General features: G+C 39.1%; 1 protein-coding gene and 2 pseudogenes across 2 annotated transcripts; 1 reads left to right on the top strand and 2 right to left on the bottom strand.

The window, feature by feature from the left end:
* Positions 1–20,815: 20,815 nt before the first annotated feature.
* On the bottom strand, positions 20,816–23,663 carry LOC143591365 (signal recognition particle 9 kDa protein-like). The gene is made up of 4 exons (XM_077071591.1): positions 23,471–23,663; positions 23,319–23,387; positions 21,161–21,254; positions 20,816–21,029 (listed from the first exon to the last, which is right to left on the bottom strand). Exons 1-4 carry the CDS (start codon positions 23,540–23,542, stop codon positions 20,956–20,958), a joined length of 309 nt encoding a protein of 102 aa, XP_076927706.1. The 5' UTR covers positions 23,543–23,663; the 3' UTR covers positions 20,816–20,955.
* Positions 23,664–25,887: 2,224 nt separating this feature from the next.
* Positions 25,888–26,510, top strand: LOC143591364 (major pollen allergen Lol p 11 pseudogene; annotated as a pseudogene).
* Positions 26,511–26,931: 421 nt separating this feature from the next.
* On the bottom strand, positions 26,932–32,547 carry LOC143591359 (E3 ubiquitin protein ligase DRIP2-like; annotated as a pseudogene). The gene is made up of 8 exons (XR_013145651.1): positions 32,419–32,547; positions 32,173–32,316; positions 31,072–31,171; positions 30,182–30,510; positions 28,948–29,369; positions 27,820–27,867; positions 27,300–27,372; positions 26,932–27,208 (listed from the first exon to the last, which is right to left on the bottom strand). The product of XR_013145651.1 is annotated as an E3 ubiquitin protein ligase DRIP2-like (transcript).
* Between the last annotated feature and the right edge of the window lie 39,542 nt (positions 32,548–72,089).

Here is a 72,089-nt window from a genome sequence, read left to right as displayed (position 1 = left end):
AGTCATTCTCTTAATATACACTTATATTCAAGAGCAATCTAGTCTGATTCTCACGCCGGAGGGTGGTCACAAGGAGGTACCCCCCCTTCTCAGTGACGAGCTCACGGTGTCTGTTTTGCAGGTTATCAGAAGAACCATCTTTGCCGGGTCTAACCCCTCGTGGGAAACATCTATTTAACCCCCAGATTATCCGTAATCTGCCCGGGATCGATTAGTGTTTCTTCACACGGGGAACCCACCTTTTGCCGGGTATTCGGACAACAACGCATCCACTTTGGCTCACGCAATGCATCACGTGAACCTAAAGCAACAAGACCCATGGCACATGGACACCGGCGCGTCCACTCATCTCACGTCGGACCTAGGTAAAATTTCCCGTTTTTCGTCATCAACTCCCATTAAGTCCATATTCGTTGGAAACGGCAACGCAATTCCAATTAACGGATCCGGCAATACCACTTTCACCGTACCCAACCGAACCTACAACTTAAACAATGTTTTATACGCCCCAAATATCATTAAAAATTTACTCTCTGTTCGTAAATTTAACATTGATAATTGAACCTCCACTGAATTTGATCCTTTTGGTTTTACTGTGAAAGATTTCAAGACTGGGGCTCATCTTTCCCGCCACAACAGCACGGGTGATCTCTACCCTTTCACTCAGCCGGTGGACCCTACTGCTTTTGTTGCCACCACTTCGGACCAATGGCATCGCCGGCTAGGCCATCCAGGGGACTTTATTTTAAATTTGTTACGTTCACGTTTTTCCATTTATTGTAATAAACCTTCGGGTTCAAACGTTTGCAATTCTTGCCATTTATCTAAGACCAATAGTTTGCCATTTTATGATTCCTTGTCTGTTACTTTTGCCCCATTTGACATAATTCATTGTGATTTATGGACCTCGCTGATCCTTAGCAAGTCGGGTTATAAATACTATATGGTCCTCATTGATAACTTCACACATTTTGTTTGGGTCTACCCTTTAAAATTTAAATCGGACACGTTTCCTACGTTCGTCAAATTTAACCATTTCATTCAAACCCAATTTAATCTTAATATCAAAGCCTTCCAGTGTGATTTAGGGGGGAATTTGACAATAATGACCTCAAATCATATGCCCAAAATCACGGCTTTGTGTTCCGTTTCTCATGTCCCCAAACGTCCCAACAAAATGGCCGCTCGGAACGTTTGATTCGCCGACTGAATGATATCGTTCGCACCCTTCTCACCCATGCGAACCTTCCAGCTTCGTTTTGGGTGGAAGCTCTCTATACCGCCACCTTTCTACACAACATTCTACCGACCAAACGTCTCTTTAACTCCACCCCCCACTTTGCCCTTTACCGCCGCCACCTCACATATGATCATCTTCGCGTGTTCGGGTGCGCGTGCTACCCCAACACTGCCTCCACTCAACCTCATAAATTACACAATCGTTCGGTTCGGTGCGTTTTCCTTGGGTATCCATCCGAGTTCAGCGGGTACCCTTGCTTCGATCCCACTACGGGTAAAGTAATTATATCCCGCAACGTAACATTCGATGAACTTACGTTTCCCTTCCGGGATCTCCCCACCCCAATCTCGTACACCTTCCTGGAGGACCCACCAACTACATCCCAATTCAACCCCTTTAATTACAACACTCAGCCGACACACACTACAAATACCCCACCTATCTCATCTCCTCACCCTACAATTAATACACATCCTTCAGCAAACCCACCCGCCCCCCCTCTGCCCTAATTTGCACCAACCATACCCGCCACCTCTTCTCACCCGAACATCCAAACCCAACAACCGCCGGCCGCAGCTCAACATGCACCGCACACCTCCCAGTCGGCGCCTCAACCAATCGAACCGGCTGCCCCCACACCCTCCTACCCGATGCTCACTCGATCACGTGACGGTATTTCTAAACCGGTCGATCGAATAAACCTTCATGCCACATCCACACTCACCATATCACCCATCCCAAAATCCTATGCCATTGCCCGGTCGGATCCGAATTGGCGCCGCGCCATGGAAGATGAGTATGCGGCTTTACAAAAAAATGATACATGGGAACTGGCGCCCCGACCGCATGATCACCCGGTTATACGATGCATGTGGCTTTTCGCCATAAATTTAATGCGGAAGGAAATTTGGATCGGTACAAAGTGAGACTTGTTGTTAATGGGAAATCACAAACTGTCGGAATTGATTGTTATGACACCTTTAGCCCGGTAGTCAAACCGGCTACTATCCGCACGGTCCTTAGCCTTGCGGTATCCCGTAATTGGCCAATCCATCAACTAGACGTAAAGAATGCCTTCTTACATGGCGAGTTGCAAGAGACGGTTTATATGCATCAACCACCAGGGTTCGTAAATCATCAAGTACTGAACTTTGTCTGTCGATTGAAAAAATCTTTGTACGGTCTGAAGCAAGCTCCACGGGCATGGTACAACAGGTTTTCCACTTATATTTTGGCTCATGGGTTCCGAGCCAGTGTATGCGATAACTCCTTGTTCGTATACTCTCACGGGGGTAAAATGGCGTATCTGTTACCTTACGTGGATGACATTATACTCACGGCGTCCGATTCCAGATTACTTCGTACGATAATCAACACGCTTTCTAGCGAATTCGCCATGAGTGATTTGGGTAGTTTGCATCATTTTATGGGTATTAACGTTTCGCGAGATAACAATGGGTTATTTTTATCGCAGTCGAACTATGCGAAGGAGATCATTGATCGTGCAGGTTTAAACGGGTGCAAACCATGCACCACTCCGGTCAACACCCTAGCCAAATTAAGCGACACTGATGGAAACCCCCTACCCGACGGAACTGAGTATTGATCACTTGCGGGTGCCCTCCAATACCTCACGTTTACTCGACCGGACATTACATATGCCGTTCAACAGGTCTGTCTCTTCATGCATGCTCTTCGAGACAAACACATGGCTTTCATGAAGCGAATTATTCGGTACATTTGCGCCACCACCGACCACGGGATTCGCATATCACCGTCTACAACTACAGAATTACGGGCATATTCAGATGCAGATTGGGGTGGATGCCCGGACTCCAGACAGTCTACTTCGGGGTATTGTGTGTTTCTGGGTAGCAACCTTCTCTCGTGGTCGTCTAAACGACAACCTACCGTTTCCTAGTCTAGACGCAGATCAAACTGCGGGGGAATATTAGTCTACACACTGTCCACATTCATTGTATCTAGTTAGTTAAAATTATTTATTGATTATGATTGTAAATTGATTTGTATCTATCTCTTCTTTATGTGTATCGACCCTATTTAAAGGGATTTGGTTAATGAGAATCATCATCAATTATCAAAAACTAACAAACTTATGTAACACGTAGTTTAAATAAAACCAAAAAACATAAAGTATGTATGGCGATAGGGGGGCTGAACTAAACTAGATTCAAATATCAAATTACCTTCGTTTTTGTCATGTTCAACCACGCACTAGCAGTTTGACGACTAGGATCAAGTCCATCGTCGTTTGAATTACTTTTCTCACAAAGTAAACAATCAAAGATTCATTGTATCATAATCCTTTTAGTCACGTGTATCCATTCATTAATTTGACAGATACATTATTCTATAACAGTCACGCATTATGAAATAAGAAATGTTAAATTACAGGATAGAGGTAATCGCTATATAATATTTTATGTATATGCATATTCGAAAGGGGAAGGCGATACAAGTTGTTGCCGGTTTACCTAACTTTTATGTATTATATTTATATGAGTTTTGTAACTAAAAGTTTTTATTAAGCTCTAATTTATTATAAATAGTGGTACTTTGGTATTTATTATTGTCACATGTCCAATCGGGTATCAGTAAATGCGTGAAGTTGTAATGGTGATTTGTGATGTGGCAAATACCCATGTGTATGGTGAAGATACCAAATGAGGCGTCTGAGAACACTTCAATGAGTAGTAGTTGGTGAATGGATAACTTGAGACAACTTGTTGAGTGCATCAGTCGTGTGAGAGATGGGTATTGTAGTGCTCCAACAAAAGCTCTATAATCTGTGGGTGATGAGAGGGGAGTGACACCATGCACAATGATAGTTCAGATAATGTATTTGTTGTGGATGACGGCTTGCAATTACTCATTTTGGTTTGGTGTCGCCATTCACTTCCATTGCTATCCTCATCAATAAAAAGATAACTATTTGCATTTCCTACAATATAAATAAGGAGTTTTATTACCAAATATCATAACATACTAAAGTTGGGTGATGGGAATCGGAAAGCCACTAGCTAGGTTATAATAGGGAGTTAAAAATTAAACATCAAACATGAAAATGGGTATAAGTGAAAATTGAGTTGGTTGACCACTTCTATCATCTCGATGATGTTTGTGGTCGCCGATACACCCGATAATAATGGCTGGTTTATAAAACTGATTAGAAGTGAAAATAGAAAGTTTGATTAAAAGCATCTTAATCCTTTGAGTTAACTCGTACTCGGTCACCTTAACTAATTTCTACCAAACCGCGTGTCTTGTGGATCCAAATTCTTTGCTCCCCCCTTCTCCAACATCTTTCACAAATCAATATCATGCAATTATTGTTATAAAAACAGAAAATAGCAATCACAAACATGCTTAAAATATTTTTTTAATAGTTTACTATTTACGTATATTTAAATGGACTAGACGGGTGCCCGCGCGATGCGGCGGGGAAAAAACTCATAGTAAATTAGTAATCATGTTCGTTTGAAACTTTGAAAACGTTTGAACCAATCATCACTTTTGGTCAGCCGATTTCCAAATGTTCAAACCATAACAAACAGTTTGGTTTGTGGTTTATACAGAAATTTGGCCATATAAAACCGGACTGGACGGTAAACTTATTATTAAGGCTCAATGCATGAAACCAAAACCATTAGTAACGATTTAGTTTAAAGTTTCTACAGTTCAATTTCGGTTCTCAATAACAAATAATCAAACCAACGGTATTACTTAGAAACCGTTAAAACCGAATTGTGAACGGGCATACGTGATATGTTAATTTTTTTATTTGAAAAATTATAGCAATACCATACCCAAATTAAAAACAATAAAATGTTCATTTTTATGGCGTAATTTTTATAAAAAATATTAACGTATGAAAAAGTTATGGTCGTTGTAAAATCATTGGTGGGAAGTTATTTACAATTAAAATTAAAATGAATGTATAAGTAAAGATAAATGTCCAAAGTAGTAACTATTTCTTATATTTACAAAAGTTGATTATAGTTGAGGGGGCAATGTTGTAACTATTTCAAGACATAATTTGTAATGGACAAGTTTGTCCCTCTCTTACATGCTATATAAGGTGTACTTTAAGCTTTAAAGGTTGTAATTTACTTAAAAATAGGTGTCTTAATTTGCCCTTGGTTGGTGTATTATATATAGTATGGATAGTACAGACTTATCAATAACAATACCTTAAAATAAATACAACATTGACATAAAATAGAATAGTTTACATTTTAATATCTAATAGGGGAGAATTATTTTAAAAAGAAGTCCTGTGAAAACTATGAATAAATCATTACCATTAGATCATGTTAATCAATTGTTGTGATTTAAAATTACCAGAAACCGACATAATTTCCTAGAATTACTCTTTCACCACTATAACTGACATAGTTTCCTATAATTGTTCTTTCACCATAGGTTATAATGACACATGTCAAAAATCTATTGGTTCTTACCATTCTTAGGAAAATCTTTATTTCTATTTGCATCCTTTTCTATATATATATATATATACAAAAATTATTTTAATATCAAATCAGGTACATAATATTATCGATACAAAAAATAATTTGGCACCACCAATTAATTAACGTCGCGATCAAGCTATTTGTAACATCGTTTGAAACGTGGAAAATTTAGCTCGTATTAGGTGAACAAAAAACTGTCATCATTCGCTTTCTTCTGAAGAAACGATCAAATTATTTGTTACATCGTTGGAAAATGGAAAATTTAGCTAGTATTATGTGAACAAAAAAAATCATCATTCGCTTTCATGTAAAGAAACCAATATTGAACTATATTACAATATAATAATTATATTAATATAAAATCGCATGTCTTTTAATTTTGTAGACAATTATTTTAAATGCATGTTCTTCAATTGTTTTGCTTAATGCTATAGTTTAAAAGCCAACAAGGTTACTTTTTGTTTATTTTCAAATTAAATGGTTATTGTTCGTTGAAACGCTTTAAATCTCTGGAGAACTAAAACTATAGGGGTCAAAAGTTAAATAGTTAACTTTAGTAACAAAATTGTAAAGAACTAGATTAAGAAGTAGACTAAAACTCTACGGGTCAAAGGTTAATATTCAAACCTTCAGTGACAAAACTATGAAAAACCAAACTTCTCAAGTTGATTTTTGTTATATATTATAACACGAGGGGACGCGACAGGAACTCGGGTGGTATCAGTTCGATACATTACGGTAAAACATTGTGGCTAAAGTTAAAAGTCTAAAAGTTTTATTTTTAAGTTTAGAATTTCATGGCCCGTGTTGAAAGGCTAAAAGTTTGATGGTAAAAGTTGTAAGGTTAAAATTATTATGGGAAAATCTGAAAGAACAAAAGTTTTATTATCAAAAGTTGAGAGACAAAAATGAAAAATTTTGTAATTTAGGTGGCAAAACCCTATGTACCAAAAGGTCAAATGTTTGAAACATAAGTGACACGGCTCTAAAAAACTAAACTAAAACTATAGGGGCCAAAAGATCAAATTTAAAAGTTTTTGACAAAACTATAAAGACCAAACTAACACTAAACTAAACTCGAGTGACGAAAAGATAAATAGTTAAAACTTTAGTTGCACAACTATTAAACCAAATTTCGCAAGTTGGTTTTTAGTTATATATACAATATTAACTATTTCAAATTAAAGATAATTAATAGCCTATATTAGATTACCTAAATAAAACAAAATAATACAATATAAATATAAAATCATGTAACACGTAGTTTAAAAAAAACAAAGAACATAAAGTAATGTATGACGGTAGGGGGCTGAATTAAACTAAATTCAAATATTCTATTACCTTCTTTTTTGTCATGTTCAACCATGCACTGGCAGTTTGTCGACTAGGATCAAGTCCATCGTCGTTTGAATTACTTGTCTCATAAAAGTAAACAATCAAAGATTCATTGTATCATAATATTTTTAGTCACGTGTATCCATTCATTAATTTGACCGATACATTAATCTATTACATTCACACATTATGAAATAAGAAATGTTAAATTACAGGAAAGAGATAATAGCTATATATATTTTATGTATATTCGAAAGAGGATAATGACACAACTTGTGACTGATTTATTTGTCTTTTTATTGTAATTGGATTTGCTAAGTATTGATATAATATTAACTTTATGTATTATATTTATATGAGTTTTGTAACTAAAAAGTTTTGATTAATCTCTAACTTATTATGTGAAGAAACACTAACCGGACCCCGGGCAGATTACTGGTAACCTGGGGGTTAGATAGATGTTTCCCATGAGGGGTTAGACCCTGAGAAGATGGTTCTTCTGATAACCTGCAAAACAGACACCGTGAGCTTGTCACTGAGAAGGGGGGGGGGGGGGGGGGTTCCTCCTTGTGACCACCCTCCGGCGTGAGAATCAGACTAGATTGCTCTTTAAATATAAGTGTATATTAAGAGATTGCTAGAGCAGATATCAGGTATAATATGATGATACAAGATAAGATATGTTGAGATGAGATGGTCATACCATTTGTGGTATTTATAGCCGAAGGTAGGTTTCCAAGGAGGTGTGGCCGGCTGCAACAGTGTTCCTGTTCCACCAACAGTGGCCTACGCACGTGCCCTGCTGGTAGTTGGTGGGTAGGCAGCGGCTGATAGTGACCAGGCCTGCTGTGTACTATTCCTTTTCCACCAACTGCCGGCTACGCACGTGGTATGGCAGTAGTTGGTGAGTAGGCAGCGGCTAATAGTGACACAGTACAGGAGCATGCTGCTCGCCATACTGTTGTCAATAAGCTGTCGTATCTTTAGTCAGATCTTTTTCCCATACCTCGTCAGGTACAGTACAGAAGATCTTCCCGTATCGTACGGACTGGCTTATTTGGGCGGGAGTATTCCCCCTCCCGCCCTTGTGCGGGATTGTTCCCGGCTTTGCTCATTCCTTCAGGTGACACTGAGTGATTGAGAGCTAAGTGCCTTGTGCGTGTAGCCTTGCTGCGCGGGTGGCCTTCCCTGATGGCTTGTATCCGAGGCTGCGGGGACAGGCGGAGTCCTTCACCATTGGGAGGCATTTCCTGCGGGAACAGCTTGCGTACTGCGCGTAAGGACGTCACGTCTCTGAGCATGGTTGGTCATGCGGATCCAGTTGGTTTCTGCGCAGACGTTCCTCTTTTAGGTGAGTCTTGCTGGTCCAACTGGGCTCTGCTGGGACCTACCTCTTCAAGTCCCCCCAGTCCAATGTTCTTCTCATGAGTGTTTAATAAAGTGAGGTGAACTTTTGGACTTAAGCAGAGGGTTTTGAAAAGGGTTTTTTAAGGTTTTCCATGGGGATTCCTCCCGCGGAAGTCCTTGTCACTTGCAGAAATTCCCGAGTTTCCTGCTTGGTCTTTGGGTATGATGCGGGTAGGTCTGTAACCTCCTCGCAAGTCAGGAGCGTTGAGTCCCACTTGTGTGGATTCTCCATGAGGTTTTGGTAGTTTTGAACATAGTGATCAATTATGTTAAAACCACCAATTCCATCCTGGAGCTTCAAACAACGTAGTTCTCGACGTTCCCGCTATGCGGGGATGTTATTTCCGTTTCCGCAAGCATTGCCCAGAAGATCCTTCTTGGTTTCAATTCCCAGCGGAGCGCTAGGTATGTGAAGGGTTTTGCCTTAACACTGTACCCGCGCTCGTCTTACAGTTACTTTACTTCCAAGGTATTCCTGGCGTCAATTCCCTGCGGGTGCTAGGTATGCGAAGGGTTTTGCCTTTACACTGTACCCGCACCCGTCTTATAGTTACTTGGTTGCCGAGGTATACTTGGCTTCAATTCCCTGCGGGTGCTAGGTATGTGAAGGGTTTTGCCTTAACACTGTACCCGCATCCGTCTTACGGTTACTTGTTCGCCAAGGTTTACTTGGCTTCAATTCCCTGCGGGTGCTAGGTATGTGAAGGGTTTTGCCTTAACACTGTACCCGCATCCGTCTTACGGTTACTTGTTCGCCAAGGTTTACTTGGCTTCAATTCCCTGCGGGTGCTAGGTATGTGAAGGGTTTTGCCTTAACACTGTACCCGCATCCGTCTTACGGTTACTTGTTCGCCAAGGTTTTCTTGGCTTCAATTCCCTGCGGGTGCTAGGTATGTGAAGGGTTTTGCCTTAACACTGTACCCGCATCCGTCTTACGGTTACTTGTTTGCCAAGGTAAGGGGTATTTTCCCGCTTACTTTTTAATCTTTTTGAATTTTGAATTTTGAAATTCGAAGAGTTGGTGGAAAGAAGGACAGTCCAAAACTCTGAAACGTCGTGCGACAGTTTCTTCTGACTGTGTCAGATCGTGCAGGAAGTTATGGTGACGTGACAGTACATGGTCATTCCAGACGCTTTTTCAGGCGCGTGGGCGCGATTTTTCGGGCGCGTGGCCGCGAAATTAATGGTATGCGTCCTGTCAACAGCTGTTGCCAGCTTGCTTTTTGCCACGTGTCATAGCTTCATTGCACCTTCGTTTTCTCTCTCTTCCGCATTAATTTAATCGCATTAATTGCGATTAGTATATAAAGGGGTAGAGGGCTCTTTGTAATCCACACTTTCACTCTTCTCATCTTCTTTGCGATTTCCGGCGAATACTCACCTTTTCAGGCAAGCATTCTCCCGAAATCGTTTTCTTCTTCTTTTACAAGATGTCTCGTGATCTCGAATCTGCAGTCGATGACAAGAGTACTGCTGGCGAGTGCCAGTGTGCTCTGCCTGGCGATCTGTATCGGTACGTCGTCAGGAAGTTCATGCTCGAGTCTCTCGAGCCTGAGTTTCCTGAACCCTACCAGACGGTGTACGATGCCCCCAGAGGCAAGATCGGGGTATATGCTGCATTCTTTGTGTATGGGAATCTTAGGTTCCCATTGACAAAGTTTGTTTACCGTGTCCTTGAGAGGCACGGTGTTCATTTGACCGAGTTGCACCCCATGGCGATCGCCAAGATTCGCCACTTCGAGTGGGTGTGCCGGATTTTGGGCGTTGAGCCCTATGTTGACCGCCTGATGACCTTCTACACTTGGAGGTGCATGCAGGGGTGGTATACCCTGACAACCCGAATCAAGGGTTTGAAGATTTGCGCGACCGAGCGCAGTCTTCTCGCGTGGAAGCGGGAGTTCTTCTTCATATCCGCTCGCGCCATCCCCATTGCCATGAAATTCAAGAACGGGCAAGCACTTCCCAGCCTTCACGCCTCCAACTACCAGGAGGCGGAATGGTTTGCGAGGATATCTCGGGTCCAATCTCCGGTTTACCGGTTTGCGGAGTCCGGGATGGTGATGCTGGGGATGAGCCGGGTGTGGAAGGCTGCCGATGCGCATAAGATCCCAATCGTCCTCGAATACGGTTCGAACTCTGTTCCTTACGGTATGCTTTCTTTCTTTTTGTTGATTTTGAATTTCTTCTAACTTCTTTCCTGTTTATTTCAGAGGGGAACGACTTGCAGTCGCTCCTGAACCCGCGGGAGGCTGACGGTCCCGCTCGGATGGGTACTCGTGCTCTGGATGAGAACGAGTTGCCCATCCTGGAACAAACGGCGGATCGGTTCGTGGAGGTCTATCCGCTAGGCCATGAGATCCTTAGCGCCCGTCGGCCAGGTAAGGCGCTATTCGACCCTCGACCCCTCAATGTTGAAACCTCTGCTGGAATTCCTTTAATCGTATGTTCTGATGAGGAATCCGCAGATGGTCCTCCGTTGGTGCGGAAGAAGAAGGCTGCCGGCGGGAAGGGGAAGGAGAAGGCCTCCACTGCCGATCCAGCGCCTCGGTCTGATTCGGAGACCGAGAGCGAAGAGGTGGCGGGGAATCCTGGTGGTGATAAGACCACCGCTCCGGAGGTTGCGACTGTCACCTCCGGAGAGCCAAAGAAGACGACGGTGACCGGCGCAAAGAGGCCGGCTCCATCGGGTCCGTCCCCGCCTCTCCGTACCTTCAGGCTCAAGAAAACCCGTAAGTACAAACTTATCTTTTAACTTCATAGCTTTATCATTTAACACTTTTCTTCTTTACGCAGGCGTGGATGTTGACGCATTCCAGGGTGGAGTGCAGAGTAGTACCTCCCCGCCAATGACGGTAGGCTTGGTCAGCCTACCTGAGGCGTCGACCCAGGCGCCTGCGCCTGCTTCCGCTGGTTCAGTTGCTCACTCCTTTGAGCCGACTATTCCAGCTGAGATGACGTCACCGCCGGCTGTGAGTGCTATTTTTACAGCATCTTTCACCGAGCCGGCGGTTACTTTTGCTGCGGAATCCGCGGCGGCGACCGCGGCGGCTGCTACCATGCCCCCGTCATCGGCCAAGACGGCCGATCCATCAGGTACGCATGGGGCTTCTCGCCAATCTCTGCCACCTTCCCATCTGCCTGACCTCTTGGATGGATTTCCCTTGGGTTCAGGTGATGGGTTCGGCGGCTATCGGCCTGTTATTGACCCTACAGGTGCGTAGGGTTCTTTTGGCCCATTTATATATATTTTTATCATCTTTTCCTAACTGCTTTATGTTTTTTGCAGTGTCGGATTCCAATGAAGTGTATGTTCCACGATGGAACATTCGCTGAGGAACAACCCTTCGTACCCCTGTGGAGTGCGTGGAATGGGCTCGTCACGCTGCTCCCAGTGGTGCGTTGGGGGAAGCCATGGCTAGCTACCAGGAGGGTAGGCTAACCAATGAGCTTCGGGTTCTCCTGGCCCGGATGCAGCCGCGTGTCGAGCTGCTTTGTCGTGAAAACGACAAGTTAAAAGCAGCTCGCCTTAAAGAAGTGGCTCAGGCGCGGGCTGTCCGGGAGGAGAACCAAAGGCTTTCCGCCGTAGCTGCGGAAAAGGAGAAGGCCTTCAAGGCCCTCGAGGTTGAAGTTCAGGCACGACTCGAGGCCCGTTCCAAGGCTGCCCAAGCTGTTAATGAACAGCTTCGGCTGGCTAAGGAAACTGCAAGGAACGCAACCGAGAGGGCCACCAAGGCTGAAGCTGTTGCTGAGCCTCTACACGTGGAGAATGAAGAACTTAAAGCCAAATTAGAGGCTCTCCAGCAGGCTCATGATGCCTTGGCGATGGAAGACGCCAAAAAGCTCCAAGAAATCCTGGACCAGAGGGGGGTGCTTGACCATGCTGAGCGTAAGCTGAAGGGCGTCGAAGAGGCTGCGGCTAAAGAAGTGTTGCTTGCCAACCTCAACAAGAGTGAAGCCGATCGCGCCCGTAACGAAGCTCAAGCTGCCCTCCAAGAAGCCCTGGTTGCCAAGGAATGGCTTCTTCGAGAAGCGTTGTCACAGGTAAGTTTTTCTTGTCTTTACGCTTTTCTTTGTAAATAGAAAAGGTTCTGATACTTGTATATTTTCTTTTGTAGGTTGTGCATCGGGTCTTTGCTGAGACCTCTTACGATGATGCTATGAGCGCAGCCCTCAACGCTTCTCACGAGGATGGGGAAAAGGTCGGCTTCCTGCTTGGTCTAGGGTTCGTTGAGAAAGGCATCCCGCCTTCCAACTTCCCTTTGTACAATGTTGATACTGAAGCTGTTTACGACCAAGCAGTGAATCAGTACGCCGCCTTCCCGCATCCGGTGGTGGAGAAGGTGAATCAAATTGCTGTTGCTGATGATGGGTTAGCTATCCTTAAAGCTTTCCTTGAACTGCCACGATCTACTGATGGTGCTGGTCCAAGTGGAAGTGGCCCTGAAGCCTGATCCTGAAGATCCATTCCTACTGCTAGGATAGATTTAGCTTGTATAGATTTATTTTCTTGTAGGCGGGTAGTTACCCGGCCATTCTTGTAATGAATCATTGTGAAATATAAATCTTTTTGCGGGTAAGACCGCTACTTTCGTTGGGTTCCTTGCTTTGTAAACGTTGTATGACTTGCATACTTTAGTTTAAATTAGCAATTTTCCAAGTGTTTAGAATAATTTAACCTTTGAACGTGGTAGATAGGTGTGAAGTTTTGCTTCCTCTTTCGTGATTGTGCGGGTAGGACCGTCACTTGCACTTAGTAGGATGGCTAAACTTTACCTATATCTGACCTGCGTGTAGGTTTTCCTCATCCTTTTGAGGATAAGTTAACCTTTGAACGTGGTAGATAATAGGTGTGAAGTTTTGCTTCCTCTTTCGTGATTGTGCGGGTAGGACCGTCACTTGCACTTAGTAGGATGGCTAAACTTTACCATCTGACCTGCGTGTAGGTTTTCCTCATCCTTTTGTTAGAAATTCTCTTTTGAACCGTTCGACGCGCGGTTGTCAATAGGTTAGTGTTCAGTTTCCTTTCATGATTCATGCGGATAGACCGGCACTTTCATTCAATGGGATAACTGAACTTTTCCCCTTCAACTGACCTGCGTGAAGGTTTGCCGTTTTTTGGGTTTATGCGGGTTTTGCCGCCTTCCCCACGCAACGACTTTCCACGTATTTATGCGGTGAAAACCGGCATATCCGTGTTGAATAAATTAACCGTTCGACGCGCGGTTGTCAATAGGTTAGTGTTCAGTTTCCTTTCATGATTCATGCGGATAGACCGGCACTTTCATTCAATGGGATAACTGAACTTTTCCCCTTCAACTGACCTGCGTGAAGGTTTGCCATTTTTTGGGTTTATGCGGGTTTTGCCGCCTTCCCCACGCAACGACTTTCCACGTATTTATGCGGTGAAAACCGGCATATCCGTGTTGAATAAATTAACCGTTCGACGCGCGGTTGTCAATAGGTTAGTGTTCAGTTCCCTTTTTCATGATTCATGCGGATAGACCGGCACTTTCATTTAATGGGACTGAACTTTTCCCCTTCAACTGACCTGCGTGAAGGTTTGTCGTTTTTTGGGTTTATGCGGGTTTTGCCGCCTTCCCCATGCAACGACTTTTCACGTAATTATGCGGTGAAAACCGGCATATCCGTGTTGATAGTTCATAAAAATGTAAAATCATCAGCGTCAATGTTTTAAGGAGAATCGTTTCCATTAGAAGTGGCTCTTGGCCTTTTCTTTACAAATTTGGAATTGATTTACATGCAAAATGTGTAAATGAGCTCCCTTCCATGTTGTTGGGATGGGAGTGCCATCGAGCCGATACGCACCTGGTTCGGGATCTCGTTCTTTACGCAGCATGTAGTCTCCACATTGAAGCTGGAATTTTATTCGTGTTTTCCCCAGCTGGGGTTCTACACGCATCAGCCTGCTCAGCGTTCATTGCGCCACGAGGTGCGCGAGCGTTCCATCTCTGACGAATGCTTCGACCATGTCCTTTACGTCTATGCATTCTTCAGTGTTGTGGCCTTTTGTCCTGTGAAAGTCACAGTATTTGCTCCGATCAGCATTGTGACGATGTCGGATTATTTGAGGCTTTGGCCATGGGAGCTCCTCAGTGGCGAATATCTCGGTGACGCTTTTGGTGAGCGGCGTCCATCTGGAGTTCTTGTTGGACTGTACGTTATCCCTTCCGCCTAACCGATGCTGCAAGCCGGATGAGGTGTCAAAGTTTACCCTTGACTGCCAAATGCCTAGCTTCCGCTTTTTGTTTAATCGGGCGGTGAGAACGTTGTCTTCTCTTGTTTTCTGGGTGTAGAGGTTTGTGCTCTGTGGGAGATCTCTACCCAGTTGCTTCTCCGTTTCCGCAAAGCGTTTAGCTGCTGTCATGATGGCATCCCATGTGGATGGCATGCCATCTTTACCCGTTAAGGTGCGGATGAGCTCTGGGTCGTTTGCGCCCTGAATAAAAGCAGCGCGAACAAGATCTTCGCTAATGTTACCCAGACTTAGCTTCTTCGAGTTGAAGCGAGTGATGAAGTCTAGCAAAGATTCATCTTTTTCTCGAATGCACTTGAGGATTGTCCATTGCTCCTCGGTATACTTTCTTTGCTGGCTGAAGTGTTGGCTAAACTTCTGTTGGAAGTCTGCCCAGTCGTAGATGTGGTTGACCGGTAGACGATCGAACCACGCTCTGGCAGCCCCGACCAGTGTCATTTGGAACATGTAACACCATGTAGGTTCCGTCCAACTACTGACGGTTGCCCCCGCTATGAATCTGTTCAAATGATCATCTGGGTCGGATATACCATCATATGTGCCTATGCTGGACATTTGTTTGGCACTTTTTGGGGCGATTGCTTCTGCAATGTCCCTTGCAAATTTGGACGTTCCCGCATTTGCAACGTTTGGTCTGAATGTTTTGGAGAAGTCTCGTGGACTTCCACCTGTGCTTTTTGGTTTGAAGGCTTGTCCAAAATGCCTTCTCGGTTGGGAATCCGTTTCCTTACGCTTCCCTTTTGCCCTATGGCGAGGGTTCGCGTCGGAGTCGGATTCCTCCGAGTCATCCAAGTAATCTTCGAATTCGTCAGCCTGTTGGACGGAACGCAAGCGTTCGTCCAACTCAGCTTGGAATTCCCTCTGACGTGCCTCCGCCCATGCCTTAACTTCATCGAGTGTTTGGCGGGGGAGTCTTGTTCGTTTCTCTAACTGGGTATCGGTGATTCCCAGTGAGCGATTATTTATTGCACTTGCCCCAGCTTGGGTAACTGGGGTAGTGTTTGTAAAATTTACTTCACTTGCCCCGGCTTGGGTAGCCGGGGTAGTGTTTGTAAAAACTGTGTAGCCGGTATTTCCCCCAGTAGCTGGGGTTGTGGTTACCGGAGTTTCTTTAACCATCTTAGAAGTTTGAAAAAACTGGAGAAAAATGTTCTAGCTTTATGCACGGATGGCGCCAATGAAGAAACACTAACCGGACCCCGGGCAGATTACTGGTAACCTGGGGGTTAGATAGATGTTTCCCACGAGGGGTTAGACCCTGAGAAGATGGTTCTTCTGATAACCTGCAAAACAGACACCGTGAGCTTGTCACTGAGAAGGGGGGGTTCCTCCTTGTGACCACCCTCCGGCGTGAGAATCAGACTAGATTGCTCTTTAAATATAAGTGTATATTAAGAGATTGCTAGAGCAGATATCAGGTATAATATGATGATACAAGATAAGATATGTTGAGATGAGATGGTCATACCATTTGTGGTATTTATAGCCGAAGGTAGGTTTCCAAGGAGGTGTGGCCGGCTGCAACAGTGTTCCTGTTCCACCAACAGTGGCCTACGCACGTGCCCTGCTGGTAGTTGGTGGGTAGGCAGCGGCTGATAGTGACCAGGCCTGCTGTGTACTATTCCTTTTCCACCAACTGCCGGCTACGCACGTGGTATAACAGTAGTTGGTGAGTAGGCAGCGGCTAATAGTGACACAGTACAGGAGCATGCTGTTCGCCATACTGTTGTCAATAAGCTGTCGTATCTTTAGTCAGATCTTTTTCCCATACCTCGTCAGGTACAGTACAGAAGATCTTCCCGTATCGTACGGACTGGCTTATTTGGGCGGGAGTATTCCCCCTCCCGCCCTTGTGCGGGATTGTTCCCGGCTTTGCTCATTCCTTCAGGTGACACTGAGTGATTGAGAGCTAAGTGCCTTGTGCGTGTAGCCTTGCTGCGCGGGTGGCCTTCCCTGATGGCTTGTATCCGAGGCTGCGGGGACAGGCGGAGTCCTTCACCATTGGGAGGCATTTCCTGCGGGAACAGCTTGCGTACTGCGCGTAAGGACGTCACGTCTCTGAGCATGGTTGGTCCTGCGGATCCAGTTGGTTTCTGCGCAGACGTTCCTCTTTTAGGTGAGTCTTGCGGGTCCAACTTTTTGTTTATTTTCAAATTAAATGGTTATTGTTCGTTGAAACGCTTTAAATCTCTGGAGAACTAAAACTATAGGGGTCAAAAGTTAAATAGTTAACTTTAGTAACAAAATTGTAAAGAACTAGATTAAGAAGTAGACTAAAACTCTACGGGTCAAAGGTTAATATTCAAACCTTCAGTGACAAAACTATGAAAAACCAAACTTCTCAAGTTGATTTTTGTTATATATTATAACACGAGGGGACGCGACAGGAACTCGGGTGGTATCAGTTCGATACATTACGGTAAAACGTTTGTGGCTAAAGTTAAAAGTCTAAAAGTTTTATTTTTAAGTTTAGAATTTCATGGCCCGTGTTGAAAGGCTAAAAGTTTGATGGTAAAAGTTGTAAGGTTAAAATTATTATGGGAAAATCTGAAAGAACAAAAGTTTTATTATCAAAAGTTGAGAGACAAAAATGAAAAATTTTGTAATTTAGGTGGCAAAACCCTGTGTACCAAAAGGTCAATGTTTGAAACATAAGTGACACGGCTCTAAAAAACTAAACTAAAACTATAGGGGCCAAAAGATCAAATTTAAAAGTTTTTGACAAAACTATAAAGACCAAACTAACACTAAACTAAACTCGAGTGACGAAAAGATAAATAGTTAAAACTTTAGTTGCACAACTATTAAACCAAATTTCGCAAGTTGGTTTTTAGTTATATATACAATATTAACTATTTCAAATTAAAGATAATTAATAGCCTATATTAGATTACCTAAATAAAACAAAATAATACAATATAAATATAAAATCATGTAACACGTAGTTTAAAAAAAACAAAGAACATAAAGTAATGTATGACGGTAGGGGGCTGAATTAAACTAAATTCAAATATTCTATTACCTTCTTTTTTGTCATGTTCAACCATGCACTGGCAGTTTGTCGACTAGGATCAAGTCCATCGTCGTTTGAATTACTTGTCTCATAAAAGTAAACAATCAAAGATTCATTGTATCATAATATTTTTAGTCACGTGTATCCATTCATTAATTTGACCGATACATTAATCTATTACATTCACACATTATGAAATAAGAAATGTTAAATTACAGGAAAGAGATAATAGCTATATATATTTTATGTATATTCGAAAGAGGATAATGACACAACTTGTGACTGATTTATTTGTCTTTTTATTGTAATTGGATTTGCTAAGTATTGATATAATATTAACTTTATGTATTATATTTATATGAGTTTTGTAACTAAAAAGTTTTGATTAATCTCTAACTTATTATGGTTATCTTATTATTTTTAGAGAAATTGGCTTTTAAGAATCCAAAACTTATAATATGTGAATGACATATTAGTTTTGTCATTATGACATCAAACTACCCATCCACCGGACGAGTATAAAACTAGTTCATATTTATTTTAGTAGATTCTTTTGTCTTGTTTTCGTTAATTGGCTTTGGATTGAGTATTTAGGGTTTACTCAGTTTAATTTTTATAAAAAAATCAGTTTAGCTTTAATAGGTATGAATTGTGTCTTTTGTAAATTGATTAAAATGATGTCATCACTCGAAATAGGGTTGATAAACATGTCATCATTTTCTTATGAGGTCCTGACTTTAAAATCCTATTTAAGCTTATGATATGTTTAGCCGGTCGTGTCTAAAGCCTATATTAAAATATGTTATCTTAGATGTTAATTGGATTAAAAGTACTTTACAGTTTACATTAATGTTCTAGACATCTTTATCATCCCTATTTTGATTTTTAATACTATTATTTTAATTTGGTTGAAATTATGGTGACAAAATTGTATTTAATCAACTCAGAAGATAAATAATTAAATACAAGACTAATTTATTTGGGTTTTTGAATTACTTTTTATCGTTAATTATAATATATAATAAAATTACAATAACTAATTTAAGGTGTTTTATCAACAAATGCTATCGAAGTGTATACATGCTAGTGTTCTTCACTAAGTTTAGGGCTCCCAACATCCTGACTTGTTTAAAACACGAAATAGTAGACTATGTAATTTTATATTTTTTTAAATAATTTAAATTAATAGGTGTGTTATAAATATGAAATATAAAATAGTTAAACAGTCGTATACGTGTTTAATATTAATAAGTTATGATATTATATTTATTTATTCTTACATGTTTGTTTTTTTTAGTTGTAATGAAATCGGGCTGGAAAAAGAAGTTAAAAGTTGGGCTTTAATGCATAGTTAAAGGCTTCTTGGGCTTGTGAACAAGAGGAAGACAGTGGGCTTGGATCTCAATTACTGGATGGGCCCAGGAGCTGTGAATCAGTGGAAACTAGAGGTGAGTAAACCGGGTTTTTCAGAAACCGGAACCGGGAAGAAACCAGTTCCGGGTTTGGTCAACAAAAGTCAAGAACCAGGTCAGGTAGGAACCGGTTCCAATATGGTCGGGTTTTAGACTGGTTTTGCCAGGTTTTTATCAAGTTTTGGTCAGGTCAGGTTCGGGTTTTGACCGGCTAGAGGTGGAACCGGTTCTGGCGGGTCTTGGCCGGTTGTGGGAAGAAACTCAAACGTGGTTCGTACCTGCAGATTGGGTAGAACCAGTCCAGTCCTGGGTCGTTTACACCGGTCGGGTCCGGAACCTGGTTCAATGCCCAGCTCTTCAACACTTCCTTGAGTAAGGTTGAGAAGGGTTGTTTGCTTCAGATCACATATTCAGATGATTCATCATTCTCACCGCTTACCTCTAGCTACCTAGATTTTAGATTGTACAAACCTGCAACTCGTCGCTGCAGGTGAGCTTCTGGATTCATTTGTTCGGGTCCATATTTGTTCGGGTCAATAGTAGTTTTACAGCCTTAGAGATTGGCACCTAATAGCAAATTTTTGAGTTTGTAGATGTTCTCGTAATTTGGTTTTAGTTTGATGATTTCAGTTCGAGTTCTTGATTAATAAAATCGTTTCTCAGAATTGTCAAAAAAAAAAAAAACAAAGAACTCAACGGCTTTTATGCTATAGAATGTATGCTAGTTAGTCTTTTGACTATGTTGTACCCTAATATTGAAATTTAACTAGTGTCCTAATTTGCATCAAGGTCATGTAATGGTATATATGTTTGTTTAATCACAAATTACTTTTATATCATGTTTATGATATGAATTTGTAACCCATCACCATATGTTTCATAAATCATTTCGGGTTTAAAGTTTAACATGATGCAAAGTCTCCCCTTAAAGTTTATAAATTCTAACCATACCAAATAGGGGTGTTCATGGTTCGGTTCGAAACCGTGAAACCGCCCAAACCGGTTAACGGTTCGGTTTCACGGTTTTTTTTTTCAAGTTTCTATCGGTTAGTTTCAAATATTTCAAACCATAGCGAACGGTTTGGTTTACGGTTTGTAACAAAAACTAACCGCATAAAACCGGACCGGACCGGACCGTATAATTTATATTATAAATATATATATTAATATTTGTGTAAAATGTAAACTGGTAATTTATATTATATACATATGAACTAAATATAAACTGGTAATGTAGATAGATTGCAGCTAATGCCTTCAGTTTTTTATATATTCTGGCATCTTTTTGATTTATTTGGACTACCATGACTAACTATTTTGACAACTAGTTAACTTGATGTATTTGGCTAGTTATCTTAATGATATATTTCTCCATAGCTTGTTTTTAAATGTGACAGTGGACAAATTTTATTTAGATATGTTTAAGTTTTGCAAAGTATACACAAACCCAACATGTCCAAACCGTAAAACCAAACCGGAACCAAACCGTAACTAGTGGTTTGGTTCGGTTCGGTTTAAGAGTTCAACGGTTTGGTTTTGGTTTACAAGAATCAAAACCGTTAATAATGGTTTGGTTCACGGTTTGACCCAAAAACCGGACCGCGAACACCCCTAATACCAAATGTGTCTTTATGTCCAATGCAAAGCATAAAAGTAGAAATCTAAAGTATTGCCAAGATTCTACCCCAAAGATCTACCAATTCATACAACTTAAAAAAGGTTAATATTTGTAAATTTAGCATAATGGGGTCCAGAATACCAATAACAAAATGGCTTGAGAGTTATTGTTTCCTTCCTCTTCCTCTTTTCGGAGGCTGTGCTGCTTGTTCTTTCCCGGTGACTTCTGTTATATCAGCTGCACAAAATAATAGACAGTTATTGACAATTTTTTTTATTAATAAATAATAACTAGTGTGTTCAATATATGAGTACAATAGAGATAGTATTAAAAAAAACAAAAAAAGATGATAAGAGGAAGAGTAATACTTTCAGGCCCGCGAGCCATGAGTGTGAAGAACATGTTGTTAAGCTTCTCCATCTTTTTAGCATCTTGTGCCTGATCGGTTTTGAACTTCAGACACTACAATAAATTTATCCACAACAGTAGAACGATTAGGATTGTGCTATATCTCTAATGATCAAACATGCAGATAAAATATTAAGATTTTAAACATAAAAAATCAAAAGAAACGAGTTGCACAGGTTTAAAGTCGCCCAAAGTGAACTTATTGCATAATGAATAGAATCTCCTAAATCCTTTTATTAAAAAAAATTAGAATATTGTTGGAATAATATAATGTTTGAAACCAAATTCGACACACGACAGACTACTTACTGTAATGAAATATAACTTGGGCCAAAATCTAACCAAATTCAGAATCAAATATTATTTTTAGTTCAATTCCGCCTTCTTTAGAAGGTTCCCCTGACCAATAAAAACAGAGGAAAGAATGCTAATGTTGTCAATAAGGTAATTAATAGTTTGCAAAAAACTAACATAGAGTGTAAAGATTATTATTAAAATAAAAAATGGTGAGGCTATTTTGAATATGAACCAAGATTATCCCCATCTAATACATGTGATTTCATCTACAGTAGCTAGCTGTATATCGTGTTAGGAACTTAAATCCGTTGATTTGAACACGAACTTCAAAACGCAAAAAGGTCACCCTACTCTACCCGACCCCAAATGAACACAAGTATAGGAACAAACAACTATAATTTGAGTAGCATTTTCCTTTAAAATTCCAATCTTCATACAAGTTAGTTTCAAGCCAAAAGATTAAAGGTATCTCACGAGCGCGTAAATAAGCTTTTCATGTCTAAAAGATGTTACATATTTGTCAAAAAAAATGGCATATTCGTGATACACTATTTTAATGCCAATCTTGCAAAGCAGAAAAGAGAAGGCGTGATTTTCGTCAATGACTATAGTCACAGTGGCGAATCTAGAACATAATTTTAGGGGTAGCGTAAACATTTTTTTGATCGTACATTAATGAATTCTTTTTTACCCGTTTCGCGCGTATGGGTGGCTAGTTTCGCGTTTCGCGCATATGGGGGCCTGGTAACGCGTTTCGCGCTTCCCCAGCTTGATTACGCATTGCACGTACCGGCGTTAAATAACCTGTTTCGCGTGTACTGGCGCCCAGTTACCAGTGTCGCTGGTATGGTAATGCGTTTCGAGTGTACCGGCGCCCGGTAACACATTTCGCTCATACAACCACCTTGTTATGCGTTTCACGTGTCCCGGGCCTAGTTTAGCGTTACGCCCGTCTCCACGCCAGTCGCCAGGTCACCTGTTTAGCGCATACGGGTGCCTGGTTACGCATTTCGTACAGGCACACGATAACCCGTTTCATGCCTACCTTTACACGATTATTTAAGTTGGGCTTTAAAGTTTTAATTAAATGGTAGACTTTAATCATCTTGGTTTTTTAAACTTTGAAAGGTAAAGTTTTGGGCTTTTTATATTTTTTGAGGGGTCGCGTAACATAATTTTCAGGGGTTACTTCGCCGAAAAAATTGAGGGGTAGCGGGTGCTACCTCCTCCTTATAAGCTATGTCTGCCACTAACTATAGAGGTAGAACGCACCCTAGAAAATAGATCAACACGTGACACCACATGAGTTAACAGCCTTTTCGCACATCGGTTTAAACAGATGCGCGGGGAAGAAAACGGAACAGGGAAATAAAGGTGTTCAGGGTCATGTTTTGAGGTTTGTTAAACAACCTACGGGATGCGTAAATTATGATATAGAGGTTTATATGTAAAACAGATGAGTAAAATATGCAGTTCCTAGTTAAAAATAAAGCTTATTAAGTCGTAGATAGACGCACCTAGTGCTTTTTAAAACCAAGTTTTACACTAATCTTTCAATTATATATTAAACTCAACTATCAAAATATTTCTTTTCATTGTTGTGTTAGTCAGAAAAGATCACATTTTTGGGTACCTTGGACGAAATAACAATTATACAAACCAAGTTTTCAAACAAACACGATCGGTTTCCTGATAATTGGAACTCAATTTAATCCGTGGCAAAACAAATTTAGATGTAATTAAAAGTGCTTCCATTGTGCAATCAAAGTGTTTGTTTAGTATGATCTATGTATAGAGCAAATTAAAATAAAAGAAAAAAACCTGTTTGTCATCAGTGACCTTGAGGACCAATTTGCCATCAGAGTGTCTGTATTTCATCACATATCGAGTCTGTCATCCAAAATCAGATAACAATATTTAGATCGGAAATAATAATAATAATAATAATAATCGGAAGAGAATTGAGTGGGTACGTTTTGGGGGCTAGCACGGAACAACTGAACAGATCGTTCGACGAAATCATCCCACGATACAATGTACACCATTCTTCTTCCGATCGTTCGAATAACCACGGACGGACTAATCGAGAATCGGCGGCGATGATCCAAGTAGAGTTGGCAAGAATTTGGGGAATATTATTTATTATCCAGGGTTTAATTTGAGGGGAAGCGATCGGATCCGATCTTAACCGGGTATTATCCTGTAGGGTTTTCTTTATAAGTTATAACACATTATGGTTAGCTTATGCTATCTAGGGTTGTTTTTGTAATCACGGTTTCATGGGGTTTTGTCTTTTGCCTTTATATTATTCCAGATAGTTAAGCTTTATTTGTTGGTCGTTCAAAAAAAAAGTAACAAATGTCGTGACCTTAATTTGACGCAAACGGTGATAATGAAATTAGGAAGTAAGAAAGTTTGAGTCTATTTATTTGATGGAATGGTTACGCATTAAAGCAAGTCACATAGCATAGAAGAAGTGATTGGGTAATAAGATTATCGACAAAGATGTGAGAAGAAAATATACTCACTCATTCTTTCTTATTTCCCTTCAACACTCATCTGCTTCATTATGTCATGAGATATTTCACTTTGTTGGGTCGCAGTTACTGGGCTAATTTGGACTCGGGTCCAGCTCATAGCTAGGAACTAGGTCGTAAACTAGTTAAAATTACAAAACTACATTAAAAGAAATACAATATTTGCAATCTAAGATATAAATTTTGTCTTTATTTAAAACCCATGTACTATGAGGTTGAAAAAGATGGGGCAATGTATTACTTCGACTAACTTATGGTTTATATAGAAGGCAAATTATAGAGTTCAACATTTTCAACATGGATGCGGTGAAGACCTTGCTAGTAATCAAAGCAAATTCGCTTACTTGGGTGAAAAACATAGGCAATTTTAATGTATTAATATTTAATATATTTTTTTGTGTGGGCCTTTTTTAACGATCACAATGAACTTGTACTTGTGTATCATCTTTACTTCTCGAGTTCTCGTTGTAGATCATAAACGTATGCTATAATTAATTAATGCATACCGACTTTATCATCGTATTAAACATAACTTCAACGTAGATGCGTACACACGTGAATAATAATAGTGAACAATATCAAATTTTGTGTATTTTCATATGTATTGTCATATATAAAATACTTTTTTTTTGTTTCTACAAATTTGTTGATATTAATTTCACATACTCATAAAAAACATGTCTTCTTAATACTTTCTTCGTCCTATTATAAGCGTCCATATTTCTTTTTTTATTTGTTTCATTACAAGTGTCCACTTTCAAAATTTATTAGTCAATTTTCAAGCTTACCCTTAAATACACGCAACTAACATTAATAAACAATATTGATTGACCAACTTTTCAATGACATTATTGTCATTTGGTAAGAAAAAAAAGTAATCATTTAATCCACATTAAACTTTGAGTTTTTCAAACCTGAACATTTATAATGGAACGGAGGGAGTAGTAGTTTTAGCCCCCCATCGATGACTATGCATCGAAAGATTATGAAACTTAATAAAAAAATGTTTTTTTTAAACGGTGAAAATACCATATAAACAAAAAAACCAAAAAGACGCCAATAAAGAAATCACAAGTTATAGTTTAAAAAGGAAAAGCAGCAAACACCTCAATCTAACTATGACAAGTTGCAAATCTAAGCCATATTATCCAATTTTAGGTTGTAAGTTTGATCTCATCTACCATCTTCAAAGAGGGGCACGTATAATTTCTAAAAGCTAGCCTATTCCTTTTTTAAATCAACTAAATTAGCGAGCAAATTAAGGCATGCCTAAGCTTGGAACTCTGTTTAGGTTCCGACTTATAACTTATCCGAAGGTAGTTTTTAAGATCTAAGCAAATTCCAAAAAGCCATCAAAACGCTACACTGAAAAGAAAATGTGATCAATCGATTCAATCTCCTCATTGATCAGAACAAAAGTTTTGTAATAACATAATCTAGTAATGAATCATACACCAAATAAAACAATTCATCTTTAACAAAACTTAACGCCAAATAAAACAATTCATCTTTAACAAAACTTAATGACATACTTGACTATCATGAATCAATATAAGACGCGTTAAATACTCACTTAACCACCGTTAGCGATAACTATTTCCGTATGAAAATATTTAAGTACGAATACATAATGTGTTAAAATTTTATACCAACATATTGTATAGTATAAATACATGTAGCTTCAATATGAACCATTGGTGACAAAAAATAAAATAAAAAAGACATCCTAAAAACAGAAATCTAACCACCATTCCCGCCAATTCCTCTAATCCTCTTACTCCCCATCAAAACACATTAATCTCCATTTATTTAACACCTCCTCCCATCACCACTTCTTAATTGATAATCATATCCACCTTCTATTCTATCTTCGTTTCAGGATTAACTTCCAATATACCTGCCTCCCGCCCAAAATACATATATATAAAAAATGGCGAATTACGCCGCCGTACTGGCCCTCTTCTGCACAATCCTCTCAATCGTCGGCCCCGCCACTTGCCGCGCCACCACCGCCACCTCAACCAACTCCACCGCCCCCTCCCCTTCCCCCACCCCCTCCAACGGCTCTGAAACATTCGTCGTCAAAGGCAAAGTCTACTGCGACCCGTGCCGCATCCAATTCCCTACCAAAATCTCTTACCCCGTCCCCAACACGAAAGTCACCCTCCGTTGCCGCAAACGTGAGTCCGGATCCGAGACCTGCAAACACGAGGGGTCGAGCGACTCCAACGGGATGTACAGCATTACTGTTTCCGGGGACCATGAGGAGGAGATTTGTGATGTGCGGCTCACCGAGAGCCCGGATAAAAAGTGCCCCGAGGTGATGGATGATGAGAGCATTGCTCGGGTTTCGTTGACGGATAAGAATGGGGTGCGAGGGAAGAGTCGTGTGGCGAATCCTATCGGGTTTATGGTTAAGGAGATCGATCCGTGCTGCAAGGAGATACTTGCTGAGATTGGAATTATCGGAATATAAAAGGAATTAAATGTATTTTGAATTGATTTGAAAGTTTGTTGTTTGTATAGTGGATTTAATATATGCCTTTTCGAAGAAGTCTGTTCGTTTACACGCGGGTAGGCATGTTAATGACACATTGACACGATTAAAAACGGGTTGACTCGTTTATGGCACACATAGCAGGTTCAACTTATAGTGTTATTTAACTTGTTACGTTTGATTGCATCAAACATGTCTTTTCGTGTAATCTACTTGTTAACAAATATATATGTATGTGTTAATAAGGGTAAACAAATAACCGAATTAACTAAATCAAACAATTAACCGATGGTTCAGTTAACCTAAACAATCTGAACAATTTACCGTGAGATAAAACTTGAATCACAAAATACAGCATGAACAACAGATCCAAATAGGAATTGAACAAAATTCACTTAAAAGTTATAACCAAATATCAACTTATAATCTCATAAACTAATCAGCACAGCCAAGATCATTAGCCCGTTTCCCTCAATGTATCATTGCGATTCACAAACTCACTGGACCACAGCTAGAGCAGGAGCCTTCTTAGCATATGATATTTCCATGACAAATTCATGTGCAGATGAACCAACATTTGCGGTTATTGTGTCCGGGTGAGCCTGCAGCCATTGATCCATCAGATTACGTAGCTGCAGCGTGGGACCCACCGGCTGACCCATGCATCTCAGCTCAACCTTGAAATAACAAAACAAACAAAAACACATTTGTTTATATCTTTGTTTTCTACACATGATATAGAATGGCCCACAAAACCGAGTAATTTACCTCGTTTTCGCTTGGAAGTTGTAGTTTGTTCATCACCAGTTTTTGGATTATTGAAATTGGTACATTTCCATCACTGTAACAATATTATTAGAATACTGTTATATAAAGTGCTAAATATGATTATAGAAACTATATTATTAAAATAATTTTTGATAAAGTGATTCATGAGGTTTTTATGCATTTAAATACACTGTTTGACTAATTTGAACCTTTTCTATATTAGCTAAATAATTCTTTACATGTTTCACTTGACAGAAGTGCAACATAACCCAAATTATTCTGTTTATTATATGGGTCAATTATATGTTGTTTAAATTCTTGTTAGCGTTAATTACAATCTGAAATACAAATTTAAATCAGAAACCAGCTTCTTAAGCATCCAAATCACTTAACTTTTATGAGTTTTTTGGTAGGCATCCATTTTTCTTAAAGTTAGACAAACAGGATAACAAACCAGTATCAGACGGATAACTTGTTCATATCATTAACGCATATATGATATAATATATAGATAACTCACTTTAATTTAACATAGCGTCCCTCTATCTGGCGTAAGGGTTCACCTTCCCTGAAAAACATTTAAAGAAAATCAACAATAAAACAGGCATTTATTATTCACTCAAATCTATTTTAGAATGTGTGTGTGGGCCTGGTTGTGTAACAAGTCAAAAGGGTCATTTTGGTAGTGTTGACTTTGACTCGAAGCACTTTCTTTCACCTTTTTATCAACAAATAGCATGTCAAATATTGTTACAAAAATCATAGTTTTGCAATAATAATCTAACTTTTAAATAGAACGATTAAAAGGTTTTATGCATTCAAAACTAACGTTTTTCAACTTGTTCAACCCATTTGACCAGTTTTCACTCGTTAGGGCCCAAATTGAACAGTTCATATATTAACATGTCAAAATGGTCATTTTGGTAGTTTTGACTTTGACTAAAATTACGTTCTTTCACTTTTCTATTAACAAATAGTAAAAAAAAATCATATTTTCCAGTAATAATTAAACTTTTTAAATAGATGGATGCACAAGCTTATGTGTGTTAAACTAACGTTTTCAGCTTCTTCAACCCATTTGACCCTTTTCACTCGTTAGGGCCCAAACTGACTCGTTCATATATTATTAATGTGTCAAAAGGACCATTTTTGGTAACGTTGGCCTTGATTCAAAACATGTTTTCACTTTTTTATTAACAAATAGTGTCTCAAATATTATTATTACAAAAATCATGTTTTTCCGGCAATAATCTAACTTTTTAAATAAAATGGTTTAAAAGGTTTTATGCATTAAAAACTAACTTTTTTCAACCCATTTGGCCCGTTTTCACTAACTAGAGCCCAAATTGACATGTTCAAATGTTAACGGGTCAAAAAGGGTAATTTTGGTAGTGTTGACTTTGACTCAACAACACTTTTTTATTATAAAATACCATGCCAAAGATTTAAAAAAAATCATATTATTCCAGTAATAATCTAACTTGTTAAAATACTGATTTAGATGGTTTTTATGCAATAAAAACCAACTTTCACAATTTGTTCAACCCATTTGACCCGGTTTCACTCGTTAGGCCCACATTGACCCGTTTATATTAACGGATCAAAATTGCCACCTGTAACTACTTTAAAGATAAAGCAAAGTCCTCACTGTTCTACAAATGGCACCAGCTGGAACCAAATAGGATATGTTCTTTTCTCCAGGCCACCATTACTGCCGCCAGCAACCACCATCGTTTGGGCGGCAGCAACACCCGAATCCTCTAAATCGCCATCTTTCTTTTTGCGTTTTCTTCTTAACTTTTTAGGTTTTAACGAATCAGTAGCATCATCGGCCTCATGGCTATCATCTGGAATTTTAGATCTCTGTAACGCATCTTTTCCTTTCGATTTGGACACGTTTTAATCAACTTTTAACGTGTATGACGGTTCTGATTTGATAATAGGTCCTTGAGAAGCATGTTTTGATGATTTACTCCTGTTTGCTGCTTCCACTAGATCGTTCAATGGTTTCCAGTCAACTTTTTTGTCCCATGGTTGACCGTTTTCTTTTTCTTCACCAGTTGAAGAATTCTGCATGTTTGTTATTATCTTTCGTTAAATTTATTAATTAAGCACAAGATGGTGACTAATAGTTTTTGTAAGCATAGTAAAACACTAATTATTTATCAAACTGAAAAAAAATATTCACATAAGCGGTGAAGAGTCCAATCTAACGAAGCCAGTATTGACTTTACTAAAAAGTACCCATTTTTACTCGAACCCATTTGACCCTTTAAATGATGTATAATTTATGCATTATAACTTATATCTAACAAGTCAAATGGGCCAAGATTTTCTCATAGTGTGTTTCAACTATTACAATCTCATATATCATTTATGGAAAAAGATTAGATAACCATTTCATTAGAATAAGTTTGTAACTAAAGCACCCGTTTTGACACAAAAAGCTTTTGACCCTTTTACAATTGGTTAAAAGATGAAAATTTTATGGGTTACACTAAATCTCTAACAAGTCAAAACGAGTAAAGATATTCTCTACTGTATTTTAATAATTAATACCTTCTATACATTTATGAAAAAAATATTAGATAATAATTTTATTATAATAGTTTTGTAACTAAAGCACCCATTTTCATCCAAACCCATTGGGACACTTTTAAAAATCCGGGGTATACTTTCTCTCTATTAGTCAAACGGGTCAAGATTTTCTCTACTATATTTCAATGATTATAATCTCCTATATTATGTATGTAAAAATTTTAGATAACTGTTTCATTAGTATGGTTTTGTAACTAAAGAACTACTTTTTACCCAACCCTGTTTGACATGTTACATGACCCGCCCGATTTACCACGTGTAGACAAAATTATTGGTCATTTTACCTGCTTTGAGTTGCGTTTGATCCTATTTGAAGTCTCAGGTGAGCTGGAACTTTCTTGGCAATCATCCATGGAATCATCCTCTTTCTTGGCCCGTTTCTCAACAGAAAAACTTGGCCCGCGAGATTTCTTCCTTGAGTTGAATTTTGACCGTTTTCCGGTCAATGGGGTTTGTGTTGACACTCTTGGAGTGTTGACCACAAGTGATGAAAGTGATCTCTCTTTTTCGTCTTAAGGGTAGTGTAACTGAAGCCACTACTTCGGGGGCCTTCACTCGTCTCCGTTTGTTTGGGAATATTTTATCCCTCACATCTTGCAAATTATGATCCGCCCTGATTAATACAAAATAAATAAATAACAATGAACATTAAAGACAAATGCTTTATGCTTCATTCATGTTTAATGTATTACGTACCCTTTTAAGTTATTATAGTTTTTATAAAAACCCTCAAATTATCAACTACTTTGGTTTAAAGTAATCTGTACAGGTTCAATGTCAACATGATGATGTGGCAAATAATGTGCTTGTGTTTGGCCACATTAACTCGATATTCGGTTTTATTACAGAAACTTACTGCTGATATTCAAACCTGGTTGTAACCTCAAATTGCAATGACTAGGTTTAGATCATATGCATAGACCCCCTAGGTTTCACATGAAGATTTTATAGTCTTATAGTTTATTTGATATGCATGTAAAGATGCAAAATCATAGCCTTTATTCACACACCAATCTAATCAGATATTGCAAAAATAAATCCATCTTATAATCAATAACAATATTCCACTTTCTCTCAAACTATGTGAGTTTTACTACTGACTGTTAGAGCCATTTGACGTGCATTTTTTCATTATATGTACACACACACACATATATAGAGAGGGGGGGGGGACCTCAATTTCTCCAAAGGTACACATCCAAGATCAATCTTGCATATTGGACAACATTCAAGTTCTTCATCTGAAATTTTCTTACGGATACATTTCCTGCAGACTGGATTTTGTCCAAGAGGCAAAAGTAAATAACAATTCATAAAACCAAATAGGAGACAGGGAATCCAAACATGAATGGTACTATCATAAGTGAAACAGCAATAACGTACAACTTAATTGTCCATTTTAAACCCTTTACCTAAATTGAAATGTCCTCACACGCAAACAATAAGAAGGCATCATGCACTCATCTCTGTTTTCCAACAAAAATAAACAAAGACAACACCGACCTCTATCTTTAATCACATTTGCTTGTATAATTCAAAGTTTCAAATTCAAAACAAAAATTAGACAATATAAGAATCTTTTACTAGCTAATAGCCTAATACAATTTCGAACAGTCAATACTAAAAAGGATATATTCCAAAATTGGGGGAATTCAAAATCATGCATTTTTATTCAAACTCTAACTTCAAAACGCTCATAAAAACATGATAGTAAATACAAATTTCCCAACAACAATCACAAAAAAAAAAAAAAAACTTATGATAATCAGACCAATAAAGCAGGAAACTTGATCATTAGTGCATCAGTCAGTCAGCAATGTTTAGTTTATAGAGCATCTAACTAACCCTACTGAGACTGGAATTTGGGAATCATGTCTGAAATCACATATACCAATCGAACAAATTACACATGAAGACAGACAAGAACACAAAATCTATCTCTAACGTAGTGATTGACTATAATAAAGAAAGATGATGCATAAAACATATAACAACTCATATAACAGAATAATGAAACTCTCAATTAGTAAACACAAATTTCCCAACAACATACACAATACAAAACTTACGATATTCAGACCAATAAAGCAAGAAACTTGATCAATTACCATCAATCAATCAGCAATCTTAAGTTAACAGGATCCCTAACCCACCCTACTGAGATTCATAATCATGATAAATTACATAATAAAACTACAAAATAACATAAAATTCACCTCTAAAGTAGTGACTAAATGCTAAAGAAAGACGAAAAATATAACACATAACTACTCACATGTATGCAGACATTCAGGGATAGTAGTAGCATCTTTAAACAACTTATCACAAATAGGACATGTCATGCATGCCGCCAGCTCATCTCTCCGTACTTCCACCACCAAATTACTCGACATCTTCAACCTAGAATTTCGTCGAACACCTAGCGTGCATCTTCAAAACCACACCCAAAACCCACGTACGAAGTGCATGTTAACAACAATCTTTGGGGAAACACATGTACCTCACGTATGTCAACAATTACCTGCAATTAGAACAGCTGAAGCAACTGAAACTGAGTTAGATTAAGGCGGTAAAGATGGAATAGACGTAGAGACGATTATGGGTGTGTAAAGCGGCGTAGGTTGGATCTGAGGATATGGGTATGGAGATTGAGAGATTGAGAAGATGGGGTGTGTGTTATATGGGAAGATGTGACGTGGGTCAGTGGTGGATTTGGATATAAATGGTTGCTAGATCATCTGCCTGCAAATCGAAATCGAGAGGTTTAGTGAGAGAAAGTAGAGAGAAAGAGAGAGAAGCGACGAAGAGACTTTGCGAAATAGCATGGACCGGACGGTTCTTTTCAAGTATCATATAATTTTATTTTAATTCGTTTTAAAGTTGTATGGGGCTTGACTCCTTCGGAGTGTTCTCGGTTCGTAGTTTAAGGTTTTAGTTGGTGAAAAATTCTTATACAATACGTTTTTGATTGGAATAATTTGATTCTGAATAAAGTCGGCCTCGTTGCTTGGAGGATGGTTCTTGGATTGTTACCGACATTTGATGCATTGGCAGAAAGAAACATATGGGTTAGCTTGACACTTTGTCCGATATGTGGTGAGGCAGAGGAAACGGTTGAACACTTGTTCGTTTGATGTGGCTTGAAACGATGTGGACGTTAGTCTCTCAATGGTGCAAGATGTCCGATCTATATGTTTTTTTGCTTCCGGGACCTTTTGGAGTTGCATAAGTATTTCTCATTTTGGATGGAAAAGGCTAGAGTGTTTCACGTTATATGTTTGGTGGCGGTTTGGTGTTTGTGGAAGAAGAGAAACAAGTTGGTTCACTGTGGAAGTCTGATTCATGTCACAAGTTTGATGGAGGATATTAAAGTGTTAAGTTTCCTTTGGATAAAGAATAGATCATGGAGATTCGGGTGTACTTGGGAAGCTTAGCGTCGATTTTGGTTGTAGCGAGTGCTTGTGATTGACAGGGTTTGGGGGTTTCATACATTTTTGGAACAACATTTTGTTGGTTTTATTTATTTTGTTGGTGGTTATGCAGTTAATGCCAAAAAATAGCGGATATCGGTCAATGACCGATATCTGAGATATCGGTTATTGCGGTGGGATAGCGGTATATATATATATATAACACCAAAAGTTATCTAATAATAATACTTAAGTCTTAATACCAAAATCATAAAAGTCAATAGTTCAAAACACAAAGTAACAATATTTTTAATTTAAGACATGATTTAATCACTTAATCGAAAGCCATAAATATATAAGCATCAGCAGTGGCTGAAGAAACGGGTATCGGAGATGAGCATCAGCAGCGATTGAGGTATTTTTAGGGCAATAAGCTGACCGTTCAATAATAATCATAATGAAATTGGGCTATAGGCTTACAGTTTGGGCCAAAAAAAGTTACAATTGGGTCAAAAATATTAAACTGATAATCTCACCGCTATTTCCGATATATCGGTGGCCAAATATCGGCGAAATAGCGGTAAATAGCACCGCAAATATCGGAACTGCTATTTGGACCGATATTTCGACCGCTATTTTACCGCCGGACCGATAACCGCTATAGCACTGCTATAGCACCGCTATTGATAGCATAGGTTGGTGGTCTTTGTTTATTTGTATTGGTGTATTAGTGGGTCTAGCTACTTGCTAGTGTTTTTTCTAATAAAATTCAATTTGTTGGTCGTTCAAAAAAATTTTAAGAAATTATAATCTATTCAAAATAAAATGAAAGAAAGAAAAATATACCCTCTAAACCTAATCCCAAACCAATGCCCTGGCCATAGAAGTGAGATGTGTGTGTGAGACTAAGAGAGATCTTGTCGGTAACCTGTCAATCGCATTTGATGTTAAAGATGTCGACATGGACCAAATTCTCTATGTGGATCAGTAGTAACAAATAGTCTAATGCAGACTATGTTGGGGAAATAACCGGTTTACATTATGAAAAGTTGTAGACTACAGGTGTTCACCGTGCAAAACATCCATCACAGATGTTCAAACTGCATTTGGGCGTTAATCACATGGATACGAATTACACTTGAGTCTTAACTATAAAAATGTCATTAATGTCAAACTTCTTGCACTTTTAAGGGTAGGAATTCCACAAAAGCTCAAAGACTTCTAAGTTCTTCTAAACTTGTCATATAAAACATATGTGTGCTTCTAAATTTAACTTAGTTCGTACTATTAGAATCCTTCTGAACTTGGTTTCAGAGACATATTTGTCCTTTCGAACATCAAAATGCGATATTATCTATCAACTTAGCAATTAAGTGGAGAGAGAAGAAATTGGTTTAGGAAACGTGAAAAACTCACCGTTTAGAACAAAACTGGGTCGGGCTTTCATGTTTGAAGACATGCATAATTTCTAAGATTTTTGATCATTCGAACCACATGTACACCTCCCATTGTGCATGCATATGGGCTAGAGCAAAGCTTCCAACCTAAAAACTAGATCAAGATTTCTATATTCTTTTATGCAGGACAAGTTTTCACATAATTTCTCATAACACTTTTAGAATTTAAAATCAATCTGAATACCTATATGTCACTTGTCTTAACTTTATTTTGAACATTTCCTAGGTTAAAAGTAATTATATATATGTATGTATAGGACTATAGTCCGTGAATCAAACTTTTTATTGAATCTTAACAAGTCAATTGTTGAACTTTTCAATCTTATTGGATTCAAAATTAGTCAATATTTCAACTTATGCATTCATTCTTAGGCATAGACGACATCTCGTATGCCTAGGTATAATCCGATTCGTGACAAGTTAGTGTGAAAGAGCTAGTAAATAAAAAGTCGTTTGAAAGCATTAATGTGAACACAGTCTCTAATAATTACCCAAAAGAGTTATGTTTTTTTCGGTGATTAAAGTACATCCAATAATTAATATGATTAAGTTTACTTTGCTTTTCATTTAAATACTTAAAAGTACTTTTTATTAGGAAAGTGAAAGATGAAGTTTATTTTTCTGCTTCTAAGACAAATACGGGGAGCCGATTTCATTTTGGAGTTTTATCTCAGGTACACCTAAAGGTTTCTTTTGCTTGAAATCACGAGATCGAATCCCACTAATGTGTCTTATTCCGGGTTTAAGTCTGAGTGAAGCGTCACTAGGTGATTGGTGGCGCTATAGTATGCGATGCAATGGCGTTTATTGTTCCTTTCCAGATGCATAATTCGAGTGCGTGTGAGAAATCCATTGCTTCAAAGGAATTGGAGGAAAAATGCATGATGTTGTTGTCGAAATAGAGGCAGGTAGCGGATGCCATGACAGTTGAGATGCATGTTGGAGTCGCATTTGAAGATGGTGGCTAATTGAAGACGTGAAGGCGGAGGGACTGAATGATCAAGTGACAATAGTGATCAAAATCACAATTTGTAAAACACGCCCGCCTATATAACATAATGAAAAAACATAATTGTATACAAAACGTGGTGATAAAACACAATGATAACATAAATGAAAAAACACAGTGGACAATAGTACCTTCAACACCCGTTTATGTTGATAAAATTCACTCATTTAATTTTACCTATCTATTATACTATCTAGTATTTAAGATTCTTTCTTAGCCTTCGTATAAAAAATAAACTTTCTATTTTACCTTAACCCTTATTTAAATACTTAAAATATTCTTGTATTACATAAAATAAGTGGAGTTGTACATCCATATGGAGTTTGTTTTTCTGCTTTTATGTTAAACATGGAAATGAAGTAACCAGAATTAACTTGTAGTTAGTAGGGCTTTAAACGAACCGAACGAACACGAACAAGGCCTTGTTCGTGTTCGTTCGTTAAGGAAATAATGTGTTCACGAACGGTTCATGAACACTTACCGAACGAGATTTTGTGTTCGTGTTCGTTCATTAAGGAAATTAATGTGTTCACGAACATAAACGAACACAAATAAAATCGGCATATCCTAGAGATTAAAAATGATGTATTCATCAATGTAAATAATGAAAACATGTACACGAATTGAACGAACACAAACAAGGGCATGTTCGTGTTTGTTCATTTAACATTAAACGAACACGAACACTTAATCGAACAAATATTTATGTTTATGTTCGTTTATTTAAAAATGGACATTTGTGTTCGTTTGTTTAAAATCTAAACGAATATAATTGAACAAAGATAAATGAACATATATGAACACAAACAAACATAATAAACATAAATGAAAACACTTAACTGAAGAAAAATTAACAAATATAAAACTTTTAGTAGATGACTCATCCAAACAATATTTAATTATTTTTTATTAATACATAAACAAACATAAATAAACAGATCGACAATAACAAACATAAATAAACTAACATAAACGAACGTTCATGAACATAAATGAACGAACGAAACATGTGTTCATGTTCGTTCGTTTAATTAAACGAACACAAACTTTTTGTTCATGTTCGTTCGTTTATTAAATAAACGAACATAAACGAACTTCCCGACGAACAATTCACGAACAGTTCACCGAACGTTCACTTCGTTTACAGGCCTAGTAGTTAGTGTTGGGTCAATTGTTGTTTGGCCCAAGTGCAAGGACCAAACCCAATAATTAGGTTTTATTATATCTGGTAATGTCTTAGCTAACAAGTTAGGGTTAGTCTATATAAACCGAGTTATGGTTAGACATTAGAAAGTGTGAGTTTGGTGTAACCGAGTTATGGTTCATCAAGAGTCAAACCGAGCTAGGGTTTGGGGTTTGTAATCAGTTTTTTGAGTTATATTTTCTTATTAATATAAACGAGAATTAGTCGTTTAATTCGTGTGTTGATTATCGATACGGGACTTGAATTGGTATCAGAGCCAAGTTCAAGATTTCGATAATCGGATCAAGGTTGCTCGTGCGGCAGCAACTCGGAAACAAGAGGTTTCCGATTGAGGATCCGAGGTTGCGGTTCATCCTGTCTGGCGGTAGCGATCGAAAGAACTAGAGGGTTCCTCTTATCGGATTTAGCAAGAGGTCTACCGCGTGAGATCTCCTGTTTTGTGGCGTGATATTTTTATTTCCGAATCGTATATGTGCGCTAAAGAAAGATAAAGGTCATCAAAGTCAAAAAGTAAGTTTGTGGACAATATTGTTCGCGCAGGTTAAAAAAAAGGAGTAAAGGTTCACGTTGAAGTAAAGTGGTATTTTATTTTTGAGATTAATTAACTTTTGTGGGTATGATCTAAGTCGTGATCATTCATCGGTCGGTTCTGAAAAAGGGTTCAGGACTGATTGGTTTGTATTTGTTCCAACGAAGTGGAGCAAGGGGGTTCAACAACGTCAATGGCAAGTGACAAAGAAGAGTCGATAATCCAACCCAAAGCGAGTGGGGGGATATCGTTACAGGTTCCAAAGCTGAATGGAACTAATTACATCACATGGGCGATTGTGGTGGAAGCGATCTTAGATGATCAAGAGTTATGGGAAGTTGTTCAACCGAATGAGGGTGCGGTTATTGATGCGAAGAAGAATAAAACGGCAAGGCCGTTTTTGTTCCAAGTTATGGAAGGTAGTATTCTTCTTCAGGTTTCTCAATACAAGAATGCTCGGGATATATGGACGGCTTTGAAGGCACAGTTTGTTGGGGCCAAGCGAGTCCAAAAGGCTCGACTACTAACGTTGAAAATTGAATTTGAGAAACTCAAGATGCTGTTGGAAGACTTAAGGCGTTTGAAGAACGTCTACGAGGGAAAGAACGCGCTTCAAATTCTCAAGGTCAGTTACTTTTCAATCGGACAGGAAGTAATTACAAAGGTAAGTCGTATGATCAGTCCGGTAGCCGAGGTAAGGGTTGGCCGAGTTCACGGGGACGTGGAAAAGGCTGGGAAACCGGAGGTCAAGACCGAGAGGATGAGGATCAAGATGGTTGTGAAAACCGAGATGGTTAACATCGTGGGTCAAGGTATACGGGTCAAAGAAAGGATAGTCAATGGAGAAGGAAGGATATGTCACAGGTTCAGTGTTACCGGTGTGATGAGTTCGGCCACTTTGCGTCTACATGTCCGGAACGTATGAAGAAAAAGGAAGAATCTAGTTTGAACAAAATTGATGATTTTGATCCAAGTTTGTTTATGATTAAAGGCGATCAGAAAACGGTTTTTCTGAATGAAGATGGTGTGATTTCAAAGCGTTTTGAAACCGAGCCGATGGAGAAAGATGTTTGGTATCTCGACAACGGAGCATCGAATCACATGACGGGTAATAAATCGTATTTTTATGAATTGAATGAACAAGTAACAAGAACGGTGAAGTTCGGAGATAAATCTTGTATTGATATTCGGGGAAAAGGGTCGATCTTAATTGAAGGAAAAACGGGGGAGCAACGTTTGTTGACCGATGTCTACTACATCCCGAGCTTACAGTGTAATATCATAAGTCTTGGTCAAGCAACGTAAGGTGGATGCGAGATTTACGTGAAACATGATTTGCTAACCATTAAAGATGATACAGGTAAGCTTTTGATGAAGATGACAAGGACCAAGAATCGATTGTACAAGATCAGTCTCAAGATAACAAGTCCCGGTAAACGAGCTATCATTGGAATGAAGAATTTTGTAGGTAGGGATCTTCAAAGTATTAGACTGAAAGAAGACAAGCCGGTTACGAGTCAGATTCTAATCAAAGATCCAAGTTTCAAAATTCAAAGTCCAAAGAAGAGTGTTCCGGAAACTAAACGCGTGGTCAAGAAAGTGATTCATGTCCAAGGGAAGGCGTCTAATGATCAAACGAAGCAAGTGTGTCTTCTAGCCAAGTGGAGTCTAAAGAACATTGCAAGAGATCATGAAAAGCCTTGGGAGAATCAAGAGAATGATGACAAGCGTGAAGTTGAAGACCCGCCAATTTCGAGTAGGAAATTAGGGGGTGAGTCGAGTGACTCGGGTACAACAATTGCGAGGGTGATTGTTGGGTCAATTGTTGTTTGACCCAAGTGCAAGGCCCAACCCAATAATTAGGTTTTATTATATCTGGTAATGTCTTAGCTAACAAGTTAGGGTTAGTCTATATAAACCGAGTTATGGTTAGACATTAGAAAGTGTGAGTTTGGTGTAACCGAGTTAGGGTTCATCAAGAGTCAAATCGAGTTATGGTTTGGGGTTTGTAATCAGTTTTTTGAGTTATATTTTCTGATTAATATAAACGAGAGTTAGTCGTTTAATTCGTGTGTTGATTATCGATACGGGACTTGAGTTAGTGTTTGATTTAAGGGATGCTGATCTCTTTTTTGGCTTTTTCGGGTGCTTGAGTATGGTGGTTTTTGTTTGTATTGACTTGTAGTTAATTAGTGTGTGATATTAATATTTTGTAAAATTAACTTTAACCCACAAGCTCTTTTAGGTCGATGTGTAAGAGAGAGATGAAATGGAATGACACCACCCACAAAGATACTATGAAAACTTCTTCTTTATGGAAGGGATCATGGATCATGGGTGATACTTGATTGTGGTGTTGATAGGGTACTTTAATAGTTCTTTTTTAATAAGTATATTTGATAAACTAACTGAATTACAATAAGGTTACGCCTATATCCCAATTTGATTTGCTGAAAACTTTTCTAACCATAAAGTGAACAAAAAGGCAATCATCACTTCCAATTTTCAAAGATTGGGAGAAGTGCATATCGATAACCTAAATCAAACCTAGTTTCCATGGGATTTACATGTTTAATCATATATGATGTGTGAATCTATGTACGTGTTGTGGTGCGTATATTCTGTTTACAAGGTTTCGTCTTGATCGCTCTCAAATCAATTGCAATAATCAACTTTTGATTCATGATAAAGTCTAAAATTTCATGCGAGCATTCAAATCATCATGCAACAAACATATTGCAAATCTTCGGGTTAGTCAGATTTACCCAATTTTGATTTTCCACACCTATAATCGGAACCGAATACCCCCAATGTTTCCTAATCCAAACCCAAACGAAAACCACAAACATGTGAGTCAGTTTAATTGTATTGTTGGACTTTCAATTCTTAAATTTATAAACTAATTATATGTGGAATTTTGAAACAAAGATAAAATGTGTCAAGTCATTGAATTAGATAAATTTATCTGATTTTAAGACTTATGATTATTTAGTATTAATACTATTGGCATTAAATTAACTGTTTTGTTTTTTTTTAATAAATAAAAAGCATTACTATTTTTTAAATGATTTTGTAAAAAACTAACATTTGTTATCTTCATTTTCAAGCCTTTTATTTATTTTTGTTTTGTCTTTTTAGTATCAAATCATTCTTTAAAATAAACTTTTTATATATTATTTAAACTATTATGATATAATCAAAATTTTAAGGACAACGAAAGACAAAAAAGAGTCAGTTTTTTATTTTTAGTTTTCCTAAGCTACGTTTGGATTATTTCTTTTTCAGAATATACCAATATAGTGGCAATACTATTTTATAATTATAATAATATCCTGCGGAAATATAGCAACAACAAATAAAAAGGCGAGGTCAACAAATTATTTATAATATTAACACATCATTTAATATTAATGCTTAAAAAAGTTATATTGGAATTTTGTGAAAGAAAAATTAAAACTTGAAACTTATTATATGTGTTAATATGTGATTTTTGTACTTTACATATAAACTAGGAATTTACCCGGCGCACTGCGCCGGGCCACTCGGTAAAATCTGGGTGTTGGTCAAACTCAAACGTTGTCGGTCTCGAGCGTTGAGATGATAAGTCGACGTAAATTCATTCGGTTTCTTACGATACCATAACTAAAACAAAAATGGCAGTTGGTGAGTTTTCGTTACGGTGGTACTGGAACTAAAACAAAAGGCAGTGACTTTGCGCGGACTTGATCGGTTTCTTTCTCGTTCGTTACGGTACCGAAACTAAAACAAAAAAACCAAATGGCATCAAAAACCCTAGCATTGTCAGTGTCGAACGTTGATGTAGAGAGTTTACATGAATTCAGTCTGTTTTCGTTAAGTAAGCAAAAATTGACGTTATGACGGTTCTTGTTACGTTCGATATGCTACCAATACTAAAAAAGAAAATCAAAACGGGTGCGACATCGACCGGTATAAAAAAACAATTAAAAAGTTAACTTGTAGAAAACCAAAAAATAAATACTAACAAAAACTTAAAATTATTCTTGTTGCAAATAGAAAAGAAAATACAATAAAAAAAAGTCAAATTGCAAAAATAAATAAATAAATAAACAACAAAAAAAACCTTGAAATCCATCTTGTGGCATCGACCGTCTGTTTTACTATATAGAATATATAATATCGACATAAAGAGATATGTTCAAATGTTAAGCCTTTTTTCAATCCGGCAACTACGTTGAGCATGCTACCCTACGTACCTCACATGCTACACAAGCCAGAGGCGTAGATAGCTTTTAGGGAACGAGTTTGGTCGAACCCATATAAATATCTATTTTAGTGATATGATATATTTATGTATTTTGACATCACATACGTAGAAATTTCAACATCGAACCCATAGAAAACCCAAACTTAAGTGACAGACAATCGATTGTTCGCTCATCGAAATTTTTCGAACCCGTAAAAAAAATCTGACTACGCCACTGACACAAACTAAGAACATGAACCAATTGCCCTGCCTTAAAAGAAGACATGAAGGACATACGTAGAAGGCTAATGAGAGAAAGTGCTACACGATTGACATATAAGCAAACATTAATAGCACATCTATAATAATCGAAGTTTTATATAATTAGCAAAAACAAAAGTGGGTTGTTAACCAAAAAAATAACTCTACAATTTTTTTACTTATTAATCTATATCACTTTTGAAGAGGTATGTACCCGCCTCAACACCGAGCGAGGCGGGTCAACCCACAAGATATAGACAAGAGGCTTGAAATCAAGACATTATGAAGGCACAAAGCCAAAACCTATTCGCATGGCGCATATCACATATGCTCACGCATATCACATATGCTCATGCATCACATGCTCAGGCATCACATGCTCAGGCATCACATATGCTCAGGCATCACATATGCTCACGCATATCACATCTGCGCGTGGCGCATCCGCGCGTGGCGCATATCACATGCTTGTGCATATCACATCTGCCCGTGAGAATAAAGAGAAGACCTCGCGCATCCTCAGGATGGGCGCATATCACACATGCACATAATCAACCTCGTCCTTATCCAAATCAGGATTAGGGCAACCTTGATTGTGCACGTCAGACAACCTTCCAGAAGGTATCTTTTTAAGGAATAAGAATATGCTGATGTTGACAGCTGCCAATGAAAGGTGGACAACTCAGCAAAACCCATGTGCTACCACGTGATTATAACCAATGAAAAAGCACCAGGTGTCCCAAGGACACGTGGCGCAAGGCAATTGGAGGAGGCCAACAAGGCCTTAATTAGGTCTGAGCCCAATCATGGGAAACCCTAGCACTATAAATACCACATCAACTCCACAAGGAGGAGGAGATCCAAACACACACAATTACAGAGTATTCAGCTATTAAGCAATGCACTCCACTTTCCTTACTCTCATATTATTATCTTCTCCTACAAACACTTATTCTCACACCGGAGGGTTACCCCAAAGAGGACCCCTCTGTCCCTTTCTGAGGGGTAAGTTTACGGTGCTGTTCATTTTGTAGGTGGAAGAACCCAGATCCCAGAGATCCATCGGTGAAATAGCATAATCACACCCGAGGAAAGTAGATCGTCTACAGTGAGTCGATCCACGTTTCTTCATTGGCGCCATCACCTGTTACAACGGCAACAAGATCTCATCAGATCTCTAAAAAAAAAAAAATTTTCACCATGGTTTCTGGCGTTCGTAACGTTGATCAAGTTCTGGAGGATATTGAACGTGAGGATGTTAATGAGGGACAGCAGTTTCTGAGGGTGCCGCGTGATTCTACGCGCGCCACCAGTAACCGTCCCTTCATCACAACTCCTCATGGCCAGACTGAAACTCCTCCAGACGATCTCACGTTACAAAATCTTACCGGCGCGAAACAAAAAGGACCAATGGGTCCAGAAGATGAAACCAATGACCCCAAAGAATGGCTCATAAACGAGCAACGACGTCTAATGGACAAGTACAATGAGCTGGTCAAACACAAAAAGTCAGCCGACTTAACACAAAGGCTAGCGTTTGACAAGCAAAACGTTCATGGAACAAAAAGGGCGCGCGCGCCGGAAGATGGTCATTCTGTTCACACTGCACACACTGAGTTTAGTGATGAAGAAGTGCACAGCATGAGGAAGACACGAGATACTCATGCAGGAGGCTCACAGCTCCGCGCGCACGTGAACATGGCGCCTGGAGCCAAAGCCGATCTGGATCTGCACATACCGTACAGCCCACCAGTTAGAGGGCAAGTGGACGTAACCACACCGTACAGGCCAGCCATCTTGGTGAAACATTCAAAGTTCACTGAGCGCATCGCGAAGGCCCCCATTCAGCACAAAACCAAGATGCCAAGTGGTTTGGGCAAATATGACGGCACAACAGATCCAGACGATTTCTTACAAGGTTTTTACAACACTGGAAACCTAGAAAGCTGGACGATGCCAACATGGTGTCACATGTTTGCTCGCTGCCTCACGGGCGCGGCGCGTGTCTGGTTCGAGAGCTTGCCGACTGGGCAAATCGATGGGTTCGAGGAACTATTGGAAAAGTTCCAAGCCCACTTCATACAGCAGCGCAGACACACGCGCGACCCTGATGACATCATGCACTGCGTGCGCAGGAATGATGAAACGATTGAAGACTACATAACTCGTTTCAATCAGGAGTCTGGCAATCGGAGGTATCACTGAGCAACTCTTGCGCGTGGCCTTTATACAAGGCGCGCGCAGTGATCAACTCCGCCGAGCTCTCGTAAGCAGAGATGGCATGCCAACCACTTGGGCCAAACTAATGGAAGCATCGCGAGTCTTCGCGAGAAATGAAAAACAAATTGCCCAAGATAGGGCAAGAGAAAGAGCGCATCAAGCTGAGACACCGCGCAGCAACGAAAGAAGGGGCAAACAGAACTCTGTATGGTCCAGGTTGCAACCAACCAGTTTTTCTTCAGCAGAAAAGCAGGCGCAACCAAGCTCACCCCAGCCCCAAAAAGACGTTCGTAATCGCGGGGAGGGTGACAAGAGGGAAGGCGGCAGAGATCCTAACAGACCTCTGCCAAGAATATGGACTCCCCTCACTAAAACGCCTTCACAGGTGTTAAGCACTGAGAATGTCCAATTCAAAAGCCCCAAGCCACTACACTACAAGGGACCATCAGACAGTGGCAAGTACTGTGAGTTTCACAAGTCCACCGGACACAACACTGATGCATGCCACCACTTGAAGGATGCAATTGAAAAAGATGTGAAATCAAGCAAGCTGGCTCACCTGGTGAAAAACTCAAGACCAGAAAATGAACAACCAGAAAGAGCCTCAGCCAGCAAAAAGTACAAAAGAATCTGTGTAGCCGAGGGAGGAAGGCAAGGGCAAATATCAAGAAAGAGAAGCGCGCAAATCCAAGGAGATTGGCGCGAGAAACAAGTCATCTTCCCAAGAATCAGGGGAGGCCCTTCCATCAGCAGTCCTCTTGTCATCACTACACACATTGCTCATTATGAAGTGTCAAAAGTCCTGGTGGACACTGGCAGCGAATCAGACATCATGTATGAGCAATGTTTCAGGAAACTGGATCCGGCAGACCAAGCAAGGCTTGAAATTGTGAATGCACCAATCTCTGGTGTTTCGAATGAAATCATTCATCCCCTAGGTCAAATACAATTTGAACTAACCATGGGGGATGAAAAACACAAGCGAGCCGAAATTGTCAACTTCTTGGTCTTGCCCACCACTTCTTGCCACAATATGATCTTGGGTAGGGGAACGATTGCCCAATTCAATGCCATACCGTCGCCAGCGCACGGCGCGTTAGGGTTCCCAACACCAACAGGTGTAACTTTTGTATACCGAGATCATTTGTGTGCAGTGACAAGTACTCCGCGGGAAGGGAGAATGAAACTTCCAATGGCAGACAACGCGCCAGAGGAATGGATTCTCAACCCCAAATTCCCGGAGCAGACAATCACAATTGGCGCTACGATATCAGACGACACGAGGTTGAGAATGAAAAGATTGCTCACAGCATATATGTCGGTCTTCGCGTGGCAACACTCTGATATGACTGGGGTTCCGCTAGACCTGGCGCAACATTCTCTCAACACGTTCAAGTCTGTAGAGCCAATTGCTCAAAAGAAGAGAGTCATGGGGGATGAGAAGGCGAGGGCCATGAATGAGCAGGTTGAGGATCTATTGCGCGCAAACATCATCCGCCCGATACGATACCAGACATGGGTAGCCAATCCTGTAATGGTAAAGAAAAGTAACGGGTCGTGGAGAATGTGCATTGACTTCAAGGACCTCAACAAAGCGTGCCCAAAAGATTGTTACCCCCTCCCAAACATCGACGCAAAGGTGGACTCCGTGGCGCCATTCAAGCTCAAATGTTTCCTGGATGCCTACAAGGGCTATCACCAGATTCAAATGGCACCACAAGAAGAGGACAAGACCGCCTTCAGAACCGACAAGGGTGTTTTTTGTTACACAAAAATGCCCTTTGGTTTGAAGAATGCGGGAGCCACCTACCAAAGACTTATGGATGCCGTTTTCAGCGAGCAGATTGGAAGAAACCTAGAAGTCTATGTGGATGATTTGGTGATCAAAAGCAGGGAGGAAAAACAAATGCTCAAAGACATCGAAGAAACCCTTGGGCGCCTAAAGGAAGTTAACTTGAAGCTCAATCCGAGCAAATGCACTTTCGGCGTACAAGAGGGAAAATTTCTAGGTGTAATGGTCACCAAGGACGGTTTCAAGGTGAACCCTGAGAAGGTGGAGGCCATCCTTGACATGCCCTCGCCATCCACCATGAAAGAAGTCCAGAAGCTGAATGGTAGATTGGTTTCAATCAACAGGTTCCTAGCGAACCATGCAAGCAAATCTACCCCATTTGTCAACACATTGAGAAATTGCTTAAAGAAAAGCCAATTCAAATGGACTCCTGAGGCCGAGTAAGCTTTCAGTGAGATAAAAGAGTGTTTGATAAATCTGCCCGCGCTCACAGCTCCACTTCCTGGTGAAATCTTGACATTGTACCTATCAGCAGGAGAGCGCGCCATCGGCGCAGTATTGTTGGTGGATCGCAAGGGAATCCAAACGCCAATATACTATGTGAGTCGGGTGCTGACAGATCCTGAGACGCGCTACTCCATCATGGAAAAGTTAGTTTTGTCACTAACACACGCGTCGCGCAAGCTTCATAGATACTTCAATGGTCATCCTATTGAAGTTCTGACTGGTTACAACATCCAGCAAGTCTTGCGGCGTCCCGCGCTCTCAGGAAGGCTGACAAAGTGGGCGCTGGAATTGGGAGAACACACGATCGCCTATAAGCCCCGTCCAGCGATAAAGGGACAAGTCTTGGCTGATTTCATTGCAGAAGTCCCCGAAGGAAAAATTGAAGAGGCTCAGCGCGAGGTAGACCCTCCGCGAGCCAATGATGAAGAAAATGTTTGGAGATTATTCACCGACGGAGCGTCAAACAACGAAGGATCCGGCGCAGGCCTCAAGCTGGTGGATCCAGAGAATCAGGAATATACTTACGCCATCAGGTTGGACTTCAAGAGCACCAACAATGAAGCTGAGTATGAAGCCTTGTTGGCTGGCCTGCGCATCGCGCACAAATTCGGAGTTAAAAAGCTAGAGGCCCATGTTGATTCATACTTGGTAGCTGCACAGGTCAATGGCCTTTATGATGCCAAGGAGAACACCATGCCTCTATATCTAGAGCAGGCGAAAAAGCTCATCGAGCAATTTGACTGCTTCAGAATCATTCATATTCCGCGCAGTGAAAACAAATCTGCTGACGCGCTGAGTAAGATGGCATCAACCAGCTTCGATCACTTTGGCAAAGATGTCAGGGTAGAAGTAATGAGCAACCCGTCGGTGGTGGCGAAGTCTGTCCTTGTAACTCATACAACCCCTTCATCATGGATAACTCCAATAATGGAATTCTTGGAGGGAAAAGTACCGGACGATCGCGCACAGGCGAGGAAGATAAGACACAAGTCGCAGAACTATGAACTGCTTGATGGTACACTATATCGACGCTCTTATCTTGGACCGCTCATGAAATGCCTTGATGCTGAGGAAGCAAGCTATGTGATCAGAGAGATACATGAAGGAATTTGTGGAATACATGCTGGCCCGCGCATGGTTGTTACCAAGGCAATGAGCGCAGGTTACTATTGGCCAGGCATGTACTTGGACGCTTTAAAAGAGATCCAAAAATGCAAAGCATGTCAGAGCTATGCGCCAAACACCATGCGGCCAAAGAACAACTTGATTCCGGTGACCTCCGCGTGGCCTTTCCACAAATGGGCAATCGATATTGTGGGTCCCCTACCGCAAGCGCAAGGACGAGTAAAATTTTTGGTAGTGGCAGTAGACTATTTTACAAAATGGGTTGAAGCCAAGCCACTAGCAAAAATCACAGCCGAAGCGATGAAGCAGTTTATCTGGAGCCACATCATATGCCGTTTTGGCTTGCCCATGGAAATTGTGAGTGATAATGGCAAGCAATTCACTGACAAGAAGATATCCAGCTGGCTCAAGGAATTGCGCATCAACCAAATTTTCACTTCAGTGTACCACCCTCAGGGGAATGGCCAAGTGGAACGCGCGAACCAAAGCTTGCTGAATGGGCTGAAGAAAAGGTTAGAGGGAGAATCCCATTCTTGGGTTGACGAGCTACCTAATGTCCTGTGGGCGCACAGGACATTAAGCAAAACCAGCAATGGCGAATCCCCGTTCAGCCTAACCTATGGAACGGAGGCAATGATTCCAGCAGAAATTGGATGCCCATCCCATAGAGTGCTCATGATGAGCAAGATTGATAACGAGCGCGAAAGAAGGTTGGATCTCAACTTACTTGAAGGGCGCAGAGAGGCGGCTATCATCAGTGAAGCCAAATACAAGAAAAAACTGGAAAAATATTACAACCAGTGTGTGAAAGAATGCCACTTCAAGAAAAATGATTTTGTCCTTCGAAACAATGAAGCTAGCCGCGCGATACCCCCGGGAAAAATGTCCCCCAATTGGGAGGGACCTTATCAAGTCTCGGAAGAATTGGGAAAAGGCGCATACGCTTTAAAAGATTTGAATGGAAAGAAGATCCCGCGCGCATGGAACGCGGCACAGCTTAGAAAATGTTTCATGTAAAAAATGTCAAGTTTGTAATCAAGGCTTTTTAAGCCATTATGAATAATGATACACGCTATCTTCTCTTAATGTGGATTCTATTACCTTTTGCATACATGTTTCACACTTCCCTTTATTAATTTTGAGCAATATGACAACATTGTATTGACATCAAAACGAAATAAAAACGAAGTAAAACATACATGTGCGAGCTTCAAGCTCAAAAGCGTTAACGAGTCTTAACTCTAAAACGTCAGGGCCTTAGCCCAATTCTATTACCTTTTGCATACATGTTTCACACTTCCCTTTATTAATTTTGAGCAATATGACAACATTGTATTGACATCAAAACGAAATAAAACGAAGTAAAACATACATGCGCGAGCTTCAAGCTCAAACGCGTTAATGAGTCTTAACTCTAAAACGTCAGGGCCTTAGCCCAATAATATGAGCCTTAGCTCAGGGCCTTAGCCCAATAATGTGAGCCTTAGCTCAAATCACTCACAACATCCATCCTACATGCTGCGCAGCCTGACCATAAAAATACCTAAGCACAACTAAGGCAAAGCAAATGCCAAAACATAGTTGTTAAGGTCTCAGGTCGAGGTCGCGCATGAAATTGTAATGGATATCTGAGCAATGAGTTAACTTACATAAGCCGTCAACTTGGATAACGGGCTCAGTCGCACTGTCAGCCCACCTCCTGCTCATACCAACCCCCACCAGCGCCTCCTCGCAAATTTTCTTGGCGGGGGATGGTTCGGCAGTCAACTTTTTAACCCAGGCGCTGTAACACCCCGACCGATGGCGGATTATAAATCGGGGCGCCACGTATTGTTTCATTACTCGTGACACTATTTGAGTGTCAATATTTAATAAATACGTTTTCATTGCGCACGCGCAGAACACAATTTCAATAAGGTAACATAAATCATACATCATATCATAACTCAAAATATTCAACTAACATAATTTGTCTTGTTACATTTTAATCTAGGTCCAAAGAAAAAGAAAACATCCTATGTGTTCTCGAGATTCCAAAAGCAGCTACAGCAAACCTGAACATGTGTTAAAATAAAAACGTCAACACTTGCGTGTCGGTGAGAAATCAAGTTTAATAGATATCAATAGATAATAACAAACACTGCGCGCAAACATGTGCATAACTGGGGTTTAACATAGGGTGTAATCAGATTGTGACCAAGCCTTAGATCATAGCTCATAGTTCAATCCGTGCTCCCAATTGAGCACAAAAACAAGAAATCATACGTGCATGTGTAAGTAAAACAAGAAAACCGTAAACGATAGGTCTCCCGTGTTCATCTAATGGATCCATGAAAACTGCGGAATAGGCCGTCAAAGCGGTTAATGAGTCACACATACAAATAAACAGCCAAGTAAACGTCCATAACACATGGGGTTTTGCGCACATAAGTTTCATAAACAAGTTTAAGACTCAAGTTGTACGAACACATGAACATCCCAAAACGTTAAAAATAAAAGGGGATTAGGTACGAGATTACTCACTTGTAAACGGCGCGATGAAAGATAATGCAAGAATCCAAGTTTTAAACAAGCACAAGTTATCCAATAAATAAGAGGTTTATGGGTTTAACGATTGGTTTCTATGTTGAATAATGTAACTTACTTAAACAAATTTAAACAAAATATATATATATTTACCGAGATCTGGTTAGAACAGAAGAGAAAACGGAGGCAAGGAGAAGAGTTGGAGCTGCTGAGGAACTAGGGCAGAGAGCAAAGGGAGAGATTTGGGGAGTGTTTGAGTGTAGTGTGTGAAGTGTTAAGAAAATAGCTTAATATATAGGCAAACCCTAGGGAACACAATCCCTTAAAAAGGGGAAAAGATCTTATCAAATCAAGCAAAAGATATTAAAAAGCACAACAAAACAAAAGTAAAAGATTTCCAAAGATTTGCCGGCTGCTGCAGGGGATGGGGAAGGCTGACAGGTTACAGGTAAAGCATGGGAGGAGTCAGAATAAACACTGTTCAAGACATGCAAAAGAAGATTTCAAAAGATTACGTTAGTCACTTTTTCTGTCAACTAATAGGATTGGTGCGCATGCTGCGCCGAAAGTGGCTTTTCGGACAGATGTTGGAACTGACCTAAAGTGCTCACACAAAAGATAAGATATTTCAAAAGCAAACAGGCCGACCTAAACAGAAGAAAAGACTTAAGGTCTAGCGCGAGAAGACTCGAGCACGCGCGAGGGCGAAGGCAGACAGAGAACAATCCTTAGCGCGCCGCGGGAAGAACTACAATCCTTAGCGCGTCGCGGGAAGAACTACAATTCTTAGCGCGCCGCGGGAAGAACTATAATCCTTAGCGCGCCGCGGGAAGAACTATCATTCTTAGCGCGTCGCGGGAAGAACTACCATTCTTAGCGCGCTGCGGGAACAGTTCGCCTCGCGTATCGCAGGAACAGTTGGTCTTCGCGCAGGCTTCCTTGTAAGGAGTCTGGCGCGTGGAGCTGCGCAGACATCCTTAGGCGGGAAGAACCAAAGGACAAGCAGAGAGTTAAGAGAAAAGGAGTTCCAGGCTTAAGGGTTAAGCAGAGGGGCGGGACGGCGACAAGAGAGAAAAAGGCGGGACGGCGACAAGAGAGAAAAGGCGGGACGGCGACAAGAGAGAAAAGGGCGGGACGGCGGAGAGAAATTATTATTATTAGTAAGTATTATAAAAATATTTATATATATGATAAATTTATAAAGATTATAATCAAATTTTAAATCATAAAAAGAATCAGATTCGAAAACGGGTACCTGGGTCGGGTCGGATTGGGCAGTTGTCACAGGCGCCAGTTGGGTTCTTGAAGACACCCACATCCGCAGGCGCAGAAGAGATCGCGCGCATGGTCATGCGGATGGGGATCACACCAGCCTTAATGTAAAAAAATCTCTCAGACCAGTCATGAAGGCTCTTGAAGGAAACAGTGCAACACTTGACCTTCTGACTGCGAGGAATGAAGGAGAACCAAGAATCTTGGATCTTTGGCTTGTAAAAAAATTGAAAGCGACGAGGGGTGGGCTCCTCGCGCTGAGATTTGCACATGAACTCAAAATGAGTCATGCGCACAAGTCCAAACGGATGGACTTGGGATATATGAATCCCATAAAACCTAAGCAGCGCACCCACAAACCTTGTCATCGGGAGACGAAGGTTGCAGTGGGTGAAATAATGGCAATACAAGGATATAAAGCCGGTGGGCGGGTCCGCCGCCGTTTGCCCGGCAGCCGGCAACATGCAGCCATACTCAGGGAGAAAACCCTGAGAGGCGATAAGGCTGTCAAAATCGGCCTGCCTCAGTTTGCAGGGGATCTCATCCCACTTCTTTACGGCCTTGGTCCTCCCTACCTCCTCCGATGAGGCCTCAGCAGCCCTCTTCCCCTTGCCGGTCTTCTTCAACGTAGACATTACTAACGATTTAACACGGCGATGGATAGGGGAGATTGTGTTGTCTGAGCTATCAGACATACAACTGTAAAAACGGACAAAGGATGATCTGAAGAACAGAGACCTGGAAGCAGAAGACAGCTAATCGGAGTAGAATGAAAGAAAGGAAAGCTTTGAATAAAACAGCAAAGAAGATGAAGAATAAAAACTCTAAGGGCTGGCTTTTATAGGCCCAGGAGAGAGAAAAATTGGTGCTGATCGGACTTCACGCGCCCCCACTCGCAGGTGTAAGCCAATGCGAGCGCGACACGTGTCCCTGACACTGTGTGAGGGGACACGAAAAGAAATGATACAGCTGCTGCCAGAGTTCACGCGCCACCACTCGCAGGAACGGACCAACGCGAGCGCGACACGTGTCCCTGACACTATGTGAGGGGACACGAAAGGCAACTGTAGCACCTCGAGCACACGAAAGGTCTGACACGTCTCCATCACTGACGCGTGTCAGCAACAACCAACCACGTACAGGGACGATTCGTTTTCAACCAAAAGGATAGAATTTCGCGCAACGATGAATAATAAGAAGAAAAGGACAAACCCCTACTAAAAGAGCAAACTATTAAGTCTAATATCTATCTTACCTCGCTCGCGCGAGACAAGACACACATTAGACTGGGGGGGCTTGAAGAGGTATGTACCCGCCTCAACACCGAGCGAGGCGGGTCAACCCACAATATATAGACAAGAGGCTTGAAATCAAGACATTATGAAGGCACAAAGCCAAAACCTATTCGCATGGCGCATATCAAATATGCTCACGCATATCACATATGCTCATGCATCACATGCTCAGGCATCACATGCTCAGGCATCACATATGCTCAGGCATCACATATGCTCACGCATCACATATGCTCACGCATATCACATCTGCGCGTGGCGCATCCGCGCGTGGCGCATATCACATGCTTGTGCATATCACATCTGCGCATGAAACATCTGCGCGTGAGAATAAAGAGAAGACCACGCGCATCCTCAGGATGGGCGCATATCACACTTGCACATAATCAACCTCGTCCTTATCCAAATCAGGATTAGGGCAACCTTGATTGTGCACGTCAGACAACCTTCCAGAAGGTATCTTTTTAAGGAATAAGAATATGCTGATGTTGACAGCTGCCAATGAAAGGTGGACAACTCAGCAAAACCCATGTGCTACCACGTGATTATAACCAATGAAAAAGCACCAGGTGTCCCAAGGACACGTGGCGCAAGGCAATTGGAGGAGGCCAACAAGGCCTTAATTAGGTCTGAGCCCAATCATGGGAAACCCTAGCACTATAAATACCACATCAACTCCACAAGGAGGAGGAGATCCAAACACACACACAATTACAGAGTATTTAGCTATTAAGCAATACACTCCACTTTCCTTACTCTCATATTATTATCTTCTCCTACAAACACTTATTCTCACACCGGAGGGTTACCCCAAAGAGGACCCCTCTGTCCCTTTCTGAGGGGTAAGTTTACGGTGCTGTTCATTTTGTAGGTGGAAGAACCCAGATCCCAGAGATCCATCGGTGAAATAGCATAATCACACCCGAGGAAAGTAGATCGTCTACAGTGAGTCGATCCACGTTTCTTCAACTTTCATAAAAATTACTCGATAATTCACTAAACTATTTCTATGTATTAAAAACAGTAAACACGTTTAACATGCATGTATTTGTAACTTTTTTTTAAATCAACTTGTTATAAAATTGCATTGGACAGTTTACAAATCGTATTATATATTTTAAAAATGTTTAAAATTGTATGGATTTTTTTAGATACGCTTAAAATCAATGGGATTGGTGGTTCATTAACAAAAACAAAGTCTTTAAAACACAAAAGTTAAAAGGTCTTGATTTTAAGTCACCAACGGGACAAGAATTTGCCATTCAAAAAAAAAAAAAGATAAGCTTAAAATTTTTAATATAAAAAAATAGGTTAATGATTTTTTATATATTGTTAACATGTCAAAGTTCATGAAAAATATATCAAGTTGCTTTATTTCCTTTCCAATATTGTGGCGTAGGAAACATGAGTTTTTCAATAGAGACTAGGGTTTGATTCCTAGACAATTTTTTAGGGAGGATACGGGTGGTTTAATGAAGAAAATCTGAGATCTCTGGTTAAATCCTGAGGGATGTTTGAGTTTTATCACCAGGGGGCCTTCGGCGGATGGCTATTCTTGAGAGTGGAGATAACTTGAAGTTGATCGTTAAAAAAAATTAAAGTTGCTTTATAATTAACCAATGAAAGAAACTTTTCAAATGTTTTTGTGTTTTCTCTCTTTACTAATTCTCTGCCAATGATTACATTTTATTTTACTTTGTTTTATTTTTATTTTATTTTTTGAAAGCTCTTTTGCTAGTAAAAAGAAAAATATATTTTGTTTTGTTTTTTATTTTCTTATCTTTATTAATTCTCTACCAATGATTTGCACACCCATTAATGTTAATAATGAGAGGGTACTGGGTACAGCCGCCATCATCTACGATGAACACAAGTGGTTGGCTATGCAGGAAGCTCAACCCAATCATGTAAAACCTGTCTTTCGTTGAGGTTTCAGGTCAGTTTATTCTTTGTTTTTATTCGTGAATTCATGATCGTCCAATCAAAACTCAGATGTTGATTTCAATGCTTTCCATCCAGTTTCCTTTTTTTAGGGTTTGACTTTTGAGTTTCATTGTTCCAATAGGTTTGTTTGTGTTCATGCGTTGACTTCCCAGTCTTCATAGATCTCACCGAATTGTTCAGAATTTTGCAAATATATTGGATTTTTTTATGGATTTTTTTATCATAAATCTCACAGTTTTATACTCAATTTTTTATAGTGTTGCCCACGTCCTAGATATTTTAATTTTTAACGCAAACTGTAATTGTGTGTAACATGGAAAAAACAGTTACTGTGTGTATGGTACATTGGTACCCTAACAAAATCTATCCAACTTGGCATAAAAACTTGTTTTGCTATTTGTGGAATTGAAGTTGTCAAATTAGATAGGAGAAAAGCACACTTTTCTTTAGGCATGTAAAAGAACCGAACAAATACAAACAAGATATGTTTGTGTTCGTTTATATAACTTGAATAGAGCAAATAATTGAACACGCAGGCAAATTAACATTTAGGATTTTGTTGTTCGTGGTCTTTAGTTAAGAAAATGAGTACGTTCATGTCCGTTTGTTAATAGTATAAATGAGCGGTCCACGAACGTAACTAACAATAATTGAATGTAGATGAACAAACATGACCGAGCGGACACCAATTAAAAGTAAACACGAGCTTTAATCTGTTTGGGCTTAAAAAGAATCCTAGAACTAGACTAAATTGTAATTGATGATTGGTTATAATTTTATAAAGAGAAAATTCTCAAAACAGCCCTTTTAATGAGAGAGAAAACAAGAAATAGCCCGTGAGATTTGAAATTCCCAAAATAGCCCTTCAAATCTCACGTCCACGTTAGTTTGTGAGATTCCCCGTGAGTTTTCGTGGACGAATCAAATTCTGCCAAGTGTCTTCCATTCCCACCTACCACGCTATTTTTCATCCCAAATCTGTCGGAAACGTAATTTTTGACATCAAATATAACATGAAACAAACCAACTGTAACGTGATGTTTCAAGCTGTTTTTATCGGCAACGTGAGTTTTCAAATAAGATGGATTTTGAGTTATTTTGAAATTCATCTCCTTAGATGAATTTCATATGAATTTCAACCTCGGAGACGATTTTAGTTTCCCAAAAATATGTTGCATGTCAATTATTGGTGGGCCCGATAAAATAAGAACCAAATTAATGTTATACGTTAAAAGATGGCCCATAAATATGTTCAACGTTAAAATGTATCCGGATTATATGTTGTATGTTAAAGTTTCCCAAAAATATGTTCCATGTCAATTATTGATGGACCCGATAAAACAAGAACCAAATTAATGTTATACGTTAAAAGATGGCCCATAAATATGTTCAACGTTAAAATGTATCCGGATTATATGTTGTACGTTAAAGTTTCCCAAAAATATGTTCCATGTCAATTATTGGTGGGCCCGATAAAATAAGAACCAAATTAATGTTATACGTTAAAAGATGGCCCATAAATATGTTCAACGTTAAAATGTATCCGGATTATATGTTGTACGTTAAAGTTTCCTAAAAATAAATTTCATTCGCCGTATGACATCGGAATTTAATAGACATTAGTTCAACACTTATTGGAAGATAAACCTGAAATTTATTAAAAGAACAACTAATTACTAACAAAATTATTGTAAACCGCAAAAATAAAAAAATAATTAAACTTACCACATCTACCATCCACAACGAAGGAAATCGCAGATCCTCGCCGTTAACAAGATTTGGATATATGGAGTCTCGTGCTTCTGTAAAACATGGAGGAAGGATAGACCAATGTAAAACTATTAAAACCTTCCAATCGATTATGCATGAGATACTAACCAAGCCATCTAAAAACAAATATCAAGAAATAAACACATCATTGAAAGTATGTAACTCATTGACAACTAATTGAAAATAATAACAAACTAATTTTTAATTATCAAATCAGATTCAGATTTACCCAAGGTTGAGAAGGCCACCGAATTCACGACCAAGAAGTAGATGAACAACCCAACCCGAACAGCTTCATACGGGAGTGGGAGAAGAAGAACATGGTTGTGAGGATATGAAAAACATACAAAAGGTTTGAAAGAGGTTTTTAATAGAAGAAGATGATGAAGTTTAATTGAAAATCGTCTCCTAAGTTAAAATTGAATTGAAATTCATCAAAGAAGATGAATTTCAAAATACCTTTAAAATCCATAAATTTGAAAACTCACGTTGTCGATAAAAACAGCTTGAAACATCACGTTAAAGTTGGTTTTTTTCAGGTTATATTTGATGTCAAAAGTTACGTTTCCGACAGATTTGGAATGAAAAATAGCGGGGTAGGTGGGAATGGAAGACACTTGGCAGAATTTGATTCGTCCACGAAAAATCACAGGGAATCTCACAAACTAACGTGGACGTGAGATTTGAAGGGCTATTTTAGGAATTTCAAATCTCACGGACTATTTCTTGTTTTCTCTCTCATTAAAAGGGCTGTTTTGGGAATTTTCTCTTTTATAAAACTAGGCTAAGTTATAATGAGCCATAAAAACATTAAAATGAATGGTCATGAATATAAATGAAAGAACGAGACTTGTGTCCTTGTTCGTTTGTTTAACTAAAAACGTTGTTCATGTTTGTTATTTCTTAATAAACAAATTAACATAAACAAAATTTCTGCTGAATGGTTCACCAATGGTTCACTTATCTTTGGGTTTGTTTACAAGCAAGCCTACATATATAATAACATGAAGCAATTATTTTATTCCAACAATGTAATCATTTGACCTAAGTAAAAACTGATTATTAGGATTTTAGTTTTGTAATAATGATAATCAGTTTTATAATAACACACATCCAAATAAATAGATACCTTTATAATGGGCAAACCCGGTGCGTCCGAGGGTGTCATGGCAACTTAGGCCTAAACAATCTCCAAACCCGTGACCTCAGGTCACATGGCAGGAACCTTAATTGCTCAAAGTTGTCTCCTTAAAACATATACTCTTATAAATTTATGACAAAAGTTTTAGTCATCTATCATGGCCTGCCACAGGTCTTGGTGTACTGTGAAGAATTAAGCTGAAAGATTACTGAGTTAGCTGACCGATAAGGGGTCAATCAATAGTGTCATTTTATGCTAATGTGTTCATATGATGGATTTTATGCAAGTTCCTAGTTATTTCTTAAAGCTTTCTTCATTCTAGGTTATTTCAATTAATAAAATAATATACATGAGATTACTGTTATATATACTTATATATATGTTAAATACCTGTACGCATACAAAGAGCATTTCCTTGTAGTTTCCTCATTAAGTATCTATAAAAGGGTGCTAGTAGATACATTTAGAATCAAATCTTTCAATATCATTTCTCTAAAGTACACCCTCTCAATACCCCTTTGTTTTGGGAAACCTAGTCCAAATGTGACTTGGATATCCTGAAAAGATTGCATATGTTCCAAGGAACGAAGAGGTCCAAGCCTGATCAACTGATGGCAGGATCTTTTTACAATATTCTTAAAAAGGTCTTGAAATCTAGTAATCTAGATGAATACGATGATGGATTCTGGAGGGTTGACCATGTTATGGTCAACAAGTTGGTGAAAAGCGAATAGAGGGTAATTCTATGAATCAAATGATGGTTGTCCATGAAGTGGTAGATCTGCATGTGAGACAATAGGTTCGGCCACCGCTATATTCATTAATAAAACGGTTATATTATGGACATGTAAAACCTGAAACGAAATTCTACTATCTCAAGACGAAAATAGTCCAATTTCGTTTCAGTTTCTCCATGTCCATAATATAACTCGTCTTGTTGTTGCATGTACTGGTTGTTGAACCCATTGTTTCACAAGCAGATCTACTACTCCCTTTAGATCAACCGTCATTTGTTTCATAAATTCATACTCTAATTTGTGATGGAGATGATATACATACATGCTTAATATTTTGTGCTAAAGTTTTCAAATTTCTAGGTAATTGGTTTCTAAAGCTTGTCTTCGGGCCTTACTTCCCGTTGGTATAAAATTCGAGAGCTTTTGTTATAGGACACGAAGAATCATCTTCTATATTATCAGGATGAGTTAAAATCCTGTAACTTCTATTTGAATCAAAATCAAAATCTTTGTTTTTTTTCTATATCTATAACTAGTTACTGGATTCGATTATTTAGTTCTCTTGCACAAGCAAACTTTATTGAGAAATTATATATTTTATATTTAAGATCATATAAAAACTTAAGCCTAAAATAATATATATTAAAATAAGTGACATTTTTTTATCTATACAAAATGGAATTCTTTTAACCAAGTTTTATGCGAAAACGCTATTCGAAAAATGTAAGATTCGAGTATTTGACAGGGAGGAGGTATAAAGATGAAACATATATAATATATTATATGGTCATGATTAAATATGTATTATATGGTGTATATTTCATGTGACCTTCGTTCTCTAGTTTTTTAATAGTAAAATAATTCTTCTAGAATGACATTTAATATTCTCTAAATTTTCTTTATTAAGATTTAAGCATTCGATCATAGTTTTAGTTGGTGTGACAGGAGCACTGTATTAAAATAAAAAAGTTGTGAATTCAACCGAATTCAACAGGTCGTGTATTCTTTGGCCACTAAGAATTCAAACTTTGCTTGTAGTATAATTAGTTTTGCTATTCAAAAGAAGGTTGCGGTATAACGTATTTGTTGTTTGTTTACCTGTCACTTTATTGTAATCAGTTTGTTATTAAATGAAAAGCCTAAATATATATTTGAACATTTACATGTCACTGGTTGTTTATTTAGCTGCCAAACCTCTTTGGTTGCATTTCGAGTTGACTATCTGACTTGTATTATAAACTGTCAGTGTTCAAGTCGTATTTGTTTAAAAAATTGAATTGGCTGTTTAATTTTTCCCAAAAATGAAAGGGATGTGTTTGTCCAAGTCGTCTGATCACTCCAATTTTCATTTTACTTTTCCTCTTGAAAGTTAATAAAGGATTAGGTCCAGACTATATGCCTTTCAGTTGGTTTGACACATTCAATAAACAACCCATATTAAGTGTGTCTGAGTTACACACTTTAAATATGCATAAATAATAAGCACTGCACTCATCAAAAATCGTTAAAAAACTTGAGCTAAAGGTGAGAAAAAAATCCGGCTTAAAGTAATTTTTTTATTGAGCTAAATTTAACAATTAATTTTTAATGGGCTTATTGAATCATAATTTAGGGTGTGAATTTTGTTTGGAAAGTTGGATTTAATTAATCCCGCATTTTTTTTTAGTTTTCCTATAATAATCGCACATCATAAAATGGTTGTCACCGGTTTCATTTTTCACATTAATTGTTTTCATTGAACCCCTGCATGAAATGAAAAAAAAAACTTATTAGATTTCAAATTAATTCTTTAGGATGTTTAATCGCAAAAAAAGATACGAGTCAATATTGCTGTAAAACTTATCTCGAGACGGTGCCGTACTCATGTAGCATATATTGAACATCACAAGTTAAAACATAATATATATTTTAATAGCAATACATGATTCTTCTATACACTTTCTAGATTCAATATATACGTTTCTAATATTATGTTGAGTTCCACACTTTTGTATGAACAACTTGACTAGTCAATAGTCAATAGAAAAGATGTTGAAAGTTAGCATGTGAGCCGGTACGTGTTTCGAGATTCCAACGTTGTTGTTCACATTACGTACGTTTCACACCTTAATTCCAAACGACATCGTAAGATATGGTCCATACATGCAGGGTTTCTTTAATTAGCTCAACCACTTGAGTGACCATTCACGGGTTCTTGACTTCTTGGTGGAACAAGTTATATTTTATACGTACAAAACATTAAACACGTGCCAATATTTAGGATAGAGATTTAAAGAGTTTTGTTAAGTTCATTAATTCCATATTATGATGTATATATCCGATTATTCTTCATAAATAATCAGATTACTATGATCATCTGTTACTGTTATTTACGACAATTAAAGGGTTATGTACCAGTTAATTATATTTTTGGTGTGTTTTAAATCATTGTTTGCTTTTACCAGGGTTGTTCAACGAGTCATTCGAGCCAAGACAACATATCAACACCAATTTGGACTCGAGTTAGCAAGCTGACCCAACTCAACTCGATATTATTAAGTTAGCCATAAACTTAGCTCATTTTGGGTCACATATAGCTCGTGGATTGACAAGCTGACTCGTTTTCCCAATTTTGATGACTGTTTATGTGGCGGCGTTTATTAAAGCCTCAAAATAACAAGTGAAGAATAATTTCACTTAACAAATTATATGAGTCTTTTTCTAAAGGCCAAATATATAAGAAACCCAATCCGAACAAACCAACACTACATCACCAATATGTTTTTTAATCACTTTAGAACCATACGTAGGTTTTGAATATATACTAGAATACCATAAGAAAGAAAAATTTAACAATATCATTTTAAGTAAAATCACGCTTATTCAACCATGATGAGAAAATCTTTTCCTTCATGTTCCTCCAAATCATCCACCAATTTTTCACGATAACAACTTCAAACAATCTATCATTTTTCTTTACCCAAACTCGAGTCGTCCAACCATATGAAGAAATTCGAAGGGGTTAAACTTGAAGAAAGCATTATCTCAAGCCACCGAGCCGCATCATTCCAAATCCTCACTATCATCTCACATTCTCCAACAATATGGCATGTAGTGTCCAAATGTGTTTAACAAGAACACAGCAGAGAGGGAACATCAACATCCCGATCCATGAGGAATGAACTACTTTACGAGTCAACATGCTAGTTACTCGAGACAAAACCACATGAGCTAAAAGCCTAAAATAACTTGAGTCTTTATATAAAAGATTAATTCTCTGGTAGGACATTTTACAAGCTAGTGAGCGTGAACCAAATCAACTGAAGTTTTTAACCATCTAATTATGCGAGTCAACGAGTTATAAGTAAGCAACTCACGATTTGAACAACCCGACTCCAATTTCACTAGTTTTCAACTCATACTATTTGAACAACCAACCCATCTCCAATTTCACTAGAGTTCAACATAACTTGTTATAAATAATTGTAATTCAAGTTAATTAGTTTTCATATAAATATATTTCTAGGTCATAACACTTGAGATCGTACAAAACAATATCTTTTCTTGGTTAGACCGTATTTAGACTTTCTAAATCATGAATCACTTGAGATCATATTCAAAAAAAACAATAGCTTTTCTTGGTCCATATCACTTGAGAACGTACGTATTTACAGAGAACACCTTTTTTTTTGTTCAATCTAAGGGCCACGTTTAAATTTGTCTATAATGTAATAAAATAAGATAGTTAATATAGATATCTAGTGTAACATAAAACTTTTATAGTTTTATATACATGTATAAAGTGGCTAACTTCTTCACTCTACTTTTACAATTTTTAGGTCATATATAAATCATTTGAGATTGTACGTATTCATGGAAACAGTATCCTTTATTGGTCGGACCATATTTACACTTTCTCAGTTTCTTGGCCATAAATCACTTGACATCGTACGTATTCACATAAACAATATCTTTTCTTGGTGTCTACATTTAAAACATGTCTATAATGTAATAAAGGAAGATAATTAATAGAGATATTAGTGTTACATGAAACTTTTATAGTTTATATATCCTGGGCATATTGTTTTCGTGTCTTATTTTTTTTTTAAATCACCATTCTTTTTGCAATCGTGTTTTGGTGTAGGGATGAGTTTTTCCCCCTGAACAGCAGTATCGTACCCGTACCAGTAAAGGTACAAAGCCGATGATTACGGCATTTGGTACCCACTTTTCTCAAATTTGTTATTCGTTATTTTCGGTATTGGTACCGGTATATTTGAAGTAAACACAATGACACTATTAAAAGGGTTAAGGAACTCCGGTCTTAATGTTATATTGTGAAGAGGTATGTACCCGCCTCAACATCGAGCGAGGCGGGTCAACCCACAAGATATATACAAGACATTAGAAATCAAAGATATTATCAAGGCACAAAGCCAAAACTTATGCGCACAGCGCATATCGCATATGCTCAAGCATCACATGTTTGCACATATCACATATGCTCAAGCATCACATATGCTCATGCATCACATATGCTCGCGCGTATCACGTGCTCACGCATCATATATGCTTATGCATATCACATCGTGCGTGGCGCATCCGCGCGCGGCGCATATCACATGCTCGCGCATCATACATGCCCACCCATCACAGTTGCGCATGGCGCAGCTGCGCGTGGGGCATCCGCGCGTGACGCGTATTACATGCTTGTGCGTATCACATCTGCGCATGAAATATCTGCGCGTGAGAATAAAGAGAAGACCTCGCGCATCCTCAGGATGGGCGCATATCACACATGCACATAATCAACCTCGTCCTTATCCAAATCAGGATTAGGGCAACCTTGATTGTGCACGGCAGACAACCTTCCAGAAGGCATCTTTTTAAGGAATAAGGATATGCTGATGTTGACAGCTGCTAAATGAAAGGTGGACAGCTCAGCATGACTCATGGGTTACCACGTGATTATAACCAATGAAAAAGCACCAGGTGTCTCCAAGGACACGTGGCGCCAATCGATTGGAGGAGGCCAACAAGGCTGAGCCCAATCAGTGGAAACCCTAGCACTATAAATACAGCATCAACTCCACATTGATAGAGAGATTAATACTCAATCATTCACAGTTACAGAGATTGATTCATATTCACTCCTCACTCACAGACAGTTACATACAGAAAAACAATCACATAATCCTACAGAGTAACATACAGTATTCAGCTATTAAGCAATACTCTCCAAATTCCCTTACTCTCACATTATTATCTTCTCCTACATATACTTATTCTCACGCCGGAGGGTTACCCCAAAGAGGACCCCTCTGTCCCTTTCTGAGGGGTAAGTAACGGCGCTGTTCATTTTGTAGGTGGAAGAACACTGATCCAAAAGAACCATCGGTGAAATAGTATAATCACACCCGAGGAAAGTAGATCTGCTACCAGTGAGTAGATCCACGTTTCTTCATTGGCGCCATCCACTGTTACAAACGGCAACCAGATCTCATCAGATCTGTTAAAAAAAAAAAATATTTCACCATGGTTTCTGGCGTTCGTAACGTTGATCAAGCTCTGGAGGATATTGAACGTGAGGGTGTTAACGACGGACAGCAGTTTCTGAGGGTTCCGCGTGATTCTACGCGTACCACCAGTAACCGTCCCTTCGTCACAACCCCTCACGGCCAGACTGAAACTCCTCCAGACGATCTCACGTTACAAAATCTCGCCGGCGCGAAACAGAAAGGACCAATGGGTCCAGAAGAAGAAACAAATGATCCGAATGAATGGCTCATAAACGAGCAGCGGCGTCTAATGGAAAAGTACAATGAAATGATCAAACAGAAAAAGCTAGCCGACCAAACACAAAGGCAAGCGTTTGATAAGCAGACTACAAAAAGGCCGCGCGTGCCGGAAGAAGGACATTCTGTTCACACTGCACACACTGAGTTCAGTGATGAAGAAGTGCATAGCATGAGGAAGACGCGGGATACTCATGCAGGAGGCTCACAGCTCCGCGCGCCTGTGAACATGGCGCCTGGAGCCAGAGCCGATCTGGATCTCCACATGCCGTACAGCCCACCGGTCAGAGGGCAAGTGGACGTAACCACACCCTACAGACCAGCCATCTTGGTGAAACACTCAAAGTTCACTGCGCGCATCGCGCAGGCTCCCATCCAGCACAAGACCAAGATGCCAAGTGGTTTGGGTAAATATGACGGCACGACAGATCCAGACGATTTCTTGCAAGGTTTTTACAACACGGGAAACCTAGAGAGCTGGACGATGCCAACATGGTGTCATATGTTTGCTCGCTGCCTCACGGGCGCGGCGAGGGTATGGTTTGAGAGATTGCCGACTGGGCAAATTGATGGGTTCGAGGAGCTATTAGAAAAGTTCCAAGCCCACTTCGTACAGCAGCGCAGGCACACGCGCGATCCTGATGACATCATGCACTGCGTACGCAGGAATGATGAAACGATTGAAGATTACATCACTCGGTTCAATCAGGAGTCTCTGGCAATCGGAGGTATAACCGAACAACTCCTGCGCGTGGCCTTTATACAAGGCGCGCGCAGTGATCAACTCCGCCGAGCTCTCGTAAGCAAAGATGGCATGCCCACCACGTGGGCCAAGTTAATGGAGGCATCGCGAGTTTTCGCGAGAAATGAGAAACAGATTGCCCAAGATAGGGCAAGAGAAAGAACGCATCAGGCTGAATCACCGCGCAGCAAAGAGAAGAGGGCCAAACAGAACTCTGTATGGTCCAGGTTGCAGCCAACAAGTTTTTCTTCCGCAGAAAAGCAAGCGCAACCAAGCTCACCCCAGCCCCAAAAAGATGTTCGTAATCGCGGGGAGGGTGACAAGAGGGAGGGCGGCAGAGATCCTAGCAGACCTCTGCCAAGAATATGGACTTCCCTCACTAAAACACCTTCACAGGTGTTAAGTACTGAGAATGTCCAATTCAAGCCCCCCAAACAACTACACTACAAGGGACCGCAAAACAGTGGCAAATATTGTGAATTTCACAGGTCCCCGGGCCACAACACCGACGCATGCCATCATTTAAAGGATGCGATCGAGAAGGATGTAAAATCAGGCAGGCTGGCTCACTTGGTGAAAAACCCAAGAATAGAAGATGAGCAACCGGAAGGAGCCTCTGCCAGCAAGAAATACAAAAGAATCTGTGTGGCTGAGGGGGGACGACAAGGGCAGACGTCAAAAAAGAGAAGCGCGCAAATCAACGGAGATTGGCGCGAGCAGCAAGTTATCTTCCCAAGAATCAGGGGAGGCCCTTCAATAAGCAGTCCTCTCGTCATCACCACACACATTGCTCATTACGAAGTGTCAAAAGTCCTGGTGGACACTGGAAGCGAATCTGACATTATGTATGAGCAATGTTTCAGAAAGTTAGACCCGGCAGACCAAGCGCGGCTTGAAATTGTGAACGCACCAATCTGTGGTGTTTCAAATGAAATCATCCATCCCCTAGGTCAGATTCAGTTTGAACTAACTATGGGGGATGATGAGCACAAGCGAGCAGAAGTTGTCAACTTCTTGGTCTTGCCCACCACGTCATGCCACAATATGATCCTGGGTAGGGGAACGATTGCCCAATTTAATGCTATACCGTCGCCAGCGCACGGCGCATTGGGGTTCCCTACACCAACAGACGTAACATTTGTTTACCGCGATCATTTGTGCGCAGTGACAAGTACGCCGCGGGAAGGGAGAATGAAACTTCCAATGGCGGACAATGCGCCAGAGAAGTGGATTTTAAACCCAAAATTCCCAGAGCAAACGGTCACAATTGGCGCTACCATTTCAGACGAAACGAGATTGAGAATGAAAAGGTTGCTCGCAAAATACACGTCGGTCTTCGCATGGCAACACTCCGATATGACTGGGGTCCCGCGAGACTTGGCGCAACATTCTCTTAACACGTTCAAGTCGGTGGAGCCAATTGCTCAGAAAAAGAGAATCATGGGGGATGAAAAGGCGAAGGTCATGAATGAGCAAGTTGAGGACCTGTTGCGCGCAAACATCATCCGCCCGATCCGATACCAGACGTGGGTAGCCAATCCTGTGATGGTAAAGAAAAGTAACGGGTCATGGAGGATGTGTATTGACTTCAAGGACCTCAACAAAGCATGTCCGAAAGACTGTTACCCCCTCCCAAACATCGACGCAAAGGTGGACTCCGTGGCGCCATTCAAGCTCAAATGTTTCCTGGATGCCTACAAAGGCTATCACCAGATTCAAATGGCACCACAAGACGAAGACAATACTGCCTTCAGAACCGACAAGGGTGTTTTTTGTTACACAAAAATGCCCTTTGGTTTAAAGAATGCGGGCGCCACTTATCAGAGACTTATGGATTCGGTTTTCAGTGAACAAATCGGAAGAAATCTAGAAGTCTACGTTGATGATTTGGTGATCAAGAGCAGGGAGGAGAGACAAATGCTCAAAGACATCGAGGAAACTCTTCAGCGCTTAACGGAAGTCAACATGAAGCTCAACCCGAGCAAATGTACTTTCGGCGCGGAAGAGGGGAAATTTCTTGGTGTAATGGTCACTAAGGATGGTTTCAAGGTGAACCCTGAAAAGGTGGAAGCCATCCTTGACATGCCTTCACCATCCACCATGAAAGAGGTTCAGAAGCTGAATGGTAGATTGGTGTCAATCAATAGGTTCCTAGCGAACCACGCCAGCAAATCTACTCCATTCGTTAACACTTTGAGGAACTGCTTGAAGAAGAGCCAATTCAAGTGGACGCCTGAGGCTGAGCAAGCTTTCAGTGAGATAAAAGAATGTCTCATAAAGCTGCCCGCGCTCACAGCTCCACTTCCTGGCGAAACCCTTACATTGTACTTGTCAGCTGGAGACCGCGCCATCGGCGCAGTATTATTGGTGGATCGCAAGGGGATCCAAACGCCAATATACTATGTGAGTCGGGTGCTGACAGACCCTGAGACGCGCTATTCCATCATGGAAAAGTTAGTTTTGTCACTAACACACTTTTCTTTAGGCATGTAAAAGAACCGAACAAATACAAACAAGATATGTTTGTGTTCATTTATATAACTTGAATAGAGCAAATAATTGAACACGCAGGCAAATTAACATTTAGGATTTTGTTGTTCGTGGTCTTTAGTTAAGAAAATGAGTACGTTCATGTCCGTTTGTTAATAGTATAAATGAGCGGTCCACGAACGTAACTAACAATAATTGAATGTAGATGAACAAACATGACCGAGCGGACACCAATTAAAAGTAAACACGAGCTTTAATCTGTTTGGGCTTAAAAAGAATCCTAGAACTAGACTAAATTGTAATTGATGATTGGTTATAATTTTATAAAGAGAAAATTCTCAAAACAGCCCTTTTAATGAGAGAGAAAACAAGAAATAGCCCGTGAGATTTGAAATTCCCAAAATAGCCCTTCAAATCTCACGTCCACGTTAGTTTGTGAGATTCCCCGTGAGTTTTCGTGGACGAATCAAATTCTGCCAAGTGTCTTCCATTCCCACCTACCACGCTATTTTTCATCCCAAATCTGTCGGAAACGTAATTTTTGACATCAAATATAACATGAAACAAACCAACTGTAACGTGATGTTTCAAGCTGTTTTTATCGGCAACGTGAGTTTTCAAATAAGATGGATTTTGAGTTATTTTGAAATTCATCTCCTTAGATGAATTTCATATGAATTTCAACCTCGGAGACGATTTTAGTTTCCCAAAAATATGTTGCATGTCAATTATTGGTGGGCCCGATAAAATAAGAACCAAATTAATGTTATACGTTAAAAGATGGCCCATAAATATGTTCAACGTTAAAATGTATCCGGATTATATGTTGTATGTTAAAGTTTCCCAAAAATATGTTCCATGTCAATTATTGATGGACCCGATAAAACAAGAACCAAATTAATGTTATACGTTAAAAGATGGCCCATAAATATGTTCAACGTTAAAATGTATCCGGATTATATGTTGTACGTTAAAGTTTCCCAAAAATATGTTCCATGTCAATTATTGGTGGGCCCGATAAAATAAGAACCAAATTAATGTTATACGTTAAAAGATGGCCCATAAATATGTTCAACGTTAAAATGTATCCGGATTATATGTTGTACGTTAAAGTTTCCTAAAAATAAATTTCATTCGCCGTATGACATCGGAATTTAATAGACATTAGTTCAACACTTATTGGAAGATAAACCTGAAATTTATTAAAAGAACAACTAATTACTAACAAAATTATTATAAACCGCAAAAATAAAAAAATAATTAAACTTACCACATCTACCATCCACAACGAAGGAAATCGCAGATCCTCGCCGTTAACAAGATTTGGATATATGGAGTCTCGTGCTTCTGTAAAACATGGAGGAAGGATAGACCAATGTAAAACTATTAAAACCTTCCAATCGATTATGCATGAGATACTAACCAAGCCATCTAAAAACAAATATCAAGAAATAAACACATCATTGAAAGTATGTAACTCATTGACAACTAATTGAAAATAATAACAAACTAATTTTTAATTATCAAATCAGATTCAGATTTACCCAAGGTTGAGAAGGCCACCGAATTCACGACCAAGAAGTAGATGAACAACCCAACCCGAACAGCTTCATACGGGAGTGGGAGAAGAAGAACATGGTTGTGAGGATATGAAAAACATACAAAAGGTTTGAAAGAGGTTTTTAATAGAAGAAGATGATGAAGTTTAATTGAAAATCGTCTCCTAAGTTAAAATTGAATTGAAATTCATCTAAGAAGATGAATTTCAAAATACCTTTAAAATCCATAAATTTGAAAACTCACGTTGTCGATAAAAACAGCTTGAAACATCACGTTAAAGTTGGTTTTTTTCAGGTTATATTTGATGTCAAAAGTTACGTTTCCGACAGATTTGGAATGAAAAATAGCGGGGTAGGTGGGAATGGAAGACACTTGGCAGAATTTGATTCGTCCACGAAAAATCACAGGGAATCTCACAAACTAACGTGGACGTGAGATTTGAAGGGCTATTTTAGGAATTTCAAATCTCACGGACTATTTCTTGTTTTCTCTCTCATTAAAAGGGCTGTTTTGGGAATTTTCTCTTTTATAAAACTAGGCTAAGTTATAATGAGCCATAAAAACATTAAAATGAATGGTCATGAATATAAATGAAAGAACGAGACTTGTGTCCTTGTTCGTTTGTTTAACTAAAAACGTTGTTCATGTTTGTTATTTCTTAATAAACAAATTAACATAAACAAAATTTCTGCTGAATGGTTCACCAATGGTTCACTTATCTTTGGGTTTGTTTACAAGCAAGCCTACATATATAATAACATGAAGCAATTATTTTATTCCAACAATGTAATCATTTGACCTAAGTAAAAACTGATTATTAGGATTTTAGTTTTGTAATAATGATAATCAGTTTTATAATAACACACATCCAAATAAATAGATACCTTTATAATGGGCAAACCCGGTGCGTCCGAGGGTGTCATGGCAACTTAGGCCTAAACAATCTCCAAACCCGTGACCTCAGGTCACATGGCAGGAACCTTAATTGCTCAAAGTTGTCTCCTTAAAACATATACTCTTATAAATTTATGACAAAAGTTTTAGTCATCTATCATGGCCTGCCACAGGTCTTGGTGTACTGTGAAGAATTAAGCTGAAAGATTACTGAGTTAGCTGACCGATAAGGGGTCAATCAATAGTGTCATTTTATGCTAATGTGTTCATATGATGGATTTTATGCAAGTTCCTAGTTATTTCTTAAAGCTTTCTTCATTCTAGGTTATTTCAATTAATAAAATAATATACATGAGATTACTGTTATATATACTTATATATATGTTAAATACCTGTACGCATACAAAGAGCATTTCCTTGTAGTTTCCTCATTAAGTATCTATAAAAGGGTGCTAGTAGATACATTTAGAATCAAATCTTTCAATATCATTTCTCTAAAGTACACCCTCTCAATACCCCTTTGTTTTGGGAAACCTAGTCCAAATGTGACTTGGATATCCTGAAAAGATTGCATATGTTCCAAGGAACGAAGAGGTCCAAGCCTGATCAACTGATGGCAGGATCTTTTTACAATATTCTTAAAAAGGTCTTGAAATCTAGTAATCTAGATGAATACGATGATGGATTCTGGAGGGTTGACCATGTTATGGTCAACAAGTTGGTGAAAAGCGAATAGAGGGTAATTCTATGAATCAAATGATGGTTGTCCATGAAGTGGTAGATCTGCATGTGAGACAATAGGTTCGGCCACCGCTATATTCATTAATAAAACGGTTATATTATGGACATGTAAAACCTGAAACGAAATTCTACTATCTCAAGACGAAAATAGTCCAATTTCGTTTCAGTTTCTCCATGTCCATAATATAACTCGTCTTGTTGTTGCATGTACTGGTTGTTGAACCCATTGTTTCACAAGCAGATCTACTACTCCCTTTAGATCAACCGTCATTTGTTTCATAAATTCATACTCTAATTTGTGATGGAGATGATATACATACATGCTTAATATTTTGTGCTAAAGTTTTCAAATTTCTAGGTAATTGGTTTCTAAAGCTTGTCTTCGGGCCTTACTTCCCGTTGGTATAAAATTCGAGAGCTTTTGTTATAGGACACGAAGAATCATCTTCTATATTATCAGGATGAGTTAAAATCCTGTAACTTCTATTTGAATCAAATCAAAATCTTTGTTTTTTTTCTATATCTATAACTAGTTACTGGATTCGATTATTTAGTTCTCTTGCACAAGCAAACTTTATTGAGAAATTATATATTTTATATTTAAGATCATATAAAAACTTAAGCCTAAAATAATATATATTAAAATAAGTGACATTTTTTTATCTATACAAAATGGAATTCTTTTAACCAAGTTTTATGCGAAAACGCTATTCGAAAAATGTAAGATTCGAGTATTTGACAGGGAGGAGGTATAAAGATGAAACATATATAATATATTATATGGTCATGATTAAATATGTATTATATGGTGTATATTTCATGTGACCTTCGTTCTCTAGTTTTTTAATAGTAAAATAATTCTTCTAGAATGACATTTAATATTCTCTAAATTTTCTTTATTAAGATTTAAGCATTCGATCATAGTTTTAGTTGGTGTGACAGGAGCACTGTATTAAAATAAAAAAGTTGTGAATTCAACCGAATTCAACAGGTCGTGTATTCTTTGGCCACTAAGAATTCAAACTTTGCTTGTAGTATAATTAGTTTTGCTATTCAAAAGAAGGTTGCGGTATAACGTATTTGTTGTTTGTTTACCTGTCACTTTATTGTAATCAGTTTGTTATTAAATGAAAAGCCTAAATATATATTTGAACATTTACATGTCACTGGTTGTTTATTTAGCTGCCAAACCTCTTTGGTTGCATTTCGAGTTGACTATCTGACTTGTATTATAAACTGTCAGTGTTCAAGTCGTATTTGTTTAAAAAATTGAATTGACTGTTTAATTTTTCCCAAAAATGAAAGGGATGTGTTTGTCCAAGTCGTCTGATCACTCCAATTTTCATTTTACTTTTCCTCTTGAAAGTTAATAAAGGATTAGGTCCAGACTATATGCCTTTCAGTTGGTTTGACACATTCAATAAACAACCCATATTAAGTGTGTCTGAGTTACACACTTTAAATATGCATAAATAATAAGCACTGCACTCATCAAAAATCGTTAAAAAACTTGAGCTAAAGGTGAGAAAAAAATCCGGCTTAAAGTAATTTTTTTATTGAGCTAAAT

Source organism: Bidens hawaiensis, unplaced genomic scaffold, assembly GCF_021521415.1.
Source record: "Bidens hawaiensis isolate Kalapana, Puna unplaced genomic scaffold, B.hawaiensis_p1.1 tig00039583_1, whole genome shotgun sequence".
Lineage (NCBI taxonomy): Eukaryota > Viridiplantae > Streptophyta > Magnoliopsida > Asterales > Asteraceae > Bidens > Bidens hawaiensis.
Note: the sequence above shows the minus strand (reverse complement) of the source record. Positions and strands in the feature narration are given on the sequence as shown.

Excerpts from the sequence above, each read along its gene's own strand:
- LOC143591365 (XM_077071591.1), bottom strand. The coding sequence starts at position 23,542 with ATGGTGTACATTGTATCGTGGGATGATTTCGTCGAACGATCTGTTCAG. Across the intron at positions 23,388-23,470 it reads TCCGTGCTAGCCCCCAAAAC|ACTCGATATGTGATGAAATA; the intron begins GTACCCACTCAA and ends TTTGGATGACAG. Across the intron at positions 21,255-23,318 it reads AGGTCACTGATGACAAACAG|TGTCTGAAGTTCAAAACCGA; the intron begins GTTTTTTTCTTT and ends AATTTATTGTAG.